General features: G+C 33.3%; 8 protein-coding genes and 1 non-coding gene across 15 annotated transcripts; 3 read left to right on the top strand and 6 right to left on the bottom strand.

The window, feature by feature from the left end:
* Nucleotides 1–4,651: 4,651 nt before the first annotated feature.
* LOC125192589 (F-box protein At4g22390-like) lies at nt 4,652–6,373 on the bottom strand. 2 transcript variants are annotated; one of them, XM_048090210.1, is made up of 4 exons: nt 6,132–6,371; nt 6,000–6,052; nt 4,912–5,871; nt 4,652–4,811 (listed from the first exon to the last, which is right to left on the bottom strand). In XM_048090210.1, the coding sequence occupies exons 1-4, from the start codon at nt 6,239–6,241 to the stop codon at nt 4,795–4,797; spliced, it is 1,140 nt and encodes a 379-aa protein (XP_047946167.1). In that variant the 5' UTR covers nt 6,242–6,371; the 3' UTR covers nt 4,652–4,794. The 2 variants fall into 2 exon arrangements, with proteins under 2 accessions (XP_047946167.1, XP_047946166.1); XM_048090209.1 differs by lacking the exon at nt 4,652–4,811 and having other exon boundaries at nt 4,819–5,871; nt 6,132–6,373.
* Nucleotides 6,374–21,955: 15,582 nt separating this feature from the next.
* LOC125195208 lies at nt 21,956–22,474 on the top strand. Its single transcript, XM_048093391.1, has one exon. The coding sequence runs from the start codon at nt 21,956–21,958 to the stop codon at nt 22,472–22,474; it is 519 nt and encodes a 172-aa protein (XP_047949348.1).
* Nucleotides 22,475–25,292: 2,818 nt separating this feature from the next.
* LOC125192506 lies at nt 25,293–26,122 on the bottom strand. The gene is made up of 2 exons (XM_048090101.1): nt 26,051–26,122; nt 25,293–25,917 (listed from the first exon to the last, which is right to left on the bottom strand). The coding sequence occupies exon 2, from the start codon at nt 25,908–25,910 to the stop codon at nt 25,335–25,337; it is 576 nt and encodes a 191-aa protein (XP_047946058.1). The 5' UTR covers nt 25,911–25,917; nt 26,051–26,122; the 3' UTR covers nt 25,293–25,334.
* Nucleotides 26,123–27,515: 1,393 nt separating this feature from the next.
* LOC125192890 lies at nt 27,516–28,786 on the bottom strand. Its single transcript, XM_048090565.1, has 5 exons — nt 28,580–28,786; nt 28,438–28,494; nt 28,005–28,067; nt 27,774–27,854; nt 27,516–27,660 (listed from the first exon to the last, which is right to left on the bottom strand). The coding sequence occupies exons 1-5, from the start codon at nt 28,623–28,625 to the stop codon at nt 27,551–27,553; spliced, it is 357 nt and encodes a 118-aa protein (XP_047946522.1). The 5' UTR covers nt 28,626–28,786; the 3' UTR covers nt 27,516–27,550.
* A 15,693-nt stretch (nt 28,787–44,479) lies between these two features.
* LOC125192618 (probable serine/threonine-protein kinase abkC) lies at nt 44,480–48,068 on the top strand. Of its 2 annotated transcripts, XM_048090244.1 has the most exons (6): nt 44,480–44,756; nt 45,111–45,466; nt 45,551–46,452; nt 46,924–47,193; nt 47,475–47,630; nt 47,739–48,068. In XM_048090244.1, the coding sequence occupies exons 1-6, from the start codon at nt 44,749–44,751 to the stop codon at nt 47,856–47,858; spliced, it is 1,812 nt and encodes a 603-aa protein (XP_047946201.1). In that variant the 5' UTR covers nt 44,480–44,748; the 3' UTR covers nt 47,859–48,068. The 2 variants fall into 2 exon arrangements, with proteins under 2 accessions (XP_047946201.1, XP_047946200.1); XM_048090243.1 differs by having other exon boundaries at nt 45,111–46,452.
* Nucleotides 48,069–48,166: 98 nt separating this feature from the next.
* LOC125192617 (lysine-specific demethylase JMJ25) lies at nt 48,167–54,148 on the bottom strand. 2 transcript variants are annotated; one of them, XM_048090241.1, is made up of 14 exons: nt 53,412–54,148; nt 53,188–53,324; nt 52,722–52,824; nt 52,501–52,633; nt 52,353–52,416; nt 51,165–51,897; nt 50,360–50,689; nt 49,651–50,187; nt 49,471–49,540; nt 49,306–49,391; nt 49,083–49,202; nt 48,930–48,998; nt 48,533–48,630; nt 48,167–48,438 (listed from the first exon to the last, which is right to left on the bottom strand). In XM_048090241.1, the coding sequence occupies exons 1-13, from the start codon at nt 54,003–54,005 to the stop codon at nt 48,622–48,624; spliced, it is 2,985 nt and encodes a 994-aa protein (XP_047946198.1). In that variant the 5' UTR covers nt 54,006–54,148; the 3' UTR covers nt 48,167–48,438; nt 48,533–48,621. The 2 variants fall into 2 exon arrangements, with proteins under 2 accessions (XP_047946198.1, XP_047946199.1); XM_048090242.1 differs by having other exon boundaries at nt 48,537–48,630.
* A 5,591-nt stretch (nt 54,149–59,739) lies between these two features.
* LOC125196791 (equilibrative nucleotide transporter 3-like) lies at nt 59,740–61,977 on the bottom strand. Of its 4 annotated transcripts, none has more exons than XM_048095415.1 (9): nt 61,844–61,977; nt 61,644–61,751; nt 61,407–61,562; nt 61,187–61,330; nt 61,010–61,115; nt 60,761–60,936; nt 60,540–60,703; nt 60,207–60,465; nt 59,740–60,130 (listed from the first exon to the last, which is right to left on the bottom strand). In XM_048095415.1, exons 1-9 carry the CDS (start codon nt 61,889–61,891, stop codon nt 60,020–60,022), a joined length of 1,272 nt encoding a protein of 423 aa, XP_047951372.1. In that variant the 5' UTR covers nt 61,892–61,977; the 3' UTR covers nt 59,740–60,019. The 4 variants fall into 4 exon arrangements, with proteins under 4 accessions (XP_047951372.1, XP_047951374.1, XP_047951373.1 ...); XM_048095417.1 differs by having other exon boundaries at nt 60,540–60,688; XM_048095416.1 differs by having other exon boundaries at nt 61,644–61,748.
* A 2,077-nt stretch (nt 61,978–64,054) lies between these two features.
* On the bottom strand, nt 64,055–66,508 carry LOC125192638 (equilibrative nucleotide transporter 3-like). The gene is made up of 10 exons (XM_048090262.1): nt 66,315–66,508; nt 66,139–66,204; nt 65,944–66,048; nt 65,713–65,868; nt 65,487–65,630; nt 65,298–65,403; nt 65,036–65,211; nt 64,815–64,969; nt 64,462–64,720; nt 64,055–64,377 (listed from the first exon to the last, which is right to left on the bottom strand). The coding sequence occupies exons 2-10, from the start codon at nt 66,184–66,186 to the stop codon at nt 64,267–64,269; spliced, it is 1,260 nt and encodes a 419-aa protein (XP_047946219.1). The 5' UTR covers nt 66,187–66,204; nt 66,315–66,508; the 3' UTR covers nt 64,055–64,266.
* A 2,242-nt stretch (nt 66,509–68,750) lies between these two features.
* On the top strand, nt 68,751–68,823 carry TRNAE-CUC. Its single transcript has one exon. It is a non-coding gene; the product is annotated as a tRNA-Glu (tRNA).
* Nucleotides 68,824–71,115: the final 2,292 nt, after the last annotated feature.

Here is a 71,115-nt window from a genome sequence, read left to right as displayed (position 1 = left end):
AAATTCTCACTGAATTGATCGATTCCGATCAATGTAGATGGACAAGGCAGCGCTATTGGGGCACGCGGTGGATAGTCGTGAAGGAGCAGCGACAGAGGGCGAAGGAGGCGAGCAAAATAGCAGCGGCGTGCCGAGCGAGATCAACGAGGTGATCGTCGATCAGATTGAAGACGGATCGGAACAGATCAGGCGTCGATCTGCTGCGACGATCGGCCGGAGCTCTTTGCGGAGATCGGGAGCGTGCTGAAGGCGCTGGAAGCTGGCCGGAGAGGAGGGGTTGAACTGCCTGTCCTTCGCGCTGCCGAGTATCGGGCGGCGGGAGCTGGCCGGAGAGGAAGGGCTGTTCGCGGCGAAGGCTATAGAGAAGAGGAAAGTGTGGAGAAGTGGTCAGGGGAGATTCGGGAAGGACTGCAGAAGTGATCAATTTAAAATATAAAATTACCATTCTAACCTTTCATAATTATTTATCTAAAAATATTTTTTGTGTGGCAAAATCTGGACCACTCATTTAATAAAAATGAGTGGCTGATATTGCATCTCATTTCTCGATTGCTTGTGTGTGTAATGTTAGTTTTTAATCGCACAAGAGAAAAAGTGGAATGGAGGAAGAAGAAGAAGAAGAAAAGAAAATAGTTGTTAGTTTTTAATTGCAAGAATTGTTTTTGAGTTGTTGACACTTAGAGCTGCAATTCTTAATCTGCAACATGAGTTGAGCTTCTTTTGATTCTTTGAGCTGAATTTGGTTTTGCAATTTTTGGATATCTATTTTCAATTTTCATCACTCTATGTCTTTATTAACCAGCCATGGTTAGGTTGTCTAGAAAGAGAGAGAGAGAGAGAGAAAATTGGGGGAAATTCCAATTTTCACAAGTTCGTTGACATTAATTATGTAGGTCGTTGACATGAATTATATAGTTCGTTGACATAATAACGTTTGTTGTTGATATAAATTATATGTAAATCGTTGTTGTTGACACAAATAATATGTCGTTGACATGAAAATATTTGTTGTTGACATTGATTATTTGTAAAATTTTGTTGTTGACATAATAGTTGACATAAATAAAGTTTGTTGTTCACATCGTAGTTGACATAAATAAAGTTTGTTGTTGACATCGTAGTTGGCATAAATAACGTTTGTTGTTGACATCGTAGTTGACATAATGTCTCCGTAGTTGACATCGCGCGAGTTGTTGACATTCGATATTTTCGGTATTGATATGTGAATAGTAAGTGTTATTTGTTAGTTATTGACATTTTAATACGAGTTGTTGACATTCGATATTCTCGGTATTGATATGTGAATTGTAAATGTTATTTGTTAGTTGTTGACATTCGATATTCTCGGTATTGATATGTGAATTGTAAGTGTTATTTGTTAGTTGTTGACATTTTAATACAAGTTGTTGACATTCGATATTCTCGGTATTGATATGTGAATAGTAAGGGTTATTTGTTAGTTGTTGACATTTTCATACGAGTTGTTGACATTCGATATTCTCGGTATTGATATGTGAATTATAAGTGTTATTTGTTAGTTGTTGACATTTTAATAAGTGTTATTTTATTGAATGTTGAAGATTTGAATATTTGAAGATTTGAAGATTTGAATGTTGAAGATTTGAATGTGAAAGATTTGAAGATTTGAATGTTGAAGATTTGAAGATTTGAAGATATGAATGTTGAAGATTTGAAGATTTAAATGTTGAAGAGATTTGAAGAATGTTGAAGATTTGAAGATTTGAATGTTGAAAATTTGAAGATTTGAATGTTGAAGATTTGAAGATTTGAAGATATGAATGTTGAAGATTTGAAGATTTGAAGATATGAATGTTGAAGATTTGAAGACTTTGTAGCTAGAGTTTTAGAGAGAATTTTAGAAAATGATTTCACACAATTTAATGAAAAGACAATTATAACCCTTTGTTGACATAATGAGGTATTTGTTGACATTTTGTTAATCTTGTGGATTAGTGGCCCTTATTGCATCTCATTTCTCAATTTAGCTAAATAATCTCAACCTAACAAGACCCTATATATATATATATATATAGGGGTGTATTCAGATTAAAACCATAATGTATATTAAAACATCAAACCATGTAAAATAATGTACATTATACACACTTATAATGTACATTTTATTCATGTATAATGTACTGTCAGCATAATGTACAGAATTCATATAATGTAAATGTACATTATTAGTGTGTACAATATTTAGAACAGTACATTATACATGAATAAAATGTACATTATTAGTGTGTATAATGTACATTATTTACGTGGTTTGATGTTTTAATATACATTATGGTTTTCATCTGATATATATATATATATATATATATAAGGGATATATATATAAGGGTGCGATCATATCATAACTCATATTTATGTGATAACCTAATAACCTTATCATTTTATGGGTCAAAAGTATCATTTTTACTAAAAATGATATTTATACACGATAAAATGATATTTTTTTTCAGCATGCATAAAATGATACTTTTATTCCATAAAATGATATTTTGTTCCATAAAATGATATTTTTCGTCCATAAAATGAGGGTTATTAGGTTATCACCATAAATATGGGTTATGATATGATCTCTCTCTCTCTCTCTCTCTCTCTCACACACACACACTATCTGGCCTTATAGCTCTTGAGGGAAATTAATTATCATATATCGTGAACCGCCTGGCCTTATAGCCCCATGAGTAAACATGGTGCACCCACATACTTATATCGCCTAACCTTATAGCTCATGGGGCAATTCAACATCAAATATCATAAATCGTCTGACCTTATGGGCCCCATGAGTGAATGTGGTGCACAAAACATATCATTGCCACCGAGTGTGGCCAGATCGAATCAATTACATCATATGACATGCCAATTATGCCCAACAACATCAACCAAGCATGTGGCATCGAATAAGTCATCATGTTCACTCGTAAATCCATCTCATTCCCAATTCATTCGTCAATTCATCTCAATACCGTATTTCATCCAATATTTTCATATTCTTATACGTCATGTCTAACTATGTTAACATATCACATATGCATAAATAATCCAACGAAATCATAAGTTTACGATTAACTCATAGTAACACTTAGTACCGCACAGGATAATTATACTTTTAAATACTGAGTATACTAAGGCTTATAAACATAAACCCCTTTACCACCTGAACGTTCTAGTCACTCCGGATCCCTTTTCTCTTTTTACTATCTCCGAGAAGTTCTCCCTTTGTTGATTAATCATAAAACTCATAATAATCTCATAACCTCACCTTTATTCTGTAAGCTTTAACCATAATCTTATTCTCTATATTTCTTCTTCTTCAATTATTATTCAATAGTCCTTATTAACATCATATGCTATATATTCATTCTTTAGTTCCATTTACTCTTCAACTTTCGTTATTTTAATAACCTTCACTGTTCACAAATTATTTTCACCAAAGTTATAAATACATTAAAAATATCAAAAGTCCTTATTAAATTCCATGATCAATTATATACATTCTTTATATCATCCTTAATGTCATACATCGAATTTATATTAATACCGTATCATTTAGTTATCCAAATAAATTCATCAACCTTACTTTACTATTCACGTACTACTTTTTACAGTGTATGTGTTTAGGTAGATCTATTGTATTAAAACCACTAATCTTATTTAGATAATTCACATACATTCACAACCACACTTATATTTATTTTAAATCCTAATTGCATGATCAAATCATATATCTTAAGCATATTAGTTATTTATCCATAATTTGCTAATTAAATCACATAAACAAGCGACTGGATCATACCAATAAAATTAAAACATCATCCCTTAATTAGACGAAGGGCCGAGCTTCCCATGCTAAGAAAGGGGTGGGAGCCGAAGTCCCTCCTAATTATCTTATTTAAACCATACAACATAATTATCATTAATATTTTCATTATGTGCTCTTACAATTTTTTCATTTTAGTAGGTCCTTTTATTTTTATTTTGGATAACCTAAAATCCCTATTTAATAAAACTAAAGGAACTTTTACTTTTTCATTATTTAACTTAGCATAGTATTTAAAGATATTATCTTTTTAACCCAATAATTTCAATAAGTTGGAAAAAATATTAAAGCTTAAACGATAGTGATTGAAAATTAAAATGAAAACTTTTGAAGAAGAACTATGCAAATGTTCAATCGATGTAAATATTTTAAAATATACTATAGTATACTTATATTAATTTATATTGAAGTATACGTTCCATGGATTATTTATAATCATAGCTATTTAAATAATGGAGAACTAAAAAGTTAATTGAAGTTCTTAAATAGATATTACTATCTGTAAATGTAAAAGTAAGAGGACCTACTAAAAAAAATGGCATGAGGATCTAATGAAAAATATGATAAAAAGTACTCCTAACACCAAAAAATTGTGTGGGGAGTATCGAAATTTATGATAAAACTACTTAAATAAAAATTGTAGGAGCTAATGAAAATTATTCTAAAAGTATAATGACCTAAAATTGTGTTTTGCCAAAATAGTATAACTAGTGACTTTTCGTATGTGTTAGACTACAAGTTTTCATGTCTCATAGAAAAGTTTGCTAGCAATTGAAAACGAGTAAGAAAGGTGAGAACTTAAAAAAACACAAAGATAATAGATTACACAGTAGTGAAACACAAATTTCATGATATTCTTATAATAACTAACTAATTCAAATATCTAAAATTAATTAATACTACTAAAGATAACAAGAATCAACAGTCAAGTCATGTCTTCATCATTTTCTTGTTTCACCTGTGAGTCAAGATCAAGTTGAATCATATAATTACTCACAACTCTAAACAATTTAAATAAAGGATAAGCACCAAGAATTGAGAATCAAAAGGAGTTTTACCTTTGAAACTTCCATTGAGTTGAACAAAGTTCTCAACAAAAGGAAACAACTTTGGATAACTCATAGGACTATTGACACCAAGATGCTTCAACTTTCTAGTGACACAATCGAACATGAATAGCCCATGAAGCGAGCTTTCTAAATACAATAGCTTACCATCATTTGAAAAGCAGAACGGCTTGTAGGTAGGAATATCAAAAACAATTTCTCTACTCCACAATCTAAATCTACATCTCATAGTCCACAATTGATAATTACCATGTTGCGTCGATACAAGAGCACTTAAAAACCCTTTATACTCTAGAATGTGACCACCGTAGAACCATTGATCAGGTAAGGGTAAGCTGGAGAAGGTTTCAGTAGAAGTGTTGAACGAAAGGATAACATGATATGTAACACAGTACAAAATCCCCGATATGTAAGCATGACTAGTTTGATGAAGAGAACGAGGCCACCCTTGGCATGGTATTCTCTTCCAAGAATTAGTTTTGATTGAATACAATTCGATGTGATAAGCCGCAGGAATTAAATAGCCTCTTTCATCTTCCAAATAAGCACGAACAAGATTCACCACTTTGCAATCTCCTAATCTATTGTAATACCACATTCCACATGCTACAAATTCGTATATAGGGCAAGGTGGGGATTCGGCATAGGGAACTGGGAGGAGCTTATACTCGCACGTTGTAGGGTTCCAAAGAGCATGACCCAGCGTCGGACTATGAAAATAGAATAGAGCATAACAAGTAGTCATGAAGAAATAACGTTCCAGTAGAAAAGAGGGAGGATATATGTTATATTTGGGTGACATGGTGAGGGTGCCATCCTCTTCAACGAAATATGCACCAAAATGTCCACAGAGATCATCGTCTCTATTTTTGTTAGGATAGTGGACAAAAATATCAGGCTTACGCTCAGGCTCAGAGTAGATGCCCGCCGATGTAAATTCTGTCTTGTAACCTTCACAATATATATAAATGGTTTTCAAAGATGAATAAAACATTCCAAACCGATATAACTAATTCAGCATGTCTCTATTTTCAGTCCCAACAATCTAATTGCAAAGATACAAATACAAATACGATTACCAAATTGAGTTCCATCGTTCCACGTATCGACGATTCTCGCACTATCTACCACTCTAACAACAAAAACAAAAAATCACCACATGTAAACAAATTACTAGACAAAAAAGTGAGGATATTAAATTAAAATAGAACCTGGACACGAATTGAGATCTGGGCACTGAATAGTAAATGGTAGATCGAACGAGGCTGCAATTGCATAGAGGAAGGCGTCGAGCAGCGGATAGAGCCAAGCGGAAAGCCATGCCCACAAGGAGAAACGCGCCGGCGCCGGCGCCGGCGCCGCGCTCTGATTTTAGGTTTCGTGAGAGTTTCTATCTGATTTTGATGAACTGGATGGACATGATTATTTTTGGACATGATTTAATTAGGCCCACCATTCAGCCCATCATTTACCATATTATTCAGCCCAATTTCTCTACTTCGGAAATACCTATCCAGCGATATCTATACATATATAAAAGGCGAGTTTTGGCCGTAATTTGATATATTTAAAAGTTATGGGGTGAATTTAAATTATTATAAAATATGTAACTCTCATGAATATTTATTTAAATATTTTAATGCTTTGACTAATCTTTAAATAGGATAATGAGCATTTAACAAATTTTGTAACCTCTATCTCTTAATTTTATAATTTATGATGTTTTAATTTCATGATTTCTCATATTCTAATTTTGTGCCTATAAAAAGCATAGAGTTGTAGATGAATTACACATTCACCATTCTCTCTCAAGCTCTCAACATTTTATTGTATATTTTAGAGTATTGCTCAATTTTTGGAACTCCATCAAGTTCATCGGTGCCAGCGGGTTTGAGAAGTTATACACGTTAGGAGGAAGACGTTTCATCTTTGGGGATAATACGTCAATTCGAAAGTACTAACCGTGATGTACTTTGTCGTGCGGAAAGAGGGTTTTTCTCAACTAGACTTATAGTTCGGTTTATTTTATAATTTTCGTTGTAATTTCCATTTCATTTTTTTTATTGCAATAGTTAGAGTACTGCGTGTATATGGTTCGAGAATTCTATGCTAATATTTTTTACAATTCTTAGAGATGGAAGAATTGTAACATCCTTAACTCAAACAAGCATAATGTTTATCTTCATCTTTACACAATTTATTATTTTATATATTTATATTCCAACTTGTGCTGTAATTATATTATATGGTGTCTCAAAAATAATATTTTATGACTTATGATGAATTAATAAGTGGTGCATATATGTATATTTGCAATGAGATAATTAAACCTTTCAAAATAGAGTTGATCAAACAATTAGTTGTTCAAACAAAATAAAATAGTCTACAACCAAATTTTGGTTTACTAATAATACTATTGTTGAAATTAGGATTTGACACTTAATTGTTTCGGGATACAACTGATTTTCTATAGAGAATCTAATTATCTTATATATAGGTGATCAACTAAGTAAAATATATACTTATATTAAATATATTTTACAAAAAGAAAATTTGCAGCATTGAGAATTGTAAAGTAGCATAAAAAATAATATAGATTTTTCATATTCCAACAAGCCACGTTTAAAAGTACAATAAATAAAGGTAAACGTTCCAACATTCAAAATGGCTATCATTATTCATTAATATAATAGTGTTGATTCAACCAATTAATGTAATATTTTTTGTATAGTTTATCATTTGAATTTTTTTATGTTCATAGTTTTGACATTTTGAATATTATGAGTTATCGATTTATTATTTTGTTAAAAGTGTGATATACATTTTTTTTAGTTGAGAAATATGAAGGATTGTTTTAAACATATTTTTTAAATGTGTCTAACACTTGATATAGTCTCTTCATCGTTGTCCAAATAATTGTGTCTACCTTGATTCCATTTCAAATATGTTTAATTTTATGTTTTTAAGTGTAAAATGCATCGAGGAGCATATATTTATTGAATTTTTATTATATGTATATTTTTCTATTTTTAAATTTTATATAGTTATATTTTCATATTTTAATTAATCAATTAACAATTTAAAAATATGTGATAAAAAAAATATTTTGTCGTGCATTGCACGTGGGTTAACACTAGTGTATATAAAAGGTGAGTTTTGACCTTCTTTTGAAATATTTATAAGTTTTGGATATGAATTTTAATTATATACAAATTTTGGTGTAACCAACAATCATGAATAAATTTTGGTGTTAAATTTCGTGCAGTTATGCAAGAAATATGTGCATTTTGTAACTGCCAATTATGAATAAATTTTGGGTCATTATTCTTGCAATTAATTATAATTATTATTCCCAATGACTGTGAATATGAAGGGAATTTAGTATCATGAGAATATCCGAAATTTTATACATCCCATTAATACATTATAATATATCTATTTATACATATAAAAGGATAATTTTAGAAAAAATTTAAAAAATGCATTTATGAATATTATGATAAAAAAAAAAAAGAATTAACGATATAAATTAAACGGTTTTGGTTTTACGGTCAATCCTAATTAACACATTAAATTTCTCTATATTCTACAACAAATGCTAATTAATACATGAATAAGAAGAGTCAATTGAAACAAAGCAAATCTCTATAAATACCTCATTCACAAAATAATTTTTTACTCAAGTTCAACAATGAAAAACACCAGCACAAGACGATGGGTTTTTGAACAATGAAACTCCATATCTGGAGTTACACTGTTTACGAACACATTTTTTTCTAAAATTGTATTCGAAATGTCAATATTTTGTTTTATTTTGAAAATATATAGAAAGTGTTTATAATTTATCTCAGGAAACAATATAGAAAAAGAAGGGAAGGCAAGAGGAAAGGAAGAAAGAGAAACCGATATAGAAGAACGACACGAGCACTTCAAGAGGATTTGGTGGTGAATATTTTGCTGGCAGCCGTATAAGAAGATAAAGAGAAGAGGAATGACTGCATAAACAGAAGAGGGAGGGTTTAGGAAATGAAAAATTTGTATGCAAAATCGTACTACTATTGAAAATGGTAGAGATATTTTCCATATGGAGTATAATTGTTTAGTATAATATATATATGTAACACTAAATTTTGAATTACATTTACATGTGTTACATAGATCTAAATTAGTTACAATCTATCCCTATAATTATGCTTCTATCCCTAAAATTATGGAATTAAATTAGTGTTAGGTTTTGAATTTTCAAACAACATTCCATTCTTTACACTTTGATTACATAATATAAAATTGTATTCGTGAATTTAATTACGATTTGAAAATTAATCCTACCATAATTACATGAATTACGAATTATTCTACTTTTAAGATTGTTTACAAATATAAGTACCTTTTTCATGACTTACGAATTATTGTTTTATTTACTATTAGATTTTATTCATATTTATACATGTGTGCTTTTTATTTGTTTTATAGTTCATCATTTTATCATTTTACAATAATATTATTGTCACCTAATATTTCATTTATATATAAAATATTTTATTAGATTTATATACTCTACCTTGGTATATATTCCTAAATTTGTTAGTCTTATGTAATATGTAATGATATTGTCATTTATTTTATTTATTTATAATATCAAAATGATAGCACGAAAATATTCTAAGTCGCGCATAGCGCGTCGGTTAATACTAGTTTAAATTAAAATAGGAGTTTTCTCTACTTGAATAATAGGCGTTGCGGACTCTCTAAGTAATTATGTATTCTTTTTTTTCTTCCAAATAATTGAATTTATTGGGTGTGGGCTTATATTCACAAATTATCTATCTATCTATGTATACATACGTAGGGGTGCGTTAGGCTCCTTTACACCCTAAGTGTCCTATTTCCTTTTTAATTTTAGCCCTTGGATCCTTGAATTGAATGGTTGTGATCAATGCATTATTAGTCTATAATGTTGCATTATTAGCCGCTGTGCATTATTAGAATGAAAATGTGCATTATTAAATGACACGTGACATTAATCTAACTGTCAGATGACAAAATCGTGGGGCTAGGATTAAGAAAGAAAAAAGACAAAAGATATGAAAAGTATTTGAATACATCCCTACATACGTATATAAAAGGAGAGTTATGGGAATAATAAAATGAATGCCATTGGAATTATTGTAAAATTATATCATACTACCTCTGTCCCTGAAAATTTGATACATATTACCATTTCGGTCCGTCCCTGAAAATTTGATACACTTCACTTTTACCATTTTTGATAGTGGACCTCATATTCCACTAACTCATTCCTACTCACATTTTATTATAAAACTAATACTTGTAAAAGTAGGATCCACATCCCACCAACTTTTTCAACTCACTTTCCATTACATTTCTTAAAACCCGTGTCGGGTCAAAGTGTAGCAAATTTTGGGGGACGGAGGTAGTAACTTTTATTACAATTACAATTTTAATGCATATACGAAAGTTTTTTACTTGTAAATTTAAGAACATTAAAAGATTTCATAAAGGGGGCAAATGAATAGTTTTGGAATAAATCCTAATTAGTAGGAGTACTTTTTATTATTACGATGAATAAATATAGGAAGTGAAAAGAGTGTAACATTTTTGAAAGTAAATGTTGATGTTTTTATTTAGATCATAAATATGTAGCATCCGAGAGAAATGAGATATGAAAAACAAATCAAATGAAGAGCCGATATGAGATTGCCAAGATAAGATTTCGGCATGATTTATTTTCATGGCTAAATCCACTGAAATATTTTTTGGGGTCATCTTCTGCTACAAATTCAAAAATTGAAGAGCACGAGAATTAGTGAAGGAAAGGTCCATCAAGAAGATAAAACGAGAATAGAAAATTACTATTTTCCGGCCCTATGCCAACCAAGTATCATATACTCAATCAAAGCTAGCATCAAAGAATGATCTTTGTCCAACAGACGGGCCGTGACAAATCTACCATTAACAGGACCAAAATTTATTTTGTATTTTGCACCGCCAATGATGCATGTTGCCTTCGTCTCGCTAGAGTTTCGGCCGATTTCAACCTGATTCGACTGAAGATTTCTACATGGATATTATATGTATAGAATAATTTGTAATACTAGTATATAGAGTCATGTATGTAAATATAGAAAGTATTTTAATATTGAAAGATAATATGATTGTTTAATTAACACTAATGAACCAAATATAATTATGCGTTTTTAGAAATTAGGCTTATATTACTACTAGTAAATAATAGTAATAGGGTAGCAAAAACTTAAGTAGACCACATTTTAAATTATCTTTTATTTTATTACAATTTTAATGCATATATGAAAAAAAATTTACATTTAAATTTAAGAAAGTTAAAAGATTTCATAAATGGGGCAAATGAATAGTTTTGGAATAAATCCTAATTAGTAGGAGTATTAGACCGTTAAAAACTAGGACATTTTTCAAACTTTAGGTAAGCGTAATAACATTTTGAATATTATCCCCAATTAATATTAGTATTTCAATATATATAGAGTTGTGATTAATGTCGAACCCTTCTTAAATGAACTAGAGACCAAATTTGGGCCACGCATTTTTCTCTATCTTATGGTTATGATTAATTTAGAATTAATTTAATATTTTATTAAATAAAAACGTTTTTAATTATTTTTTTAAAAAAAATATTTTAAATTTTTTTTTAAATAAAAAAATTTAGAATTTTTTTTAAAATTTTTTTTATTCGATAAAAACTTGCCTGGAGTAAATAATGAACTATATTCACTACATAATGAACTAAATGAATGTATGTTATGAAGTAATTTTTCAAATTCATTATATACTGAATTTACTTCAACTGAAAGATAATTATGTCATAACACATTATGAAGTAATAAACTAATAAAATGAAGTAATAAACTAATGAAATGAAGTAGTAAACTAATGAAATGAAGTAATAACATATCTTAATGAAGTAATAAACTAACGGAATGAAGTAATAGCATTACTGAATGAAGTAATAAACTAACGGAATGAAGTACTAAACTAATAGAATGAAGTAATAACATGACTGAATGAAGTGATAAACTAACGGAATGAAGTAATAACCCTAAACCCAACTGAAAGATAATTATGTCATAACACATTATGAAGTAATAAACTAATGGAATAAAGTAATAACATGACTGAATGAAGTAATAAACTAATAGAATGAAGTAATAGCATGAATAAATGAAGTAATAAACTAACGGAATGAAGTAATAACACGACTGAATGAAGTAATAAACATGACTGAATGAATTAATAAACAAACGGAATGAAGTAATAACCCTAAACCCAACTGAAAGATAATTATGTCATAACACATTATAAAGTAATAAACTAATGGAATGAAGTAATAGCATGACTGAATGAAGTAATAAACTAATAGAATGAAGTAATAAACTAATGGAATAAAGTAATAGCACGACTGAATGAAGTAATAAGTTCATAACATACATTCATTTAGTTCATTATGTAGTGAATATAGTTCATTATTTACTCCAGCAAGTTTTTATTGAAAAAAAATTAAAATTTTTTTTTAAAAATTTAAAAAAAATTTAAAAAAATTTAAAAAATTTAAAAAAATGTAAAAAATAAAAAAATGTTTTAATTTAATAAAATATTAAATTAATTGTAAATTAATCATAACCATAAGATTGAGAAAAATGAGTGGTTCTAATTTGGTCTCTAGTTCGGTCTTTAAGAGTGGATTTGTGGTTAATAGGACTCTCTCTCTCTGTATAAAATATTTCTACAAATCTACAAATGTTGTTCAATTTAGTAATATGTATAAATAGGTTAATATTGTAAAATGTACTTGCAATATGGATATCCATATCGTTAGTGAATATTAAATGTAGCTACAAACTTATTTATCTATTCATCTATACTCGTGCATATAAAAAAGGAGTTGTGGATAGGCCTGCTTATTCGGCCGGTTCCGGTTCTAACTGAATTGGTTGATCGGTTAACCGATTTTAAATTTTCATAAATCCTAGAACCGGATTGGTTCCGGTTTGGAACTGGCCGGTTAAGAATCGGTCGATTCCGGTTCTAGACTGGAACTGACGTGTAATTTTAATCCGAATATATTTACAATTTTAAATAGTTCAATACTAAAAAACTAATAATTCAACATCTAGAAATATAAGAAATAATACCTAAAAATTCAAATAAATACACAAAATAAAAACCAACAATACAATAATATTTATATATGGATGAGAGTGATGCCAAGTGTAGTAGGTCGGACTAGTTTATGTTAGCAAATTTTTAATACAAAAATAGGAGTTCTAAACTTTAGCAATTTTTTAAAAAATGAGTTTTAAAATGGAATTCCATTTTCCCCTTTTTTGACTAAACAAATATTCAATGGAATTTTCAATACTAATTGATCTTGTTGTGACTTTTTGGTTTATAACGTAATAGTTAATAAATTATTCATAAACGGTTAAAATTGTAAGTTGAATGAATCGTTACATAAATTTGTTATAAAGTTAAATTTCTATCATATGAAATGATATTGTATTTGTATAAGTTCTTTTGGAAATTAAAAACAAACTTCAATTAAATTAGATTTATTAGTATATTAAATTATAAAAAATAAATTGAATTATAATTTGGTTCCCGGTTAGGAACCGGAACCGATTTTATTTACAAAGTTGGAACCGATACCGGAACCGAAAAATTTGGTTCCGGTTCCTCAATTAACCGGCCGATTCTGGTTCCAATTCCGGTTAACCAAGAACGAAGAACCGTTTAAGCACCCTAGTTGTGGACACCATTATAAATATTATGCTAATACTATAAAATAAAAAACATAAATGCCACTTGAATGTCGTAAAATCATGCAAGAATTGGAAAAGCCAAAGAGTTTTTTTTTTATTTTTTTATTTTTTTATTATGATGAATAAATATGGGAAGTGAAAAGAGTGTAACAGTTTTGAAAGTAAATTTTGAAAGTCCGAGAAAATTTCATTTCACCATTATGCTGAATAAATGAAAAGAGTGTAACAGTTTTGAAAGTAAATTTTGATGCTTTTATTTAGACCATAAATATGTAGCATCCGAGAGAAATGAGATATGAAAAACAAATCAAATGAAGAGCCGATATGAGATTGCCAAGATAAGATTTCGGCATGATTTATTTTCATGGCTAAATCCACTGAAATATTTTTCGGGATCATCTTCTGCTACAAATTCAAAAATTGAAGAGCACAAGAATTAGCGAAGGAAAGGTCCAACAAAAAGATAAAACGAGAATAGAAAATTACTATTTTCCGGCCCTATGCCAACCATGCATCATAAACTCGATCAAAGCCGTGACAAATCTACCATTAACGGGACCGAAATTTATTTTGTATTTTGCACCGCCAACGATGCATGTTGCCTTCGTCTCGCTAGAGTTTCTGCCGATTTCAGCCTGATTCGACTGATCAGCCTGTGAGCTGTAGAGAGATGAGGGAAGAGAGAGACAAACGGGAATAAGATGCGCTGTTTGTAATCAATCCTAAAATGAGGAATTGTTACCAAAGGGCTGTTGAAATCCATTATAGATTATTGGGTTAGAAAACTTGGCCCGCCTCGCAACTCACTGCCGCCGTCGGATCTCCGCCTCAGCTGACCCTCTCTCACCGCCACATTTAATTCCTTAGTCTCACCACCTGCGCCGTACTCTGTATTTCTCTCTCTACCTGAATTTGATATAATTGGGAAATATCTACTCAACTTATGATTTATTCATTTCATTTTGATTGGAGATTGCTCGCTGCGTTCTTCGGCTAAACTGAGTGGTGAATATCTCCACATTTTGATAAATTAGGGTTCTTAGCTTCCGTTGTTTGATGTGTATTTCCTTCGGCTTTGCAAATTTAGGGATCTTAGCACTAATTTGATGTTGATTTGCAGACATCAGTTTCTGTAACCTGGCTTTTCTGCGATGCAATTCCAGCCATACTAGTTAGTGATTTTTCAATTCCTGTAGCTATTCTGGGGAAACACTAATGCAAGTGTTAATGAAAAACTCAGTTTCAAGGATAATGCAATTTGTTAAATTATATTGATTTTTAGGCAATCGTTGTAAAATGCAATGATTTTGTTTCTTTGATTGGATATGGTGACATGCTATACTATCGTCTGTTTATCTCCATTGAAGGCCTTCAAGAGAGCTGCGGAATCACTGGAGAAGCTAATGGATGCCACAAGGGAAGAGCTGCCGGACACCATGGTTGTCGTTCAATTATCTGGGATGGAGATCAACGACTTGGCAATGGAACTCAGTGGCAATGGTTCCGATTTGGAACTCTTCTACTTCAAATCTCGCGAGCTCGTGAGCTGATTATGTCAATACATCTGCATTAGACATTTGATATTCTGGCTATTGATATGTGAATTATAAGTGTTATTTTTTAGTCGTTGACATTTTAATACGAGTTGTTGACATTCGATATTCTCGGTATTGATATGTGAATTATAAGTGTTATTTGTTAGTTGTTGATATTTTAATACGAATTGTTGACATTCGATATTCTGGCTATTGATATGTGAATTATAAGTGTTATTTGTTAGTTGTTGACATTTTAATACGAGTTGTTGACATTCGATATTCTGGCTATTGATATGTAAATTATAAGTGATATTTGTTAGTTGTTGACATTTTAATACGAGTTGTTGACATTCGATATTCTCGCTATTGATATGTGAAATATTAGTGTTATTTGTTAGTTGACATTTTAATACGAGTTGTTGACATTCGAGGTATTGATATGTGAATTATAAGTGTTATTTGTTAGTTGTTGACATTTTAATACGAGTTGTTGACATTCGGTATTGTGGCTATTGATACGTGAATTATAAGTGTTATTTGTTAGTTGTTGACATTTTAATACGAGTTGTTGACATTTGATATTCTGGCTATTGGTATGTGAATTATAAGTGTTATTTTTTAGTTGTTGACATTTTAATACGAGTTGTTGACATTCGATATTCTCGGTATTGATATGTGAATTGTAAGTGTTATTTGTTAGTTGTTGACATTTTAATACGAGTTGTTGACATTCGATATTCTCGGTATTGATATGTGAATAGTAAGTGTTATTTGTTAGTTGTTGACATTTTAATACGAGTTGTTGACATTCGATATTCTCGGTATTGATATGTGAATTATAAGTGTTATTTTTTAGTTGTTGACATTTTATACGAGTTGTTGATATTCGATATTCTCGGTATTGATATGTGAATTATAAGTGTTATTTTTTAGTTGTTGACATTTTAATAAGTGTTATTTTATTGAATGTTGAAAATTTAAAGATTTGAATGTTGAAGAGATTTGAAGATTTGAATGTTAAAGATTTGAAGATTTGAAGATTTGAATGTTGAATATTTGAAGATTTGAATGTTGAAGATTTGAATGTTGAAGAGATTTGAAGATTTGAAGATTTGAATGTTGAAGAGATTTGAAGATTTGAAGACTTTGCAGCTAGAGTTTTTGAGAGGATTTTAGAAAATGATTTCAAATACAATTTAATGAAAAGACAATTATACCCCCGTGTTGACATAATGTGATAGTTGTTGACATTAAGTTAATCTTGTGAATTAGTGGCTGAGATTGCATCTCATTTGTCAATTATGCCCAAAAATTTCATCCTAACAAGACCATATATATATATATATACATATATATATATATATATATATATGATTTTGATCAAAACAAAAATGGCTTTAAATAAAGAAATGCAGGCCAACTTTCAGCCTTAGGATCTGGCGAGATCATCTTGAGATTAAAACATCTAATGGCTCAATTAATTCACTAAATCTTATTATTTTATTCACTAAAAAGCCAATAAGGTTACTAGAGTCATTAGCTACATCTCGATTGTTATGGCAACTCCTATAATCTTGCAATTTCTCTTTCCACTAACAAATCATAAGCGTGAATTATGAGTTAACATTCCAGTATACTTGTTCCACTAAAAAATCATCTCCTTTGTATCTTCATCTTCTTCGGCCACTGTACCATCAAACTTCCATTATACTTGTTCCAGATTAATCTGTTCCATTCTCAATTCTATATCATCGTCGTTGGCAGATCCCAACTCCAATCGTGTTCCAGATAAATCTGTTCCATTTTCAATTATATATCATCGTCGATGGAATCCGACACACCCATTCTACTTCTCACGTAGATAATCGATCATACTCCGATGACGTTCTTGATAATACAGGTTATGGTTATTGTTTTTATTTTCATTTGTTTGTGTTGCTCCAATTCATATATTTGTATTTATGAACTGGCATTGTCTTCTGTTGTATGAATCTTTTCACCTATATTATTTGATCGATTTTTCCGCTATACTTCGATTTGTGTTTAGTATGACCCATTTCCGTATAAGACAATTGAACTTGTTGTATGCCGCGATTTCATTGGAAACTTGTCTTTACTTCATCGTTAGTTTTTAGGTGTGTTCTGATTATGAATTTTTACAGATTTAAATACATCAGAATGCCCTATAGAGCTTAAACCTTTTGTTGGCCGTAGCTTCCCCACATTGGACAACGCCATTGAGCTCTACGAGAACTATGGGCGCCGTGTCGGTTTTGACACAAGGAAGAACGGTTCAAAGAAGGTTGATAATCTCACCATATGGTTTTACATGGTGTGTAACAGAGAAGGTGAGCGAAAATTTATCGATGAACAACCCAAATGACGACGTAAATCGAAAAAATGTGGATGTAATGCTCGGGTTGCATTCAAATTCGATTCTGACCGTGGTTATGTCATTCAACACTTGAACGAAGAACACAACCACCCCATGGTTTTGGTACAACACCAGAAGTTCATGAGATTAAATCGTCAACTTGATCCAGTACACCAAAAATTTATTACGGATTGTGCTGGTGCTAATATTGGTCCTTCACTCACTTTCAAGTTGTTGACTGAATTGATGGGCGGATATGATTCCGTTGGGTGTAGTGTTGGACATCTGTAACTACACACGGGACATCAGAAGATACGCTGAAAGGATATGATGCCCAAATGATAATAGACGAGATGAAGAAGAAGAAGGAAAGTTGTGACGCCTTCACGTACGAGTATGAGGTTGATTCTCGTAGTCGACTGACGCATTTATTCTGGTGCGATCCTATTGCTAAGAAGAATTTCATGCAATAGATTACGCTGAAGGATTTCATGCAATATGACACCCTCTCTTTCACCCATGTAGACTTCAAGGTGTCTGAGCAAATAAAAACCACTGTCCGCAATATTATCCGTCGTTCTCCAACTCATCTTCAACCTCTGAATAGGTGCATCGATCACTGTCTTGCATTGATTGTGGCAGCCAATCATGGTTAAATACTTATAGAAGAACGTCCTCTGCAAAACATGCAATGCGTCAGTATAAATAACATTTAAGTATTACTGTGAGGACTAATGTGTCACACATACCAACATCTCTGGAACAGAACCGTAGGTATACCGGAAGTCATGCTCTTCTCTATCTTTAGAAGCGTCTATTATTACCACTACTTTGCAATGGAAACAGAAGCACACAGTGTAGTACTGAAGCTCGCCTTTTCCTATTTTTTGCTAAGTACTGTGTGCACAGAAAGGAATAACAAGTCTCCTAGGTCCAACGAATCCACTAGATCACAAGATCTAGGAACTCACGGATCGTTGGAAGATCTCGGTCGTCGGACACACAAGATATTGCTTCAAAAACCCTCAACCACTTATACTAAAAATTAGCACAGGGAAGTAGGGATCGATCCCACAGAGATGAATGCATAATTAAACATGCTCAAGGATTTGAGACTATTTTTGGGTTGGCTGCTGCCACGCATTTTTGGGTTGAGGAAATTAAACTAACTTGAGTGAAATCTGCTACGCTAACAGCTAGATCTAGGCAGAACAGAAATCATGCATGTAAACTGGAAAACGAGACATTCACTAGATCTAAGAAACTATTTCTAAATTACCTAGACCTAGGAAATAAACTGATGGTGGGGACCATTTGCTGAAAAGGTAAAGTACGGACGAAAAGCTGTGAAACAACTAACTAAAGTACTAACTAACAGCGACATCATCTTCTCCAATCGAGTTGCATAAAAATTCAGTAAAAACAGAGATGGAACGTGAATTTGAAATGAATCAGACTGGATTTAAAGCAATTTAACGAAGAACAATTAAAATCTAAGCAGATCTACGGCTACTAGACGGAGTAAATTGAAAAGAGAGCAAAAGAGTTCGAAATCCATGCACAACTTGATTCCCCTGTTCAGATCCAACCTCGGATGCTAAATCCACTCCGGATCCAAGCATCCGACACAAACTCCGACCAAAAGTATATCCATAGCTTCAGATTCAACAAACAACCACCGATCAACAACAACAATTCAGATCCACAACCTCTTCCCCAGATCAAGCACAGAATTATCCAAAATAGAGATTAACATTCAGCTGCCGAAATAAAACTTCAAACGAAAACCCAGAATCATAAATCAACACAAGATAACACCAACATGACAAAAACTAAATGCATAGATAACCGATAAGTAGCAACAACCAAATCGACTTCCAAAACAATGAAGTTCGACGGAATAAAAGTGCGAAAAGCTGAATGAAAAGTATATTGTTTCTTCGCCCTCCGAGAGGACGGTGTTACTGAGCTATCCCTTAGAGCAAGCTGAGTAAAAGTGCGAAAAGCTGGATGAACCCCATCTTTGCCCACTTTTGTTTTTGACTTATTAGAGAAAGGCGTGACAAAATCCTCATCAACTTCATCACATTCCATGTACGCTTCCACTGCCGACTTTATAATTCCTTCAACATCGTGTTCCTTAACCTTCATGTTAATTTTAACATAATGTTACAAAAGACAGTCATACAACATTGGAGTTGTTCTTTAATAATGGAACTAAGGATACACAGATACCTTAGTTTCATCAATGCTACCAAGCTTATGATCCAAATTTGTTATTAATTTTGTTCCTGACGCTTCCGAGAAAAATTCGTCTGCAGCATCATTACCACCGCCTTCCATGTAGTCAGCCATGGCTGATTTTATAATCTCATCCACATTAATAGCTCCTCCCTATTTATAAGACAGTTCAGAATAAGCTGTGAAATTATCTTTGACTAATGTCAATCTGTATGATCCTTTGGGTCATAATAGATGCAAACAACGATATTTATCAACGCGTAATGTACCTTTTCTGAACCCGTCGTATGTGATCCACTTCCACCACTGTGTAATGATGTACCAGTATTTGGGTTGCGCTCCAGATACTCACTCTGCAACAGTCATAGATAATAAGTACTTGATAAGGCTAATTTCATGCATCGGTTATGTGGTGAAAAAACACTTTATTTTATTGGGTCTAACGCAGTTTTAAGCCAGGTGTGTGAATGAAATCGCTAGATCTAGGAAGAGCTGGAGGCAAGGGACTAGCGAAGGAAAGCGAAGGAAAGTGAGCAGAGTTGAAGAGAAAAATGGCTGGACGAAGGGAGTCAAAAGCTGAGGGTAACAAAGACTATTCATACCTCACTGGACCCACTTCCACGCCTATATATAGAGGGGCATGCAGCATACGCAAAAAAAGGAGATTTTTGCTTTCAGCTCACACACTCACACACACTTGGGAAAAATGGGAATTCTGGGTAGTTAGGGGTTCATCTTCAGAGAAAGTTAGTGGTAACACCGTCCTCACAGAGGGCGAAGATACAATCAGTTTTCATTCAGTTTTTGCACTGTTATTTCGTCGAACTTCATCGTTTGGGAAGTCGATTTGGTTGTTTGCTATTACCGTAATCTATGCATTTAGTTTACGTCATGATGGTGTCATATCCTTCAGCGTATAGGATCGCATGAAGGATATGACACCATCATGACGTAAATCTGAATTTGGTTGTTTGCATAAATCTGGATCTTATTGGTGACATTGTCTCGTTTGACACTACGTACTCAACGAATAGGAAAATGTTGACCACTTAAAATTGCTACCTTTTTCTGTTGTGCTATGATTTCAGTTTATTATGACATATTAGCATACTACATCGATATTCACTTGTTCATGATTTAATCCTTTGTTGTTTTGCTGTGCAGGTACTCTATGATATTTGGACAACCATGGGCGTGCGGTGTCCTTTGGAGCTGGTTTGCTTTGTAGTGAGAGTGCAGACTCTTTTTCATGGCTTTTCAAACAGTTTGTCAAGTGCATGGGACTAGCTCCTAAGTTGATAATTACTGATCAAGACTTGGGAATGAAAGTAGCTGTTGAAAATGTTCTTGTGAATACACGTCATAGATGGTGCATGTGGCACATCATGGCTAAAGTCGCTGAAAAGGTACCTAAATCACTTCTTGGTAATTCTGATTTTAAAAAGGATTTGAATTCATGTGTTTGGTCGGAGTTGATTGAACCCACCGAGTTTGAAGACAAGTGGAAGACTGTCATGGAGACATATGAACTTGAAGACGCTGAATGGTTTGTTTCTATGTTCGAATCTAGAGAGTTCTGGGTTCCGGCATACTTTAGGGACTTCCCTAACAGTTCTCTGATAAAGATGACATCTGTTTCTGAATCTCAGAACAGTTTTTTTAAGAGGTATACTCAGTGCAGGGCTAACCTTGTTATGTTTTTAATGAACTTCAACAATGTTGTTGATGCCCAACGCAACCAGTCCGCAAAGCTGGATTATATGGACGTGAATACTACCGCAAAGATAAAAACAGAGTGGTCTGTTGAGAAGCATGCATCAACAATATTCACAGACTATGCATTCAAGGAAATTCAGGAATAGATTCTGGAGGCGTATAACCACTACAGCCTTATATCTATATCAAATGAATCAAGTCCTGAGCTTTACAAAGTATTAGATCATTATTCAAACACATGGGATGTAACATTATCCGTGGAGGATTCTTTGTTCCAATGTGGATGTAAGATGTTTTCTAGGATCGGTCTTGTATGCTGCCACATCTTTCATGTGTTGAAGAACAAAAAGATGCGCTTGATTCCGGAGAATCTGATTGGAGGTCGATGGTTGAAATCACCTCTAGTTAAGGCTGTGCATGTTGTCCGATTCGAAGATGTAGCAACGCATGTTTTTGTTGATGAGAAGAAAAATGCGCAAGCAATTTTATTGGGAGAAATGTTGGGTTTGTACCAGGCTGTATCTGTCAATATTGATCAAATTCATGAGCTGACATCTATAGTTCGTGAAGCAAGACAACAGATTTTCGCCGGCGGAGTAGTGACATCTACAGCACAGAAGAAGAAGCTAATTGAAGAATTTTATGGGGCAGAGGCACCCCAGGAAGTAGATGTTCAACCACCTGATGTCGTCAGCACGAAGGGATCTGGTAGTAGACTCCCGTCAAGAGTGGAGAAGGCTTTGAAGATTAAGAGCAAGCCTTTGCGTCAATGCAAGAAATGTCAGGAGTGGGGTCACCACGATTCAAGGAATTGCGACAAATTCAAAGAGAAAGAAAAACGACGCTCAAGAAGAAATTCTGAAGTTTGATACCATGTAATTTTTATTTTTTTTCTTGAAGTAACATCGGTTCAATGTCAGGTTTTTTGAAATTTCTCAGTTCGGTCTGTTTTGTATGCGACATTCTGATATTCAATAGTTTTATGTCATGACTCGAATAGTGGATTATTATTACCCAATTAACCCATACGTTTCCATGACTCAAATATTCGTTTATTATGATCCAATGATAAGAATTGTGTATTTTTGCTTAAGTTTGTATGATATGAACATTTCGATCGGAATGGTATAAGACCTTAGGGTACTCAGTAATGTGATGTCATGAATCAAATGTTGGTTTATTATGACACTAGTTGACCATAAGATGGTATGACTCATATATTCATTTATTATGACACATCATATTGTGTTTTTTTATCACACGGTGTTTCGTATGCGGAGAACAAGAAGGAAGCATTACAAGGTGTTTCAGAGTGCAGTTTTATACGATTAATTTTGGGGTATAGAAGTCCAATTTCACGTCATTATATGTGCAATTTTAATTCAAATGACTGAAAATTGGATGGAAAAAGGTGTAGATGTAGCTTTGTAGATATCAGCAGCAAAATTGGATAGACGACGTATTGGTATATCTATTTTTTTAATAATTGGTACAATGCAGCATGAGTTGGAGTACTATTACTAGTACATAGAGACTCCAAAAATGAATACAAATGAAATAATATATAGTAACAAAAAACAGCAAGCTGACTTATATAAACCATGGTCCTCAAAACAAGAATTACAATGTCTAAACATCATTTATTTCAAATAGTGGTAATCTATAAAGAAATGGACAATAATTTCACTAGTTTTAGTTATGACAAAAGTAGTGATCAGGATCCGTAGTTTGCTATCATCTTTTCTACGTTGATCTTTGTTTTCTTGCTCTCCTTCGCATAGTGTTTGGATGCCTCCTCTTTATTCAGTAATGCGCAATGGTTATTTCTTGCTAACAACAACACACGATTGTATTTAGCTCTTAGATACTGAAGCACACCTCTATTTTTAGTCGATAGTCCACAACTCCATTGACCCTCTCTTTCACCCATGTAGACTTCAAGGTGTCTGAGCAAATAAAAACCATTGTCCGCAATATTATCCGTTGTTCTCCAACTCATCTTCAACCTCTGAATAGGTGCATCGATCACTGCCTTGCATTGATTGTGGCAGCCAATCATGGTTAAATACTTATAGAAGAACGTCCTCTGCAAAACATGCAATGTCACCATCATGACGTAAATTCAAGGATATGACACCTTGAATTTCATGCAATAGATTTGGTTGTTTGCTATTACCGTAATCTATGCATTTAGTTTACGTCATGATGGTGTTTATTTTGTGTTGATTTATATTGATTCTGAGTTTTTGTTTGAGGTTTTATTTCGGCAGTTGAATGTTATTCTCTGTTTTGGATGTTTCTGTGCTTGATCTGGAAAATAGGTTGTGGATCTGTGTTGTTGTTGTTATTCGGTGGTTGTTTGGCGAATCTGTAGCTATGGATATACTTTTGGTCGGAGTTTGTCTCGGATGCTTGGATCCGGAGTGGATTTAGCATCCGAAGTTGGATCTGAACAAGGGAATCAAGTTGTGCATGGATTTTGAACTTTCTGCTCTCTTTTAATTTTACTTCGTCTAGTAGCCGTAGATCTGCCGTAGTTTTAATTGTTCTTCGTTTAATTGCCTTAAATTCTATCTGCTTCGTTTTGATCTACGTTCCATCTCTGTTCCTACTGAAATTTTTATGCAAATTGTTGGAGAAGATGATGTTGTTGTTAGTTAGTACTTTAGTTAGTTGCTTTCCAGCTTTTCATCTGTACTTTACCTTTTCAACAAATGGTCCCCACCGTCAGTTTATTTCCCAGGTCTAGGTAATTTAGAGAATAGTTTTCTTAGATCTAGTAATTGTCCCGCTTGTTCCAGTTAAATGCATTTTTCCTCTTTTATCTAGATCTAGTTGTTAGCGTAGCAGATTTCAACTCCAAGTTTAGTTTAATTTCCTCAACCCAAAATTGCGTGGCAGCAGCCAACCCAAAAAAAAAAAGTCCCGAATCCTTGAGCATGTTTAATTGCGCATTCATCTCTGTGGGATCGATCCCTACTTCCATGTGCTAATTTTAGTATACGTGGTTGAGGGTTTTTGAAGAGGTATTTATTTCTCTGTGTCCGAGCATTGATTTCTTCCTATAGCTGTGAAACTACTGATCTGTGAAACAGACTAAATAAAACAGTAATATTAATGAAGGTTTAAGTATGACATTCATATGCAATCAAATGTAATCTAGATATCGTACAATGAAGCCATTGTACAAGATATACCTTGTTGACTCCAATATATGGTGTACCAAAACAACTCTGTAATTCATTTATGTTAGTTCTATTTCTTTCTTTCATGGAGATTTTTCTGGCGATACCACCCTGCGATTCACTATGTTTGTGTAACAGAATTCTTTGGAAAAGAGTATCATGCATCAGACTAAAAGAGCAAGTATATCACATATATCAGATAAGCTTGTCATGGGTAAAAAAAATTTCTACGCCCGAAGAATACACTACCAATATCCAAAAACATCATACTAAACGCATATCTGAGTCATACTAAACGCATATCCGAGTCATACTAAACACATATCTGAGTCATACTAAACGCATATCCGAGTTTGGGTCATACTAAACGCATATCCGAGTCATGGAAAAATAAGTGATTAGTGGGTCATAGCAAGCGGTTCTTGGGTCAAACATCGTCATTGCACCATTACAAATTACATACTACTAATACACCAGTATTGAACTAGTTAGTACAGGCAGCTTGATTTTTCATCAAAAATTACATTTGTGTCCGGGATAGTCTTCAACTTACATTATCTACTACAAAAGACGGATGGAGTTCAAACGATGGCCCTTGGTCTGTAAGCTTGTTCAGCTGTGCTGTAATTTTGATCATGCGTTGCACAACCTCTATAAGCTCTGGTGCATTCAGCTTGTCCTTTGCCAAAGCTGTCTTCATGGACGCAACCGTTTCCTCCTCGCCCACCTCCACTTCAGGAATTATCCCCATCATATTGCAGGCAGTTGATGCAGCAAGCTTCATCGCTTCAAAGTTCTTGATTATATCAGTTAAATCATCCATACTTCTCACCAAATTCTCCAGTCCCCGCACTGCATCGTCACTTGCATCTGCGAACGCCTCCATCGCGGTTTCCAACTGCTCCTTTGGCTCCGACTCTTCTGCTTCAAAGACAACTAGCATTGATGGCCGAGGCAGCTTTTCAGGGTCACCTCTTTCTACCACACTTCCGCTCCCGATAGTATCACTGGACTCAAGCTCCATCTTCTCCCTCTGCCTGAGCTTTTCGCTTGTCCAACCATAAACGGTTGGGAAAACGCGTGACACTAGCAGTTTTTTTGTGGAAAACGCGATCCACATAAAAGGCCTGCAATTGAAGTGTAAGATTTAACAAGTTATAACTCATGCTTCAAGAATTTAAATTATATACATAATGCAAATTTGGTTAATGGAATGTTATTTGGAAACTGTATATAAACATACTGTAATAAAGACCATACCACCAAGAATGCAATTGGTCCTATGAAGGGGGCGTTGTTGGTTATCCTCCACTTCTTTGTTGCAACTGCCAGTGTCTCAAGTACATAAGCACACCAGTTGTATTCTTGCACAACTGACATGTCTCTGAATAAATAGTCTATATGAGTTCTGCACTTGCCATTCCCACATGGATTTATCAGCACTGTGTCTAAGATAAGAACGAAGATCTTTCGAAACCATTCACCTCCAGACTTATACTTCAAAACCTGCTTTATAAGGTCTTCTGGAAGAATACGACCAGAGTTTTTTCCTATTCTTCGAGCAACCTCCTCAAAGAATGATTTTTTTTTCTGCCTTTCGACGCGGTTGATCAACGTCCCCCCCATAGGAAGCCCCAAAGTCATGTAGACATCTTCAGGGTAAATAGGCAGTCGTCCGGTGTCCAGCTGTATTGTGCAGTCTATTTCGCGGAAACCTCTGACCAGGTCATAAGCCATTTTCCAGGGACCTCAGCGATGCAAAAATGCTTCAACTCTCCAAATCCCATCTCTACCACTTCATTCATCTGCTCTTCGTTTAGAGCTTGTAAAAGCTCTATGATTTTCCGCGGGCTGGCTTTGAACTTAAGCGTTTCGTGCCTTATTTTCTCTTCACCTGTCTCTGCTGTTCCAACAACCTCCTCGACCTTTTCCTTTCCTTTACTCTCCTTCTTCCCTGGACCCTTTTTTGGTAATTCTTCTTGTTGTATGACGTCAACCTTGTCCACCACTGGATTGCTTGTTTCCATAACAGATTCGCGAAGGCGCTTTGAGCCTGCAAAAATAAAATAAAATAAAATAATATTTATACTTCATAGTATTATCTCTTTTTGTTGTTTCCATTTGCATAATTTTAAGGCTCTCCTTAGCCCTCGCTCTTTTTCGTAAGATAAGTTCATTGGCCTTGTTTAAGGACAGACCAGTCCTGCCTACACCTACACAGATATAGGAAAAATCAATTATTTTTCCAATGATATAATAATTTCACATAGGATTCATTATAACTGCCACTTCCGCTATGATGAATTAAAACCTAAAAATACAGTAACGCAGACAAATGGGAAACAAATGGGCTGAAAATTTCAATGTCTTATTCAGTGTCACTGTCACTGTCACATTACCTACACAAGTATGACTTCATTCTTAGATGGAATAAGCATTACATTTTTTCTCAAATTTGCAAGTAAGTCATATTTTAAACAGTTATTACATGATTCAAATATGTTGTATACACATACATTACACACACATGCCATTTATATTACCACATCACAAACACCAAGTGGACAATCTATGACATGTTCCAACTGAATATATTTCCATTGGAACTTGTTTTTCTTCATGTTGCTGAATTTTTTACACATATTCCCTTAGTATAAGGAGCAAACTAAATCAACATAATGGTGCGTAGTGCTTAAATATGAAATCAGAGTTAACATACTATGACATGTTCTAACTTATTTGTTTACATAAAATTAATTTTCAAAGTGTGCAACAAAAAAATGTAAATTTATAACCCTTTGCAGCATTCATTACGTTTGCTTCCACTTCTTTCCCATTTGTAGTTGTGTTTGCATCCCCTATCAACGCATCTGTGCAATTCAATGATGTTAATATTAATACGTAACCGTCATAAAACAACATTTGAGTAAAAGACATATCATCGCAGTCATATCAAGTTATGATTTGGGTTAAAAGTAATTACCTTTTCCAGAAATGGTAGCAGCTACACCCGTCCCTTTAATTTTTTCTCCTTCAGCAATGACATTTGGAGGTGGTACTGCATCTGAAAAATCAACAAAATAGTTTCTCAAAAAGGGCAGGTCAATAAGGTAAGTAGATCTAACTTTACAGCCTCAAGATACTATGACATGTTCCCACTTAAGTATGTGTTAGAAATTATATTCAAAGATTTCAAACATATAATATTTACAACCTTTTTCAACAGTGACTACAGTAGATGCCGGTTCCATCCCTCCGGTAGTTGCTTCTGAATTCGCTGCATAAAAACGAGGTCAAAAGTCCGGCCTGCTCATCAATAAATAACAATTTTGTAGACGAGATATCAAGTTCTGATTTGTGTTTACTCACATGTTCCAGTATTCACAACGTCTTTTTTCTTTTCCTATCCATTAGTGTTTAACATTTACACAAACAAAGCATAATAGTACGGCCTTTTTACAGCAAATATATCCCACGTTTGTCCTATTATAATAGTAAATCACATCTTTCTTCGTTCACTCTACTCAAAACAGAGGTACATAATGTAAATACATATATGTTTAACCTGTATACCAAATCAGATCTCACAAAAAGAATTAAAACTTCATTCCTTCAAATAATAATCCAGTAAAAGGAATTCGTCATACCTTTCCATTCCTTAGGTTTTGGGGGTGCCTTCTGCTTCCCAGTATTCTGTTGATAGACTAGGTTACATCAAAATAATGAATTTGATTTTTGGTCAGATTTGAGTCGAGTTTCGCTCATATTGTAAAAAAAAAACATACCAACCTTTTCCGTCATGAGGCGAGTTTCCTGAAGATCTTGTTTCCACCATGGTTGGAGAAGACGGTACACAAATCGCGCTTCACAAGTTGAGATTTGAAGTCGATTTCGATGCCCAGCCGTGACCCTCTTCGCCGATAATGTGCCTAGTGTTTTGTAGGGTTAGGTGATTTTGCTTCCGAGTCGATTTAGGTGATAAATCGTGGGGAATTGTTAGGGTTTTTGGGTTTTCGTGGGGATTTTGGGAGAGAGAGAGAGGGAATTGAATGGCGCGGGAACCAAAGAATCAACTTAATCTTATGGGGAGTAATTATTATCCCAATAAATCCGCTCTTGAAAAATGGAAGGGCGTTTCATTATATTTCCAGTTCCTGTTTTACCCTTGCATGACACAGAACGATCCTATTATGACCCACGGAAATTAAAAACCAATCCAGATCGTGGCCTTTCATCTCCAGAATCTAACGGACCATATATGGTCTTTATTTCTTTACTTAGGGGCTTACTTTGGTAGATTAAAACCATATATATATATAGGGATGTATTCAAATCCTTTTCATATCTTTTGTCCTTTTTCCTTCTTAATCCTAGCCCCACGATTTTGTCATCTGACGGTTAGATTAATGCCACGTGTCATTTAATAATGCACATTTTCATTCTAATAATGCACAACGGCTAATAATGCAACATTATAGACTAATAATGCACATTTTCATTCTAATAATGCACAGCGGCTAATAATGCAACATTATAGATTAATAATGCATTGAACACAACCATTCAATTTAAGGATCCAAGGGCTGAGACTAAGAAGGAAATAGGACACTTAGGGTGCAAAGGAGCCTAACGCAATCCTATATATATATATATATATATATATATATATATATAGGAAAATGATCAATACAAAAATTGATCCCAATACAAAATCCAGACCAAATCATGACCATGAGATTTGACAATCTAATGGTCAATAATTAAAGAAAAACACGGAGGGTCATTATAAAGCAGTTTTAGGTCATATTATAAATTTTGGGGTTGAGGTCATGTTAAGATCCTTTTATGTCATCCTTATAATAATGACATAAAAATAAGCTTACGATGACCTAAAAATGACATATGTATGCTTGGTCCTGTATTTTTGTATTGAGATAAATTTTTTTTAAAAAAATAATTTTTTTTTTAATTTTGAATTATTTTTTTAAAAAAAAATAAAAAAATTTAATTTTTTTTTGAAAAAAATAAATTAAAAACGTTTTTATTTAATAAAATATGAAATTAATTCTAAATTTATCATAATTATAAGATAAAGAAAAATGAGTGGCCCAAATTTGGTCTCTAGTTCGGTCTTTAAAAAGGGTTCGACATTGATCACAACTCTCTCTCTACATATATATAGGGATGTATTCAAATCCTTTTCATATCTTTTGTCCTTTTTCCTTCTTAATCCTAGCCCCACGATTTTGTCATCTGACGGTTAGATTAATGCCACGTGTCATTTAATAATGCCTATTTTCATTCTAATAATGCACAGCGGCTAATAATGCAACATTATAGACTAATAATGCACATTTTCATTCTAATAATGCACAGCGGCTAATAATGCAACATTATAGACTAATAATGCATTGATCACAACCATCCAATTCAAGGATCCAAGGGCTGAGATTAAGAAGGAAATAGGACACTTACCGTGCATTATTAGAATGAAAATGGGCATTATTAAATGACACGTGGCATTAATCTAACCGTCAGATGATGACAAAATCGTGGGGCTAGGATTAAGAAGGAAAAAGGACAAAAGATATGAAAAGGATTTGAATACATCCCTTATATATATATATATATATATATATATATATATATATATATATATCTTCCTATATATATATGGTTTTGATCTATGAAAACTAGATCAAAATATATCTTCCTATATACTCCCTCCGTCCCAAGATAAGTGACCTACTTTTTTTGGGCACGAAATTTAAGGAATGGTATTTAAATAAGTTAAAGTGGAGAGAGTAAAGTATGAGAGAGGGAAAAGTAGAGGAGAGAAGAGAGAATAAAGTAGGTGGAGAATAAAGTAAGAGAGATGACTTTTTGCTAAAAATGGAAATAAGTCACTTATAGTGGGACACCCCAGAAAGGAATACAAGTCACTTATCTTGGGACGGAGGGAGTATATATATATATATATGGGTGCGATCATATCATAACTCATATTTATGTGATAACCTAATAACCCTATCATTTTATGGGTCAAAAGTATCATTTTTACTAAAAATGATATTTATACACGATAAAATAATATTTTTTCAGCATGCATAAAATGACACTTTTATTCCATAAAATGATATTCTATTCCATAAAATGATATTTTTCGTCCATAAAATGAGGGTTATTAGGTTATCACCATAAATATGGGTTATGATATGATCACATCTATATATATATATATATATATATATAGAGTTTTGATCTATGTAAAACTCATTCTTAATACAAAAATACAGAACCAAGCATACATAGGTCATTTTTAGGTCATCGTAAGCTTATTTTTATGTCATTATAATAAGGATGACATAAAAGGATCTTAACATGACCTCAAACCCAAATTTTATAATATGACCTAAAACTTCTTTATAATGACCCACTGTTTTTTTCTTTAATTATTGACCATTAGATTGAAAAATCTCATGGTCAGGATTTGGTCTGGATTTTGTATTGAGATGCATTTTTGTATTGATCATTTAGGGTGCCCCATTATTTAGAGTCACAACGTACATCCAATCTGGTGCTTCCATGTGGCACAAAACATGCAATATTTTAAACACAAAAATGCAATCTACTTGTATATGCATTTTCGCAGATTGCATTTTAGTTGTAGGTAAATTGCATTTTATAGTATTGAGTTTTGCATTTTCACATAAATTGCATTTTATATTGTTAAGTTTTGCATTTTCACATATATAAATGCAATCCGTCTATATATAAAATGCAAATTAAACAGTCAATATCTAAAATGCAAAACTTAGCAATAAAAAATGCAATCTGCATATAACAAAAATGCAATCTGCCAAAATTCATTTATAGCTCCTACAAATATATATTGCATTTTAGTGTTTACAATATTGCATTTTTTGTGCCACGTGGCAACACCAGATTGGATGTACGTTGTAACTTTAAAATTAGTTGTTATACTAGTACATCCCTATATATATATATATATATATATATATATATATATATATATATAGGGCATGTGATAGAATGCAAACTTATATATTGTACAAACTCAAAACTCCTCAACACAGCTTTCAATACAATATCAACACAATGTAAAATTTCAAGATTTTAATGTCAACACAGTCTCAACACAATATCAACAACATCAACCATTGACTACCGTTATAATTTTGTTGACATTTTCCTGTTGATGTTTTTTTTTGATCTGTTGACATTTTTCAATGGTCCAGATAATAGTTTTGAGTTTGTACAATATTTAGAGTTTTCATTTGATCACATTCCTATATATTATAGCACTCTAATCCAAAATCAAGACCAAATTTTCACCCTTAGATTTTAAAATGAGTGGATGAGATTAAACCTTACGAATCTCAATAAATAGTAGACAAAATATCAAAAAAAGGGTAATATCGTCATTATATTATCATATGATAATTTTCGAGAATACTTTTTTATATCAACATAGTGTATTACAAATATCAACAATATGACATAAGAATATTAACACTAGTACAAGAAAATATCAACACATATTTATTGAGATTTTTACATGGTTTTATTGAGATTTTTTGATGTATTTGTTGATAAAAATCTAGTTATCCACATTTACGAAAACTAAAATAAAAACTATCAAATTTCATCATTCGAACGTCGTCGGAACATATGCAATTGAAAACTCGTTGGAATCCTTATAAAATTATCTTTAATTTGATATATTTTTTGCGAAAAAATAATTTAAATCGAGAGAGTTACGTAAATTTAAAGTTTTAAGATGATTTTAATGAGATGGAATTGACATTAATACCCTCTAATTTTATTTATTAATTTTCTTAATTAAAAATATAATCCATGTGGCATTATTTCAACCACTAAATCTTCTAATCTAATGGCTAAGATTTAGTCTTAGTTTGGGATTGCTAATTAGTTAGCAATTGATTACTCCCATATATATATATATATATATATATATATATATATATATATATATATATATATATATATATATATTCCCCTATATATATATATATATAGGGATGTGTTAATATGACAATTCAATTTAAGATGACAACATACCACTAATTATAGCCATCCGATCTTGAAATCCAACCGCTATAAGCCTGCCACGTGGCAGACTGAATTAATTAAAAAAAATTACGGAAGTGTATATTAGAAAATCAGATTAGAATCAATTTCTCTCGCCCTTAATTCACGTATTTCCTTATTTTCAGTATCACAAAATCGCGTTCAATCTGGAAGGAAGATATTCACGCAATCGTTGTATCAATCAATTCATTCATCACATTCAATCTTCACGACAACAACATCAGTGAATTATGTCCTTCAATCACTGTAATTCATTCTCTAAATCCAGAACGAATCATTCAATTCGTTCTCTCAATTTCGATGATCAAATCGAATCCAGAACCGCAATTCGAATCAAATCTAGAACGAATCCTTCAATCAGTGCAACAATACGATCGAACTTCAATTGGTGCGGAGATTGACGATCCCGCTCCTCCTCAATTGGTGAATTCAGAAACGAATTACATTTCTCTGAACTTGCAATTGCATATTTGTGTTACAATTGCGTTGGTGAATACTAATTGATGTTCAAATTCATTATGATTCATTTATGAACCCATTGATTGTTGCTCATATTCGTTTTGATTTGTTTTTGATTAAGTTCTTATGGTCATACTCTGTTTTTTACGAGGTTGCTGCATTATGTAGTACATATTGCATTGTTCTATATGGCTAACTGCATTCAATTGCAGGTTAGGAAAGCAGTTCTGCAAGCCGATTGGTGTCCATGAAGGAGAAGGCCGTGAAGCTAAATTACCCCTAAGCTGCAATATCATATACCTTATTCAAAAATTCGGACTCTGTTTCTAATTTTAAATCAGATCCGTCCAAGGTCGTGAAGCTGATGACCAAACCATTGCGTCGTGTGGAAAAATGTGGAGAAATGTGTCCTCGTGACTCTATGAAATGTGGTAGAGGAATAAGATAGAACTTAGTTTGTTTCGAAGTACTTGAAGATCGTAATCGTATTTGTTTTTTCCTTACTAGATTGTAGTTTAAGTCCATGAATATTGCATTGTTATCACTCAGTATTTTCAAATGACACATTACTTTATTGAATTTGTTCATGATGTAGTTTATTGGAACGATTGCAAATTGTTCTCAAAGTATAGCTTACTATTGCTTTGTGGTGTTCAGATTTCACTTAATTACATTATTATTTGCACTACATGATACAATTAAATAGCTTGGGAAGAGTCTTTTGATGGTGATAGTGCGATCATTGATTCATTTTCAGCTGGAATTGAAGAGCTTGGGAAGAGTTTTTTGACAAAAATCCTTGAACTATCTTTAGCTGACGAGCATAAAAGTGTTGAGTATTTGTATTTTCTCAAAAAGCCGATTGTGGTTGAAGTACAAATACCATCAGTTGCAAGTGATTATGCAAGCCATGTGATGTCCATGAAGGAGAAGGCTATAGTTGAACAACAAACCATTGTGTTGGTGTGTAAAAAATGTGGAGAATTAGGTCACCATGACTCTAGGAATTGTAGCCCACAAAAGAAAATTAGAATAGTCATTTTGTTGTACTTTAGCCATTTTTATGTACAAAGTTTTACATTACCAGATTGCAGTATTGTTCATTAAATATTGCAGTATTACTACGACGATATTGCAGTTTACTTATTATTTTAATAAGTTTTGTTCCTGATTTAGTTTAATGAAAGGTTGCAAACCATACTATTGGCTTCGATCTATTACTTTACTAATTTCACACAACAATAGAATTAATTATTAATTTTATGCTATTGTTTCCAAGTTGCCGTCCATTTCAATAATTAATCTAACTTCAATAATTTTTAAGTACATATTTTTACATTACCAAATTGCAGTGTTACTCATTGAATATTGCAGTGTTACCACGACGATATTGCAGTTTACATATTATTTTAATAATTTTTGTTCCTGGTGTAGTTTAATGAAATGATTGCACAACACTCTATTTACTTCAATCTATTACTTTACTAATTCCACACCACAGTAGGATTAATTATTAATTTTATACTATTGTTCGTGTTCCCACATTGCATTTCATTTCCGTAATTAGTGTTTGTTGACGAGAGCTATTTCGTTTGTATTGAGATTGCAGTACACCGCTATATGAGTTTCTGTGCACCTAATAACTAATTGTTGTATAATTTTATGACGTATTCCTTAGTTAGATTTAATCTTATGCATGCAAATATTTTATAAGTAATGGACATCAAAACAACTATGGAAGAAAAAAAAACAATTCAAATTACATCACCAACATTGTCTACATCATAATAAAACCACCATTTTTCAGTACGAGCAGCTACCAAATATACATCAACCAAATCAGAATTCATGTTCAAAACACCAAGAGTTAACATCAACTTCGTCGATGTGCTTGCAATCAGTCTCAGGCCCTCCTATAGGTAGGCCACAAGCTACTGGATTGAAATAAGCTACAAGCCAATACCCGAGTCTCGGAGGTATGCAGTTCAATTTGAAGTTGATTAGGGCACCGAAGCCATTTCCATAATATCCCTCTTCTGCTTCAAGTTAAGTATTCCATGACATTCACAAACAATTCCGGCTCAGGGCCTTCACCCCCTTATTTACTTTCACCAAAACTACAAAAAACGAAGAGTATTTCCGTCATGATTACCAAATATTGAAATATTGTAAATGATGCACTGCAATATTGTAAATGATACACTGCAATATTTGGTGATAAACAATACTGCAATATTGTAAATTATGCACTGCAAATATATTACCATCAAAACTGCAATATCAATATCACATATTTAACAAGCACAACTCAGTACAGTTTAGGCATGCAACTATACAAATTTGTAAAAGATGAAATATATGAAATTGGAATTGCAAGATGCACATCATAATACACATGAATTCAAAATAGGGTACAATGCACTACACAAAATCCACAAATCAGTCAGGAAACAAGAAGCATAGAGCAAGCAACATAATTCATATTCATCAATGTTTTGTAATAATCAAAGTTTAGTAATACTTAATATAATACATAACTCAGAATTTTCAATAGTTTGAGAAAGCAAACAATTGGGTCATGGATCGAAATTGAGAAACCAGACATTCAAAGAATAACCACAAACACGCAATATATAATGCATTAGTATGCAATCACTTAATATAAGACATGCTATTTTTCAAAACAAACATGAACAAAACAAAATAGAATAACAAGCCTACCAAAATGAACATAACATAAACAAAATCTTCTAAATTAAAGTAATTAGCTAGCAGAAAAAACATAAAATAAAAAGAATCAAGCACAAAATCCACAAATCAGATAGCAAGCAAAAAGCATACAACAAGCAACATAATTCAGATTCATCAATGTTTAGTTATACTAAACAGATTGCATAACTCTAATTATCAATAGTTTGAAAGAACAAGCAATTGAGTCATGAATAAGGATTGAGAAAGCAAACATAATTAGAAACTAATCGACTCAGAATTGAGAAACACAAATCCTCCAATTGCGCCGCTAAACAGAGTAACTCAGACTTTACCTAGGTGTAGTCGGAGAAACAAGCAGCTAAACTCCGTTCACAATCGCCAACAAAAATCCTTCGTTTCGCCAAGCAAATCCCTACTAATCGTCGGTGAAATTGGATTTTCGAGGGTTTCCTTTCAATTCGCTGTCGCCGTCCCTTTTGTAATCGCGATTAATCACCGATCGTTGATGGCAATTAACTTTTGGTTTAAGATCGCCGATTCTCGAAGTAGTTGTGGCTGGAAATCACCGTTTCACGGCGTAGAGGCGGAGGCGGCAGATTTTGTGTGAGATTTTCAGAATTTTAGGGTTTCTATCGATTGTTTGAGGGTTGAAGAAGAAATAATTGCGGCACAGAGGAAGAGAGAAGGAGAGAGAGAGAGAGAGAGAGAGAGAGAGAGAGAGAATATAGAGAATGGCGTGATTGTGAGGAATATCCCCCAATCTGATTTGGTTTTTAAATTTATGAAATGACCAAAATGCCCACGACAGCAATTCGTAATACATTAGACAGCAATCTCGCGAAACTTAATCTTGGGCGTTGGATTTCCAGATCCTATGGCTGATATTGGTGGTAGGGTGTTATTTTATCTATGGTGGCACCATAGTGTGCCCCTATATATATATATATATAGAGAGAGAGAGAAGAGAGTTGTGATCAATGTCGAACTCTTCTTAAAGACCGAACTAGAGACCAAATTTGGGTCACTCATTTTTCTTTATCTTATGGTTATGATTAGCTTAGAATTAATTTAATATTTTATTAAATAAAAAAAAAAATTATTTATTTTTTATTTTTTTTATTCGATAAAAACTTGCTGGAGTAAATAATGAACTATATTCACTACATAACGAACTAAATGAATGTATATTATGAAGTAATTTTTCGCATTCATTATATACTGAATTTACTTCAACTGAAAGATAATTATGTCATAACACATTATGAAGTAATAAACTACTCCCTCCGTCCGCGAATAGGAGTCCCAGTTGAGTTGGGTGCGGGTTTTAAGAAAAATTTGAGTGTAATAATTTAAGTGTGTGATAGTGGAATGTGGGACCCATTTATATTATTATTTGCAATCAAAGTGGATTAAAATTAATTGCAGCTTCTAAATTAAGGGAAAAGTGGGGTCATTTTTTATACTCCCAAGATAAAATGTCTAACCGGGACTCCTAATGGCGGACGGATGAAAATGGCCAACCGGGACTCCTATTCGCGGACGGAGGGAGTAATAAAATGAAGTAATAAACTAATGAAATGAAGTAGTTGTAAACTAATGAAATGAAGTAATAAACTAACGGAATGAAGTAATAGCATGACTGGATGAAGTAATAAACTAACGGAATGAAGTACAACTAATAGAATGAAGTAATAACATGACTGAATGAAGTGATAAACTAACGGAATGAAGTAATAACCCTAAATCCAACTGAAAGATAATTATGTCATAACACATTATGAAGTAATAAACTAATGGAATGAAGTAATAAACTAACATAATGAAGTAATAGCATGAATAAATGAAGTAATAAACTAACATAATGGAGTAATAGCACGACTGAATGAAGTTATTTGCTCCATAACAATAACATTACTGAATGAAGTAATACACTAACGGAACGAAGTAATAACATGACTGAATGAAGTAATAAACTAACGGAATGAAGTAATAACCCTAAACCCAACTGAAAGATAATTATGCCATAACACATTATGAAGTAATAAACTAATGGAATGAAGTAATAGCATGACTGAATGAAGTAATAAACTAATAGAATGAAGTAATAGCATGAATAAATGAAGTAATAAACTAACGGAATGAAGTAATAGCACGACTGAATGAAGTAATAAGTTCATAACATACATTCATTTAGTTCATTATGTAGTGAATAGTTCATTATTTACTCCAGCAAGTTTTTATCGAATAAAAAAAATTTAAAAAAAATTTAAAAAATTAAATAAAAAATTAAAAATTATAAAAAATTATAAAAAATTAAAAAATAAGAAAAAAATGTTTTTATTTAATAAAATATTAAATTAATTGTAAATTAATCATAACCATAAGATTAAGAAAAATGAGTGGCCCTAATTTGGTCTCTAGTTCAGTCTTTAAGGGTGGATTTGTGGTTAATTTGGCCCTAATTATATAATATATATATATAGGGGCATGTTAGGGTGCCACCACCCCTTAAAATAACACCATACCACCATTTCTAGCCAATCATTTGTACACGTGGACGAATAATAAGCTACCACGTGGTAAAAAAAAATCTGGAAAAAGACGGGCATCAATGTGCTGGTCTTTATACAACAATTTTTCTTGAACAGCAATATCCGACACACTATACAACAATCTATAGATTGTTGTGTAGTGTTTGTAATATTGTTGTGTAGCGTTTATAATATTGTTGTATAAGCGGTGTCACGGTGTCATTTTAAGAGGGGTTGTCATTTTAAGAGGGGTTGTCATTTTAACACAAACATATATATATATATATATATATATATATATATAGGGTCTTGTTAGGTTGAGATTTATTAACCTAATTGAGAATTGAGATGCAATCTCAGCCACTCATCCAGAATATTTGTGAAATGTCAACAACATGTAGTTTATGTCAACAAAGGGGCATAATTGTAATTTTTTTGTTTTTTTTTTATTTATTTTTATTTTTTTTAAATTTTTATTTAGTTTTTTTTTCGTTTTTTTTTTCAACTACATATACAATTCATGTCAACTACACATCAAATGTCAACAACTTTATTCAATAAATACTACTTCCTCCGTCCCAAGAAAGATGACCCCTTTCTTGGGCGGCACGAGATTTTATGCAGTTATATTTTGTGTGTTAAGAGGAGAGAGTAAAGTAAGAGAGAGGGAATAAAGTAGAGATAAAGATATTTCTATTTTAAGCAATGAGTCATCTTAGTTGGGACAAACCAAAAAGGAAAGTGGGTCATCTTCAATGGGACGGAGAGAGTATTTGACATGAATTGTACATGTAGTTGATATCATATTGTGTAGTTAACATGAATTGTATATGTAGTTGACATGGATTGTACACATAGTTGACATTATATGTGTGTAGTTGACATGAATTGTGTGTGTGGTTGACATGGATTGTACACATAGTTGACATTATATGTGTGTAGTTGACATGAATTGTATATGTAGTTGAAAAATAAAAATTAAAAAAATTAAAAAAAATTTAAAAAAAATAAAAAATAATTAAAAATAATTAAAAATAATATATATATATGGGTGCGATCATATCATAACTCATATTTATGTGATAACCTAATAACCCTATCATTTTATGGGTCAAAAGTATCATCTTTACTAAAAATGATATTTATACACGATAAAATGATATGTTTTCAGCATGCATAAAATGATACTTTTATTCCATAAAATGATATTTTTCGTCCATAAAATGAGGGTTATTAGGTTATCACCATAAATATGGGTTATGATATGATCACATCCCTATATATATATATATATATATATATGGGAGTGATCAATTGCTAACTAATTAGCAATCTAAGACCAAATCTTAGCCATTAGATTAGTAGATCTAGTGGTTGAAATAATGCCACATGGATTATATTTTTAATTAAGAAAATTATTAAATAAAAATAAGGGGTATTAATGTCAATTCTCTCTCATTATAATTATCTTAAAACATTAAATTTACGTAACTCTCTCGATTTAAATTATTTTTTCGCAAAAAATATATCAAATTAAAGATAATTTTATAAGGATTCCAACGAGCTCAATTGCATATGTTCCGACGACGTTCGGATGATGAAATTTGATCTTTTTTATTTTAGTTTTCGTAAATGTTGATAATCAGATTTTTATCAACAAATAAATCAAAAAAATTCAATATAATGCATATAAAATCTCAATAAAACCATGTAAGAATCTCAATAAATATGTGTTGATATTTTCTTGTACTAGTGTTGATATTCTTATGTCATATTGTTGATATTTGTAATACACTATATTGATATAAAAAACACTCACGAAAATTATCATATGATAACATAATGACGATATTACCATTTTATTGATATTTTGTCTTCTATTTATTGAGATTCGTAAGATTTAATCTCATCCACTCATTTTAAAATCTAAGAGTGTAGATTTGGTCTCAATTTTGGATTAGGGTACTATAAGTATTAGAAGATGACCCTTGTAATGCCACTTAATTGAGTTCATCATTTCTGCGTGGGTGTGACATTTATAATACAACAATGAAAAAAAAGGGATATTGATCCCTAAAATTATTAATTTTGGTTAAATTTTGATGTTTTCCACGAACTTTAAAATTGGTATTAAATATCACAAGTTTTACATTTTGTTTGTTATTTCCAATGGCAGTCCAAATAAGATATCTATAGTAAAAATCTTATTATAGGTGAACAACCATGAAATGTTTATGATATTTTGGATTAATTTTTAAGTTTGTGACAAGTAGAAAAAAAACTACGTAGAGAGTTACATAGATTTAGTAGTCCCAAGTAGGATAAAAAAAATGCATAGAAGTTGGTTGGATGTGGTGATTGACCTATCATGGGAAATACTCCCTCTGTCCGCGAATAGGAGTCCTGTTTTTCCATTTTAGTCCATCCGCGAATAGGAGTCCCGGTTCACTTTTACCATAAATGGTAATAGGGTCCCACCTTCCACTAACTCATTCCACTCACATTGTATTTAAAACTAATATATACAAGTGAGACCCCTATTCCACTAACTTTTTTCCACCCACTTTTCTTAACATTTCTTAAAACCCGTGCCGCTCACAAATGAGACTCCTAATGGCGGATGGAGGGAGTAACAAACAAAATGTAAAGTTTGTAATGTTTTAGACCAATTTTAAGTTCATTAAAAATACTAAAATTTGACCAAAGTTTATAGTTTTAGAGACCAATATTTCGGAAAAAATAACAAAAAAATCCTTAAAAAATGGTAGTTATGATTTATCAATGGCATTAAATATGATAAGTAGTTGCAGCCCCAATTAATTCAAGAAGATACATCCATGAAAATGATCGGTGATGAAAAGCTCCACATATATAGAAGCTTGTCCATGAATTTTGTTGTCCCAATTTTGTGCCTCGCATTTACCTTTTGGAATTATAAAATCTCAACGTCAAATGTAACCCAATATAGAAGAATAAAAGAGGTAGCCTGAACCAATCATGTTAATTAATAAGCCAAAAATCAAATTGACCCTATAATTTTTTAAATTGTTTTATCGATTTCCAATGCTTTACTTTATTTCATCCAAGAGTTGGGTGATTGGGAAGAAATCGCGATGACGATGAGTCGATGACTTTTCATTCGTACGAATGGTTTTACAAATATGGAATAATAACCGAATAATATATTTTTTAAATTATTTTATGAGATTCATTTCCAAAGACCCAAACAATAAATTGGCGATGTTCGAGTTAGATGAAGGGTCAAATTTTTCATCGGTCAATTTTCACCAAGTGTGTGGCATGACGTTTAGACCTAATTTGCGTGGATGGTGATTTCATTTAATAATGATTTGAAGAATTATAGAGTTGTCTATTGCTCAATTCTCACTGTTCATAATTAAAACGTGATATTTCTACTTTAATATAAAAATAACTTTAATTTCTTTCTAATTTATTCCACTCCAAAACCACCCAAAACTTCAATTTTGGTAACAGCTTGGTTAAATTATTTATGCATACAAATAACCTTCCATGCAAGGTACGCTATACAAATATTAGTAATATATTTGAGACAAAATATTTGATCCATTACAATATTTACAACTTAATCAAATTTTCTGAGGATATATACATATCGTTGCATTGGGATGAAATCGTCCCTACAATACAATCTGAACTAAGACAAAGTATATATAAATGGATTAGCATATGGATGATCGATATGTAACTAAAAAGACTTATTAGTATTGAAAAAATTAGTACTCCACTTTATTTTATTTTTTCAATTATCAAGGGTATCCACCGACGACCTAGTGATTATTCTCCACGCTGATTTATAGACACCTCAATGGGTGGGACAATCGACTTATTTGTAGGCACCACAACTGGCTGATTTGTAGACACCTCAATGGGTGAGACAGTTGGCCAAAGGATTTAAAACTGCCCAATACCCAAAGGTAGGGATCGATTCCCTACCATTTTATTAAGGATGAACGAGTCCTATGTCATTTGACCACACTCCTTGGGTTTAGTACTCCACTTATTAGTACAAGGGTACAATTATCCGATAAAAATAATTAAAGCAGTTAATTATGGAATCATGCAATTTTATGTGTTTGAATTTGAAGATAGACCATTTTTTCTCAATATCACAAAATATAACTCCTAATTTAAATAATTTTTTACATTATACTTATCAAATTATAGGTGATGAAAACCTAGCAAAATAAAACCTAATTATATACAATCATATAAGGAAATTTGTGTGGACATTATGGACCAGTCAATATGGACGTTATCAAACTATATTAGTTTTACGCAACAACCACCATAGTAATAAATATAACGTTAAATAACAATCATTAATCAACATAGTTAAACAAGTCAATCTATATAGCGTTATCAAACTATCATCATAACAGTTTTATCCAACAATCAATATAGCATTACAAAATAATCAATTTAATGATACACCACTTGTATATATTGAGTACATATTTACACTGTGTTGTGCGTGGGTTGTCTTGTTTAATTGTTTGTGCTCGTTATGTCAATTTTTTTTAGCTTCTGCTAATTTTGGTGTTACCCTGTTTTAGCTGTTGTTTCAATTTAAATGCTTGATCGTCATATTTTGATGCATAAAAAACGAGATTTATCTTTAAAATTAGGTCAGGTAATTTTTATGTCTTAAAGTGCTTCATTGATTTATAATTCCACGACGTAATAACACTAGGTTATAAAATATCATTACCGTTTTCTAAAAAAACATTAATAGTAGAAAATAGCTAATCAAAAGTTAGTAAATAGTAGTAATATAATAGTTCATCCGTCACATTTAAAATATTCATCTTTTATTTTTAAATTTTTCTGATTAAAATGTCATCTTTTCATATGTTAATATAAATTTTCTCTTCTTTCACGTCTAAAATATTCAATATTTTTTTTAATTTATGTTATATCAAATTCAATAGCTGCATCTAAAACATATAGTCCCAAACAATCAAATTAAAGTATGAAGACATGTAATATCTGATAGTGTCATGTACCTAAATTGGCAACCCTATATAACTCATACAAACAAACAAGCATAGGTACAATTAGGTGATAGAAAGTAAAATCAGGTGATACAAGCTTATCTAGTTATCTTAATATGTCTACCAAACATATATACATAAGTAAAATTAGGTGATAGAAAGTGTATAACGTACAATAAGTAAAATTAGGTGAATTTTTAGTTTTGACATCAAAAGACAATTTTTCATATCCACATCGTCAAATTTCTTATGCAATACTTTAAACATTTAAACTACGAGAATTCTATATTTTTTCCATCTTCGATGGATTTTGTTCATCGTGAAGAAATATGATAATCGATAATTATATGGAACAGTATTTGAAATGCGACATTTTCTTTGGTAATGTGGGACATTAGAAACGTCAATTTTTTGAAGGTGAAAAACAAAAAGTTAAAACTCATTTTAAATTTCAATTATCAACTCAATCACAATTTCAATGCTAATTTTTGTTTCAACTTGGGTAAATAAATATTGAGTTACAGGGTAAACAAACACACAAATAAAAGTAACCCTAGTATAAATTCTTATGTACAAAATAAATCAAAATTAAAGTGAAACAAAACAAAAAAAGAAATGTTCGCAACTCAGTAATCTCGCTATAATGCTTTCCCACTATTTTGGATTTGTGTCGTGATCAAACTCGAATAAAAGTCAGATCACATAACTAACAGCTGAACCGGGTCAAGCCGGAGTTACACGAACCCGGTTTATTCATCTTCTTTACATTTCAATAAATTGTTCGCCGCCTTAGCTTAGGTTTTATTGAATGAATGCAGCAACTTATGTTCCATTCTGCTCAGAATTGTTGTTTTAATCTTAGCTGCTATTGCGCGATAATTGTTTCATATTCATTATACGCCATTTTGATTCTGGATTTTTTGGAGGAGGGATGAGCAGCTAATATTTTGGTAGAAATCTTGAATCTAAGAAAACTGTGTGATCCATATGGTTGAACGTTTACCGGTCGGTAGAAAATGCTCTTCTGCGGCGCACTGCATCACCGGCATTCTCTAGTCCCCATCCTTTTATCTCACAGCCAGTTTTCGCCATGTCGAGGTCCGTACAACGCGCTCTCTGTTTCTCTTTTCCCTCACAATTTTTTGTTGAGCTGATTTCTTATTTTTCACTAACTGAATCGGTTTTTTGGATTTGTTGTGTGTTGAGGTGTTTCAAACTAGGTATTGAGTATAGTTGATCAAACAGATTTCAAGCGCGTGTTTAATTTTAAATACTTGTTTCCTTTATTTTGGGAGACAAATTATGTATAGTGAAACGATCCAATAGTGATTGCGTGCTACCGTAGAGGAATCTAGTCTGTTCTGTATCCTAAAAATTTGGAATTGTTGCTAGAACAAGTTATTTTATCTTCGTTGATTGAAATTTTGCTTAAACATAGCTATTGGACTGCAGATTATTGAAAGTTGGGAACATTAGGAGAGCATTTCGATCTTTTCGGACAAAACGAGCTAGTGTCTCTTCGGAAGAGGTGAAATATGGGCCCATGGTTCGAGCAGGGCTGTGTACTCCTCAATATAGATTGTTCTCACAGTATTTATTGCCTAAAGCAGAGCATGCCCCAAATGCAACATATAAAGTGGGAAAAATTTTCTGCAATAGCTGCACCAGGAATTACACATCTGTTGCTTCTAGCGGTTCTATAGCCTATAATGCGCAAGTTGTTTGGAAGAGGTTGGCTCAGGCATCTGCACTTGATGGGAGCAAAACTCATCACACCATTAACCGAATTGCTCAGGCGGTCAGCTTGGGTTTGAGCCGTTCTTACATTGTGGTTCCTGGTATATTTACTATGATGTGTGGATCCCAGATGACATTTGCGTATTCTGTTCCAGAAACAGATGTTATTCCACCGAGGAACAGTTTATACACGCATGCTGAGGACAGCCATCTTTTCCTGACCAGACTGATAATTTCTATTTTTGAGAGCCTTATCTTGTTGCTGAGAGCTATACATCTCAGTTTTCTGTTTGCACCAAGCATTGCCATGGCTCCATTTGCAGATAGTTTCGGACCTGAGTTTAGGAAGTTATGGCTTAAGGTTGTTCATCGAACTCTTGAAACAGCAGGCCCAGCATTCATAAAATGGGGACAGTGGGCGGCCACACGGCCAGATCTATTCCCTAGAGACTTGTGTATTGAACTGTCGAAACTTCACACCAAAGCCCCCGAACATAGCTTTGCATACACTAAGAAGGCTGTTGAGAAAGCTTTCGGCCGTAAAATATCAGAAATTTTTGATGACTTTGAGGAAGAACCTGTGGCCTCTGGAAGCATTGCACAAGTGCATCGAGCTTCTTTGCGGTCTCGCTACCGTGGTCTCCAGGTCAAACCAATGCTAGTTGCAGTTAAGGTGAGACATCCAGGTGTTGGTGAGTCAATAAAAAGGGATTTTGAGATAATTAATGCAGTGGCAAGAATGTCAAGGTTCATTCCTGCTCTGAATTGGCTGAGGCTCGATGAAAGTGTCCAGCAGTTTGCAGTTTTCATGATGTCTCAAGTTGATCTAGCACGAGAAGCTGCTCATTTGAACCGCTTCATATATAATTTTCGCCAATGGAAGGATGTTTCTTTCCCAAAGCCTGTATATCCTTTAGTTCATCCAGCTGTGTTAGTGGAAACTTTTGAGCACGGAGAAAGTGTTTCTCACTATGTGGATGTGCTTGAGGGGAAGAATGATAGAACAAGTAGTGCTCTTGCCCACATTGGAACCCATGCCCTGCTGAAGATGCTCCTGGTATCTTATTTCCTCATTTTTCTATCTAGTTATCGCTCTCTTTTCATCATAATTAGGTCATATGGAATGCACTATATCCGTCTTCTTTTCGTTCTGCATGTGTAAAGATGAGAATGACATGGCTTTTCAGACACTGATTTACTTTTTAGTATCTGTTTCTCACTTTTCTAGTATACAACTTGTATGCGGCATATTGATGTGTGTATCTGTTGTCATAGTTGATTTCTATCAGCCATTAATACAATAGTATACCATGTGTGGTGCATGGTTTGTCTATAAGAGCTCAGTCATAGAGCACTTAATTTACTTTTCTGTTTACTATAGTGGCTACAGAAAGAAGTACGGAACTTGAGACTTCTGTTAGTATAAGTTATGACACAAAGGTGTTGAAATTGGTCCATGTGATTAATATTCATGTCTATTGGGATATTGGCAATGCATACTTCATATCTGTGAGATATTTTTTGCTAGGTGGACAACTTTGTTCATGCTGATATGCATCCTGGAAACATCCTAGTTCGTGCTCCTCAGAAAAAGCCCACTCGCAAAAAGATATTCAAAACTAAGCCACATGTTATATTCCTCGACGTTGGGATGACTGCTGAACTATCCAAAAATGATCGTGTAAATTTACTGGAATTCTTCAAGGCTGTTGCGCGTAGAGATGGGCAAACTGCAGCAGAGTGCACACTGAGATTGTCAAAGAAACAGAATTGTCCAAAACCTGAGGCCTTCATTGAGGTGAATAACTTTTGTCCTGCATTAGCATTAAATCAAGTGGATTTGCGTTCAAGAATTCTGACTGCATGCAAATTCGTTAATATCTCTGAGGATTTCTTATCTTAGTTCTTCATATGATGCCTGCATTACTGACTTGTTTTTCTGAAACCGATTTGTACCTGCCTACAAATGCTCATTAACTTTATTTGTGGTGAAACTCCCGCTACCAGCCTCTTATGTTCATCACAGAACTTGGAGGTCGAGACTTGACATTCATCTCACTCTTGACTATATGCTAACAGGAAGTGAGAGAATCATTTGATTTCTGGGGTACACCAGAAGGAGATTTGATCCATCCAGCTGAATGCATGCAGCAACTGCTTGAGAAAGTTCGGCGCCATAAAGTAAATGTTGATGGGAACGTTTGCACTGTGATGGTGACGCTTCTGGTCCTTGAGGTAATTATATCTATTTTTCCAGTTATTCGGGAACATCTTACTTCATGGAAATCAACCTACGTGCTATTATGTACCCTTCCATAAGGATCAAATATCTTTGGCTTGTAGGGGTGGCAACGGAAGCTCGACCCGGATTATGACGTGATGCATACACTGCAGACGCTGCTTCTAAAATCCGACTGGGCTGCATCACTTTCTTACACAATCGAAGGGCTGATGGCACCATGAGTGGTCTGAAAAACAATTTTTTAAAATGTAGAAACACACTCTTTAAGGCGAAATTGTATATCACTTGACAGAATCATAAGTATACATTAGTTCTCGGCATAATTCCTTGACATCTCACAATTTTGTAAGAATATGGTTGGTATCTTGTATTCTTTTTCTCTGAAAAAACAGCGATAAGGCGACCTTGAGGTTAATAATCGCCTGCAAATACCCACTGTTCTTGCCTTATATACAATTGATTGTCAATGAATCATCCAAAATTTTTACTCCATTTGTTCCCTCTCGAGGTGAATATTTTCGACATGGAATTTAAGAATGTAGCACAATTTGATTAGTTTCATCCGTATTTATCTAAATACTCAGTTTACAAGAATGTAGCACAGATCGAATACCTAACAACTAATCTGAATGAAATGAGTTAAATCTACATGGTAAAATTATTTATGTACCTCAATTTTCTAGAACACATTTAAAGAATAAAAAATTGATTGAATTGGTGTTCTATTCTGTGCATCTTCGAACCGATGGACTTGAACGACATGCATAAGGCCAGGACTATTGGAATAACATCTACATCAATCTGCAAGAATTTGGGGATGACATTAGCGACTAATGAACTTTTGCAAACTTGAAATGCAGAGCAAGCTTCAAATTGCATAACAAAAGTCTGCTACCTGCCTCTTGGTCGAGATACGGAGGTTTTATTCAGTTCAGCAGGGTAAATTTTGGCAGGCGTCACATGCTGATGTCTACAAGACTAGGCTTATTTTAACTGCAACAGACGAATATTATTCAGAAACTAGCATCAGCAACAATATAGAAAAGAAATCAATAGACAATATGGCTGTATAGAGATGTTATTTAGATCTAGTATGTCAAGAGGGAGAATGCTACAGAATTGATTCCATGAAAATATTCTAAGATTATGCACTTAAAATATAGCCAACATTGAGGGCGACTACAATCAACCAGGTTGGTGGCAATTCTAGGCATTGTAAAATTATCCAGATTTTTCATTGGAAGAGCTACAGATTGGCAAAGAACCAAAAGCTAGAGAAGTGAGGTGATTACTTGGTCCGCAGCATGGTTGCACAAATCTTCAATGGCAGCACTAATACTGTGGAGAGCCATTTTCTCCACCTGTGAAATTAATTTGCAAAGCTATAGTTAATCCCAAAATTGATCGATAAAAAAACCGGAAGCAAGTATGTATTGGATCATTACCCCCATCACTTTTCTTTTGGCTTTGTGTCGGGTAGGAAGAAGACGAATCTCATCATTCACTTGAATGCAATGAGCAGCATTTTCAGGTGAGATGAAGTCCACCACGATATTTACACATGACTGAAAAAGTAAAAGAGGTGCAAATGGTAAGGAGATGAACTTTTTAGTTCTAGAACGTAAATTGCAAATTTCAACCATGAGAGCATTTGGTGCCAAAAGTTACCTTGATCTTTCTAACTTGATAAGGACATCCAGCAGGAATGAAGACAGCTTCTCCAGGACATTGATCAAAAGTCCATGGTTGAATATCTAAAAGCATCAAGAAAAAATGTTTATCTTAGGAAGTATGCAAGAATATAAGAAAAATAAGGTACTCAAACATACATACCATACTCCTCTTTAAGTCTCAATTTATGATATGCATCAAGGAAGAAGTTCTGATCAAGAACAGGATGAACCTGTTGCATACATAAACAAAGCGATAACCCCATGTGCTTGCAATTCGCAATAAAAAAAACCTCCTTTCTTTATGGGAAGAAAAAAGGAAAGAAGTAAAAAAGAAGCATACATGTTTCGGATAGTGGCATGCAGGGTATAGCTCATTTGAATGTTTACCAAGGTACTCCAAAAGTTTAGGTACATCTTGTCGGGGAAAGATGTCCCATTGGGCACCACAACAATCAGTGCCTTGCTTATCTTCACTTGAACAAGAGCTTTCTATATCTTCCTCTTCAAAATTCTCATCAATGTCTTCAGAGTTTTCAAAACTTCCACAACAAAGAATTGATGCATCATCGTCATATTCACTGTCATCAGACATGTTTCCATTTTCAACTCGTGGTGCCTGACCTTTAAGTGGCTCGCTGGAGTAAAAGGGTACATTTTCAATTCCATCAGGCGGTACGATCTTTTCACCAATGTCCTGCAAACCTGATTCACCAGTGTCTTCACTCTGCAAAGATGATTTTCCTTTCTGATCGCTGGAGTTACTAAATGACTGTCCACGATGGTGGTCTCGAGCCTTGTATTTTTTCATCATACTCTCAATTTTATCAATCTGTTCTGGGGACACAGGAGCATCCGTAGCATAAGCTAGAATATTTACCTGATACAAATAATCTAAGTTATATCTAGATCCATCATCAAATCAAATGTTTAGAGAATGTACATCATCAGATACATATACACCAGCTACAGAAAAGAATGGTTTAGAGCAGGAGTACTTGTTGATGACTTGACGCAAATAAAGAGATACGGACGATTTAACCAACTCCTACCGTATCATGTGATTCATAGCATAGTCTTGACAAATAATCAGCCGGCATAAGTTCTTCTGGACCTCCATATGAAAAATAGATACAAGGACCTAAGTCATGCTTTGACAATTCCTTTGGCAACTTCACGCTGACATTCAATAGGCCAGACACTGGATTGACATACTCTGGAAGAGGTAAAGAACTTAAAATCTCATTGTAATGGAGAGGGAAATGCTTTTGAAACAGATGAGAAGAAAGCCATGCTTTGAACTTTAGAAATCTCTGCTGTACGCTTGCATGTGTTCTCTTCTCTAGAGATCCCATAAATATACGCTTCCGATCAATTTCCACCTGCAATAGCGGGATTGGCATTATCATAAGATGAACTAAAAAGGTACATAAATCTCGGCGTAATAAGATCCCAAAAGAAGGGAAAATCCTATGAAGCTCCTTTTAATAATGAAGCAAATCAACACAGTGTTTTGCATTTTGAAATATTATAGGCTTTTGGACCTAATTGGTAGAATATAGAAAACCAATGTGAATTTCATAATTTAACAGCATGTTTACAAAGCAGAGAACTGTTAATATGTTTTGGGTAGGTAGGTGAATGAAGAACCATATAGAGACAGGGAAAGTGGTGTGCAAGATCTGGAGTGAATATAGTTTTGCCTTCTCGCTGAATGAACATTCACATCATTATGATCTATACTGCAAATTTGTCTAAATGAATCATCAGATGCAACATTAATTACTCCATGAAAGGGTTATAAGTGGAAGTGGTGAAGTCAGATACAGCAGGGATAGAAAGAGGCACGGTACATACCTCACACCAATCCAAACAGTTTGCCGCATTCATGCCACCTTCATGACAAGAGCCTGAGCTCTTCTTCTCCATATACAAAGAAAACATGATAATTGGATCCCAACACAAGCTTGTATTACTCCTAAGCACATTTCGGACTACAACAGGGTGACCCTTACCCCAGTGATTCTGGAAATGCTCAAGGGTCTCTTGATGAAGATCCTTTACAGTTGGACTATACAGATAGTTGTTGTTAAAGCCTATTCTCTTAGATGGCTCTTTCTGCAGCTTGGGCTCACCAATGCCATCGTTTCTACCAGAGTCATTGCACAGCGAACAGCACACAGAAGCATCTGCAGTCTGAAAGTGATGGCTATCCAGTGTTTCTTCAGCTTTAACTTCGAGATCTCTAACCCAATTAAATGGAAATATACTTCTAAGATCAAGAAGGCTGTCACCACAACCTCCAATATCTGTAGGAGGACACGGGATACTACCATCTTCGCTAGTTTCCCAGTTTTGAAAGGAGATCATGGACTGACTGAGTGGCCCGCCAGAGTTACGCCTTGATATAGTCTGCTTAACTTTTAGGTCATCACCAGACGAAAGGATTTTCCTCTTCTTACAACTTCTGAGCGTACAACTTCCAGATAAACTACGTTCAGAAAGCTCCCGGCTACAACTTAAGCAAAGTTTGTATGAGCACTTTGAACAAGTCCTGTGGTAGTCGACAATTGATGCATTGCATTTGTTGCTGCACTTCAAGGTAAATCACCAGGAAACAGTCACTAAGAGAGACAACTGAGCATAAAGCATGTGTGTGGGTATATGAGAGCAAATAAAGAAAGGCAAAGACCATACTGTCACTATTTGACTGCTTTTGCAATAATGTCATCACATTTTAAAATCCGACAATTTATACATAATGTTTCATTATTGTTGCAACAATGTCCTGAAGCCCAAAAATATCTATTTCTCCCTCGCCGAATTGTGAAAAGCTTAGTGTCAGCCGCCAATAGAAAATATTTTTGTGTCCAGATCGCTTAAACACAGACCATCCGATACCAAAATTCAGATTTCATGACATCATTGCATAATTGTTGAAACATTACGTATGGATTTGTTGAGTTTTTATTAAAAAATTATAGCAAAAGGGGGAAAACATTGTCACAATGTATGATTATATGGTATTTGCCTAAAGGAACTTACCAGCAGAATGACGCACTAATACCAAGCTTCGTCTGTGGAATCGGAATTTCAGATTCTTCTTTTCCTATTGCAAGTATAGATTTGAGTTATGGTTAAATAGCACAGCTATGCTACTAGCTACTACAGGATGAGCTCAAGTATCTCAAACCTGCAGCCTTAGATTCTGTTTCAAGCTCAATGATCTGATCATTATTGACTTTTTTCAGCACTGGAAAAAGCATGTGGATCAAATAAAGAAGCAATTCTTTCCTATGCAACTTCCTTCCACCTCCATAAGATTCCTGGAAAGAAGAGTTGTAGAAAAAGAGAATCTCAATTAATATCTTGATTCAAGAACTGAATAAAAATGAAATCAGCTCCATGCCAAACCTTATTAGTATTAGGCCTGATTTTCTGTTTCAAGCAGAGCTTACAGCCACAAATTCCACGACAGGCAGGACATTCTGCCTTCACTTCTTGCTTCTCAATATGCCTAAACAAAATTTGAAAATGTAACAACCAGTTAGGCCTGAGACTTAACCTCTCACATAACCCCAAATATTTCAATGTTGATCCAGACATTAATATACACAATGAACTGAGAACATTTAGTCTCACTTTTACAGTGCATCATGCTGGGAAGCTCAGTCAAGTTCTTAAGACAGTCATTGATAACATACACCACATCTAATGGTAGTGGAAAGTGGAAACATTATCGAACATTAATAAGGTACTCAGTTCAATGCAAAAAATCAAGATAGAATCTTTTTAAGCTTTATCAAGTAAGCAAGCACATGATCTCTAGAAATCGATTGCAGTCAAACATTATGATTAGAGAAAGTTTAGAAGAAAAAACCTCTCTTTAATACAATCAAGGCAGAAGAACCGTTTCCTGCAAGTCAAACACTTGATCAAGCAGCGACCTTTACTTCCCCTGCACCAGTGGCATTTCTTGATTTTCTTGGCCTTCACATTCCCCGTCAATGGAAACACCTATCCCGAACACAGAATCAGAGGTTGCACATGTAACTTTACTAACAAGAACAAAATTAAATAAAACAAAGAAGCAAGAAAACAAACCTGCATTGTACTAAACGGTAAAGGTTCAATATTTTTCGAGCGAAAATGCCTCTCCAGCAACGTATTAGAATCATCTCCTATTTTCACATCCAAACTATGATTCTCCCGAATGCTTGGCAGACTCGTATGAGAATGAGAAATCGCCATGACTCCATAAGGCAACACTCTGGTTTCATCCGCTACGGAGCTCTCCTTGAGCTCCCGCTCCTTCTTCTTCTGCACCTCTCTCTGCAGAAACACTCTGATCAATTCCAACTGCAAGTCGCCTCTCTTCAACTTCATCCGCTTCAAAGTCTCATCCAACGCCTCCGACACGCCCCTTCTCCGGCTCCTCTCCGCCGCCACCCGCGGCTTGTTGGACAATTTCGTAACCCTGCGGCTGCATTCCCCGTTACTGTCCTCCCTCTTCTTCCCCGCATTCCTCTCCAGCTTGAGCGAGTCCGGCACTTTCTGCTTGTTCTGGCGGTGCTTCCCTTGCAAATAGTGAATATCGCAGAGCGTCTTCCCGTCCATCGCCCGCCGCTTGCATCGCCACTGACGGCCGTCCGTCCGCTTGCAGCGGAACTCCTCCGGCACCGGATCCTTATCCCGCATTATCCCCCCGATGATCCGAATTAGAGAAAAGGGAGAGGTTTCGCCGTGGAAATCGAGGAAGAAGGAAATCTAGGGTTTGAGAATTTTATTGAGAGACAAAGTAGAATTAGGAAATTTTTTGCCCCTAAAACAGACGCTTCGCTTCACCCACACTGCCACTTTAAATACTCAGCTCTTTTCTCAATTTTATGTATAAATACAATTTAGTGTATGTATAGATTTTTACGCACGCACTAAAAAGTGAAGTATTGCAATGTGGCGTAGGTTTATGTATGAATGAATACCAATGAACAGAAACACAGATGCTAAGTGTATTCTGTTTTTCTGATTTATTTTTCGTGATTAATAAGGTTTGATTAATTCATTGCATGCATTTTACTTACACTGACAGCAGTTTATACTCAAATCTGCATTTTTTGGTAAATAAATTGATTTGTGTTCTCTGGCTTTCTTGTGTTGTGATTTTTACTGTTATGTGATGGGATTATTTTTTTTATAGATAAATTAACAGAAATTTAGAGGCTGCGTTAACCCGAGACTATGATGAGAATATTTGTGACTGATTTAGGTGGTCCAAAGCTGTTAAATGTAATTAATCTGCACAGTTTATTTTTGAATTATCGATCCTACTATTGCTGCTTCATGCAGCCGTTATAAGTTTCTTCTTCAGATTTTAGTTATTTTAGTTAGTATTTTATGGATTTTTGCTTTGATTATTTTACATAAATGTATGTTGGCTCTTCTACTGAGATATTTTTGCTGTCAAGTGATGATGGTTATATGGACCCATTTGTATAAAGTCAGTGGAGTAGTGGAAACATGAATTCATCTGTTTTTTTTTTTTCTGCAAAACTTCAATTCAGATAACAATTATTCTTTCTTGTATTGATCAGGTTGATTGTATACTCTTTATGGAATGTGATGAAGCACCTAATTAAATTTCACACCCTCTAGTAAATCTTTATATCTCTAAAGCCACTTCATTTTCTGCATATCTCCATTTGTGAGCATACAGAACAAATATAAATAAATAAAATAATTTAATAGTGATTGACCACACTTCGTCAATTTTATGGGCTTTCTATATTTTAGGTATGTGATGGTTTGTTAACATGTAACCCAAATTGAAACCCAATATTATAAATCAGAAAGTAATGTAAATTAGTCATGAGCAAAATCGGTGGGTCAAGCTTAAATTATGGACCTCCAATATTTTAGCCCATTATAAATGGGCTTATTAACTTCTTCACGGACACAAAACGTTTGGTCGAATCGAATTCCCTAATCGTACGTTTAAATGTAGTTATTATAAAAAATAAGAGTGAACTACGTAAATAGTACCTGATCTTTCACTTTCACACATAAATGGTACCTGATCTTTATTTTATATCTTTTTTGGTATCTATAAATCACATTTTTGGTACCTGGTGCAATTTTCACCCCAAAATACCCTCTAAACAAATTCATTTTTCCATTTGTGTCATGAAGGATATTTTGGGCATTGACAAAACTTGTACCAAAAGTGATATTATAATATTTTCTCTCATTCTCCTCACTCTTTATACTATTATTATTAATCAATATTAATATTATTATTTTGATGTTATAAATTAATAATTAATTTATTTTTTAATATCATTTAAATATATTTAATCATAATTATAGTTATAATTATATTTAATTATTATAATAATATTATTGTTATAATAGTAAAAATTAGGAGTAATTAATAAATAATAATCATTATTTTATAGTATTAAATTAATAACTAATAAATATAGTCTTAATCAAAATTTAAAATTCTGAATTGTATTCATAACGATAAAGAGTTAGAATATTTTTAGTTAGGTGTTTCAACCCTAAAATGAGTATAAATAATTTAATTAAAAATATTCAATTGATTTAATTACGTTAAATAATTAATTTAATTAGGTGTTTTGTTATTGATTTATATTATGAATGCAATTAGATGTATGTATAAAACAATAAAAAGAAAGAAGAAAAAGAAGAGAAACGGAAAAATAAATAATATAAAATAAAGAGAAAAAAGAAAGAAGAAAGGAAGATAAAATACTAAAAAAAAAAGAAGAAAAATGAAGAAAAATGATAGAAGAATAAACTAAAGAAGAAAAAAAGAAATAAGAAAGAAAGAAAATAAATCACATATTTGGTTCCATTTAATTTAAATTTCCAAAAATATCCTCATAACAAAAAAATCACATATTTAGTACCTAGGGTTATTTTTATCATGGGGTACCAAATACGATATAAAATAAAGATCAGGTATCATTTATGCGCGAAAGTGAAAGATCAGGTACCATTTATGTAGTTCACTCAAAAAATGAACAAGAAACACATACCAATGCTGAATACATCAATTATTTAAAAAAAAAATTATGTCTCCAACTAATAAAATAACCAATCTTGATTATAGATTATTAACTGAAACATTGAACGTTATACAAACTGTGAACTCTAATTGTTCTCCTACCATTTGCAACATTATTATTTGGCGCATGATTTTATGTAATACTTATTTTTTAACTTAAATAGAAAATTAAGAATAATTTTTCTATTTTAAGAAATACTATATTATTTAAAGTGAGACATTCTAAAAATGAATTAATAGGTGGATGTGGGAAATATATAACTATATAATTAAATTGAAATTAAAAAAGAATAAAATTAATAGTGGCGCACAAGCGTGGGTGCTAAAAAATTAGATAAGAGTCCAAAGTGCCAACCGTGAATGTAAGAGCATCTCCATCCGTGCTCTTATTTAAGTGTAGAGTGAACTACATAAACGGTACCTGATCTTTCACTTTCGCACGTAAATGGTACTTGATGTAATTTTCTTCCCAAAATGCCCTTTAAACAAATATATTTTTCCATTTATATCATAGAGGGTATTTTGGGCATGCATAAAATTAGTACCAAAATTGATATTATAATATCTTCTCTCATTCTCTTAATTCTTTATACTATTATTATTAATCAATACTAATATTATTATTTTGATATTATAAATTAATAATTAATTTATTTTTAATATCATTCAAATATATTTAAATATAATTATATTTAATTATTATTATAATACTAAAAACGGATAGTAATTAATAATTTATTATTTAAATTATGAATCACGTAATATTATATAATAATAAAAATTATTATTATTATTATTATTATTATTATTATTATTGTACATTAAATTTGTAACTAATCAATATAGCCTTAATAAAAATTTAACATTGTGAATTGTATTCATAATGATATAAAAGTTGAATATTTTTGGTTAGGTGTTTCAACCTTAAAATGGGTATAAAATAATTTAATAAAAAAATATTCAATTGATTTAATTACTTTAAATAATTAATTTGATTAGGTATATTTTTTTTATATTATGAATGCAATTAGATGCATGTATAAAACACTAAAAAAGAAGAAGGAAGAAGAAGAAACATAAACTAAGGAGAAAAAAGATAGGAAGATAAAATACTAAAAAGAAAGAAGAAAATAAAGAAGAATAAATTAAAGAAGAAAAGGAGAAGTGAGAAGGGAAGAAAAAATAATCACATATTTGGTACTATTTAATTGAAATTTTCAAAAATATCCTCCATGAAAAAAAAATCACATATTTGGTACCTAGGGTTATTTTTGTCACTGGGTACCAAAAACGATATAAAATAAAGATCATGTACCATTTACGTGCGAAAGTGAAAGATCAGGTACCGTTTATGTAGTTCACTCTTAAGTGTATTGAGGTGGGCTCGGACCCACTTTTACTCCTTGTCTTTAGGCAAGAACACAACACTCACATCCATGCTCTTCCGCAAAGACAAGCTCAAGGGTCCCACCATTCTATTTATTCAATTTAAATACTTCAATTACTAAAAAAATTTCTACAATATTAAAATACATTAAAATATAAAAATTACATAATTAAAATCCTAAAAAATAAAAATTACACAATTAAAATCATAAAAAATAAAAATTACATAATTAAAATCCTAAAAAATAAAAATTACATAATTAAAATCCTACAAATTAAAAATTACATAATTTTTAATGTTGAAGTGAGAGTATTTATAGATGAAAATGTGAATTTTGGGGGAAAAAGAATTAAAAAAAAATTAAAAGTGTGTAGAAAACGGATATAATTTATTAGGAAATGGGAAAATATTTTTTCTTATTTAGAAACGATTTTTTTAAATTAAATTCGAATTAAAAAAAAAAGAATTTCCAATGGCTAAGCCATTGATCAATCACAGCCCGCCACGTCGACCTGCTCAGCGGCACGAACGTGCTCTTAGCTAAGAGCACCGCCCTGCTGTTGGCAAGGACGGACAAGCGGTCGCCGTGCCGCTGGCAAGGACGGACGGACAACCGATGGGGATGCACTAAGCATGTTTCTTGTTCTATATATACAAGGGCTGGTTTGATTAAATTAATATATCCCGAATAAGTACTCTATTTGTTTCTCTATTGTTTAACAAGTAAAATTAAAATTAAATTAAAACCAAAATTAGTAGATTAAGCTATCTTAATTTTATTTAAAAATCTAAATATAATAAAAATTAATAAACTATGAATCAAATAAATGTTAGTATAAGTAAAAATAATCAATTTTTAACATTAACGGTAGTATTTCTTGACTGCACCATCAAATAAAAACACGGTAGAACCAACTTTTCACTTTCTTGCACAAATGCTAGTTTAATATTGTCTGATTTTGGGTTAAGCCTACAGATTTGTTTTTGGATCATTCCAAAAGCCCGCACAGATTTGATATTTCTTGACTGCACCATCACTTTCTTGCACAAATGCTAGTTTGATATTGTCTGATTTTTGGGTTAAGCCTACAAATTTGTTTTTTTTTTTTTTTTTGGGTCATCCCAAAAGGCCACACATATTTGATATTTCTTGACTGCACCATCAAACAAAAACATGGTAGACTGGTAGAACCAACTTTTCACTTTCTTGCACAAATGCTAGTTTGATATTGTATGATTTTGGGTTAAGCCCACACAAATTTATTTTTGGGTTATCTCAAAAGGGCCTCTCACTAATTGGGGTTGACATGAATTTATACATCTTCCAACTTCCCTCACTCATCCGTTGTGGCATGGATTTATACCCAACAATAAGTCTAGAGATTTTTTTATACAAATAGCAACTTGCTTGTCTAGCTTAATATATTGGCCCATAAAAATGCTAGAATGTCCAAAAATTTCCCTTTTCTGTTGTTAGGGAAGGGTCTTATCATTTGCTCATGTGTGTTTGGTAACATTGTTGAGACATACTTCCCTTTAAAAAGTATAATTTTTTTTCATATAATCTTAAAAAAACCACAATCTAATATGGAAAGTTATGTTTTGGTGTGTTTTGATGTTCTATTCCATGATTAACTCGTTACCCTCGTGATCCTAAAGAAAACTCGTTACTATCTTATACTTGGACTCATTAAAATGTTGTTTTCATGTCATTTGTTTAATAAGCAAATCCAAAATAAAGATACGGCTAGATTATAAGTTTGTAGTAATTAAATATTGTCAACGAAGGAGTGCAACAAGAGCTGATTTGATCTTATATTTAATTGAGTAAGAAAGATACAATCACCTCAAACAAATACAGAAAGATATGTTTTGGCGTTTTATTCCACGATTAACATGTACATGTTGCTATCATGTGCCAAAAAAACTTGTTGCTATGTTCTTGAATGCATTTAAAATTAGAAAAAATCAAATGTTGCTTTCAGATCTTTTATTTCATAAGCAATCCAAATAAGCTACGACCTGATTACAAGTTTACAATCTTTTATTTATTAATTATTGCAACTTGTATCTGGCTAAACTTTTCTTAATCTTTGCAACTTGTTAATAGGAATGTGAAATCCTAAAGCAAATCATCAAATAATTGAGATTTTATATTGACACTAAGTTTGAAACATGAAATATGAGAAGGTGCTACAAACCACCATATGAATAGATTTCACATGAAAAGAAGTTGGTTTAAAAGGAAGTGTTGCCAATGAGCCACAACCAGTCAAGAGCAACGCCCGAAAATATACCAGCAAGAAGAAACACAACCATCAAATTCCCCAATGCGTTCTGCTCCGGTGCCTGCAAACCCGATCATCGTTAAAACACGAAAACATAGATGAACATCGAGCCTCGTGCACCACTACAACCACCTTACCTTATAGCCTCTCGGAGCAACCGTGAGGACACAAACCGTTAGGTATCCGTTAGTCAGCCCCAAGAACGACACCAAGAAAATCATCCACCCTTGATCCCCATACTTGGCCGTGAAATAGAAGCAAGGAATGAGCAAGAAACGCGACAAGCACGCGTATAGAAGACCCTTTCTTGACTCCAACCTTATGCACTCGATCATAGGAATGTACCGTGCCATCAGGTCCCAAACGTTGTAAACTGCTACAAGGACGAGTGCATACCTGCATTTTTCTACTTATAGCAATAAATAACTCAAGATCGATTCGTTTAGTTATATACTGATACGGTGACTTACCACTCCCCTAGTCCATGATTTTTACCCGTATTCTCATACAAGAAGCCAGGAAAGATCGACAGCGTGAGCACGTGCAGGAGGTAAATATCCAATGCGTAGTCAATATTTTGAAGCAACAACTGCTTGTTACTCAACCGATCATCATCCACCTGCAACAACAAAAACTAAACATGGTGTGAACAACTCGAATTAGGCCTTCAAAAATCATTAAAGTTCCTTACGTTTTCGCCATCTGCAGTCTTGATCCCGGCTGCTGCAAGATCAGCTGAGACTGTCCTCGACCCTTCAGACGCCGCCTTCCTCCTCAAATGCTTCACAATGGGAAGTCTCCCGAACACGAACGCGTAGAGCAACACACACAGAAACTCACAGAAGATTGAGATTGCAAGAAACAAAACTGCACATAGATCACTAGTGAGATAATAACATCATCAACTACTTAAGACTATACATGTTATAAAGAGACCTACTAACTCCCTTTCTAAGACCATTATCAGTTTGATCAAAAACCGCTTTTGTCACAAGCCTCAGGCCTGCAACCAACGCCCCCGAAGCAGACAAACCGGCCAAGAACGACTGCAATGATTCACACAAAACATCAAAATACAATAAAACTTGTCAAGTAGAGACAAATGAAAAGATTGGACCTGCATCAAGTGAGGGGACATGAAAGATAGGTCACCAGTCATCCCACCTTGAACATGAGCATCTGCAACTCCAAAGGCAGCAACAAAGACACACACTCCAATATAGTTCCCTATCCCACCTCCCCCCGACGTAGCCACATCAATCTTGCATGGACATGAAGATCAATCCAGTACTATGCTTTAGAAATTTCATGAAATGGAAGGATATATAGTGGCTTACCAAGAGAAGTCCGAGTGTGCTGAAGCAAAAGAGGGCGTAGCCAAACATGTTTCGCTTCCTTGTGTCGATGTTGGCCTCGTTGTAAGAGAGAATCGCCATTGATCCGAGGGCGAAGGGCTGGTAGACCAGAGTCAGGACTCTGGCTGGATGGTAACTCTGCAGTTTGTTTTTGTGTGTGTTCAATTAATCATAACAAAAAAAAAAGAGTATGGATTGCATCATTATATGTTTACTTACTGGGAAAATTTGATAGTAGTAGTCTCCAATTGTTAGCATGCTATTCCATGAAATGAGACATCCTAGTCCAAGAAACCAACACACCACCATTGCCTTAAACTTCCCCTGCTATTTCATATTCAAACAAAACAAAACAAAAACAAAGAAGAAGATCATTTTTGAGTATTGGGAAAGGGTGAAAAATCAGTTTAAACACAGACCTCTGTCCTGCTAGGAGTTGAGACAATGCTTGAATCTCCATTACTCATATTGGCTATTGCTGTTCCTCTAAACAAATGCAGAGAGAGTGAGTTGATGCATAGAGCAAAACAACTTAGTCATGACATAAGTCTTGTTTTTTTTCCATATTTTATTTACTACTATTATTTTCTAGTAACACAGCTCAATCATTTTAAGGCGAAGGAAGGCTGAATCTTTATTTATCTTTTAAACGCATATGATAGAGACATGGAATACTAAATGGACATTTTTGTGTCTAAATTTTATATAAATTGGTTAATTTTTTCAGTCTTCCAAATAATACTCCTAAAGTAGTTAAGGATAGTGATTTATAGACATAATGACTTTATTATAGGGATTATTATTTTATTTATATTTATTAAATAATAAATTTTGTACTAGTATACTTGTATTAGTATATAGATATTCATTCTTGCCCTCTTATCGATCAGGATAATAATATAATTTGATTTTTTTTAATTTTAAAAAACAAATCTATTCAAATTTATCTATGCAATAAATCATATATTCCAGCACTAACATATACTGTAGTACTAAAATATATCTCTAGAGATTTTATACGTTGCACATATTAATCACTTTTATTTCTTTTCGGAATCCAATTTTACTAGGAGTATATTTTAGTTTTCTCGCCGCCGTGTTTGAATCTATTTTTTTGTTTACCAGAATTTCTTCTGTTATAATTTCATATATTTAACTTTTATGTTCTTAATTGTTTTTATAGGATTGTGCTTTTTTATCTTTAAGTTTTTTTTATCCTTTTAGTTATTATACGTCATTTTGATAGCTAAATTTATAACTTATATTAAAAAAGATTTTCTATAAAAAAATAAAAATACAAAAAGGAGAAAAAGTATATGGTGTGGTTTAAAAGAAATTTACTTCTTTTTCCTTTTTATATTCTTATTCTTTTTATGGAGTACTATACGGTAAAAACATTAAATTTAATTATCCAAAATGACTAGTAAAAAACTTACTTCAAAATAAAATAGTACTATTCCATATTATTGAAACTAAATTATGATAAAGTCAAAACTACAAATTAGAATGTTACTACAAAGGAATGACTTCAGTAGATTTTTTTTGGTATAACAAGAAATAAAACAATGTAAATGAACGAAAATTCAATATGAAATACTATAGTTAAAATTGTAACTAAAATTGTCTTTCTCCACTTTTCAATTCTTGATTACTTTTCTTTATTCGATGAAAAAAATCTATAATCAATAATGAAAATCTGAAATTATTCAAAATCAATTAGTTATGAAACGTAAGGAGAAAACATTTACTCTGTCCCCACTTCCCCACTTCTTTTTTTTTGACAAAATATAATACAATTATTTTCTCTTTTTTTATCATCAATTATCATTTCACTCCTCTACTTTAGTTTATCTCTATTAATTCTTTAAACATTACTTTTAAAAGAAGCGCTCAAAAGAAACACTTTATGGAGATATTTTAAAAATCGTTTTCCATTGGTTAATCAACTGTTTATATGGAATGATATCTTTTCCGGAAATAACTATTCCACTTATTTTGGCAAATTTGACTATAATTTGTGTGTACATACCCATTTTTTAATGGGCTGTTGTTGGACTGACACTTATTTGTAGAGGAAAAGGTCAACTGTTGTTATCACATGCTTTTAATTTTTCATTAAAATGGGAAAATCCATACAGTAGAAAAATGCTACCCAACTTTAGTCATTAATAAAGATTTTGGAATTATATAAATGTTTGTCTTTTTCTAATATAAGAACAATGACTATTAATGCTGGAGCAGTAGGGTCCACCTGGAAAAGCTTGATTTCGGAGAAAATTGCATTCTGAGTTCCGAAATGTCATTATCAATTCATTTTCAATTCCAACTTTTCAAATTATAAGAATTCGTAATAAATATAAAATCTATCTTGACATTCATTATCTTATAGTATCAAAATTCATTTCTCTTCCTAGAAAGAAAAAAAAATTAAATAACTGTATCGGATTTAAAGTTTCATATCGAGTCTCTTTAAATTGAGACGCCTAACATTTTCTATACGAAAAGGTTTTTTCTTTTTATAAATATTTAAAGTGAAATTTATATAAAATCAATATTAGGCAATAGGACAAATTACATTTAAAAGAGTTGGGTGCGATTCAAAGTCCCAATGTAGACATACGTAACGCAAGTGAGATGGAAATAAGTTTTTACTAATATCAATACAATTCCTCTTACACGAAAGACATAAATGGTGTGACCATCAACTTCAAATGTGTACAATTATAACACAACGTCATTTAACTATCTCCCAACTTTTCCCAATTCATTTCGACTACTTTGTGCGAGTGACAATTGCATAGATGATCACTGCCCAATGATACATCAAACCAAAACGACGCGTTTAGAAAGGGCCTTTACCGATGGCCCACAACCAGTCGAGAACAACGCCCGCAAATATACCACCAAGAAGGAACACTACCAACAAATTCCCCAGCGCGTTTTGCTCTGGTGCCTGCAATCACAAACACACAAACACGTCAAAACACCAAAACAGGGACAAATGTCAAGCCATCCTGCACCACTACAACGACCTTACCTTGTAGCCTCTTGGGGCAACTGTGAGGACGCAAACAGTTAGGTATCCATTACTCAGCCCCAGGAATGACACCAAGAAAATCATCCACCCTTGATCCCCATACTTGGCCGTGAAATAGAAGCAAGGAACGAGCAAGAAACGCGACAAGCATGCTATCATAAGACCCTTTTTTGATTCCAACCTTATGCAATCGATCAGAGGAATGTACCTTGCTATCAGGTCCCAGACATTGTACATTGCTATTAGGACAAGCGCATACCTACATCCGTACGTTTACCAATAAGTAACTCAAGCTCGACTCGTTTAGTCTTATATGATCTCAGTTAATAAACAATCTTGCTCTAGAGACTTACCAATCGCCTAGTCCGTGTTTACCCGTGTTCTCGTACAAGAAGCCAGGGAAAATTGATAGAGTGAGCACGTATATAAGGAAAAGGTCGAAACAATAACCACGGTTTTGAAGCAACAACTGCTTGTTGCTCAACCTATCCTGCTTAACATCATCTACCTGCAACAACAGCTGAAATCAGGTTCTATGACTTCAAATACTCGATTTTGTCAAAAAATGGCTTACAGTTTCGCCATCTGCAGTCTTGATCCCAGCTGCTGCAAGATCGGCTGTAACTGTCTTCGACCCTTCTGACGCTGCCTTCTTCCGGAAATGCTTCACAATAGGCAGTTTCCCAAACACGAACGTGTAGACGAATATACACAAAAACTCACAGAACGTCGAGATTGCAAGAAACATCACTTCAAAACACAAAACAATCATCACCAACTACCTAAGACTATAAATATTGCAACTGATATACATATACACAGAGAGAAGGACTCACTAACTCCCTTTCTAAGGCCATCCTCTTTCTTATCAAAAGCTGCTTTCGTGACGAGCCTCAAGCCGGAGGTTAGGGCTCCCGAAGCAGCCACGCCAGCGAAGAATGACTGTGTGATCCACACAAAACATCAACACACAAATCAAGTTATCCAAGAGCGAAGGCTGAAATGGGATTGGAAAAAAGAGAGACCTGCATAAACTCAGGGCACATGAAGGATAAATCCCCAACCATTCCACCTTGAACATGAGCATCTGCAACTCCAAAAGCAGCAACAAACACGCACACACCTATATAATTCCCAATCCCTCCTTTCCCTGATGTGGCTATATCGATCTTCATTCAAAACTATCATTCATTCAGTTCTACAAGAATATTTCAATCAATCTAATTTGAGCAACAAAAAAGAAGAGCTTACTAAGAGAAGTGCAAATGTGCTTAGGCAGAAAAGGGTGTAACCAAAAATGTTTCTTTTCCTTGTATCGATCTTGGCCTCTTTGTAAGCAAGAACCACCATTGACCCGATCGCAAATGGCTGATAAACCAGAGTGAGGACTCTTGAAGGGTGGTAATCCTGCAAATTAAATAAATTGATAAGTTGGCAAAGAAAATCATGGGAAAAGATATTGAATTTGAGGCATAAACTTACTGGAAAAATTTTGTAGTAATAATCACTAATTGTCAGCATACTATTCCAAGAGACGAGAGATCCGAGTCCAAGAAACCAACAAACCGCCATTGCCTTAAACTTCCCCTGAAAAATTTCATCAAAACAAACCAAAAAAAGTGAAATCAAGATTGCTGGGAATTAAATATAAGGGTGAACAATCAATTGAATACAAACCTCAATTCTGGTTGGAACTGTGTCGATGCTTGAAACTCCATTACTCATTTCTTCTGCTCTAAACAACTGAAGAGTGAGAAAAATTAGAGAGCGAGAGGATGGGTATTATACTTTAAGTAAAATTTTAATTATAATAATAAACCTAGAAATTTAAACAATAAAGAGTGATTTTTTACTTGATAGAAAAAATAGGAAACTCTAATAAATAAGGAATGACGAGAATTTGCGCAAAATGATTGAATTTGAGGATTCAAATTGACTGGCTGGCAAACCGAAGAATCTGAAAGAGTGTTCAGATTTTTGGAAAGGAAGCTGTACACTAAATACCGAATTAAATTAGGATTCTGTATGGTTTATGAATCAATAAATGAGAACAGATATGCTATCCTTTTCATTGATTCCGGTTTCCCATTATATGACGGAATCATTAACTAGTTTTACTTGATTATAACAAATAATATTTCTTTATAAGATGTATTCACATCTTGATGTGGTCCATTCATTGCCAATGCAAAAATAAAGAAATATTGTGACAGTAAGAAAAGGACCCGTTTGGAGGCATTGATGGAAAGTAATGAATAGATGAAAAGTATTAGGAATCTGTTTAAATGCATATGCGCTGCTTATGTATTAATTATAAATTTTAAGGTCAATGGTTTGGCGGGTTGTTCAACGGCGTTGACTTATTTTCATTGTATGTTCATACTAAAGCGGTGGAAGCAGTAAAATATATTGGCTGTGATTTCATTGTGTCTAATTTTTTAAAATCAAATAAATATATACATATTAAAATAATGTTTAATATAAAAATCATGTCAATAATGTACTAGTACTTGTTAAAATCAGTACAATTTATTCAATTATCTTAAAATATGTTTACGTGAGACTTTTTTTTTTTTTACTTTTTCTTATATCACTCCCCATTCCTTGCATTTGTTTTCGCATATACTAATTATTTGTAGCAATTTTTCTTCGATTATTTTCTCTAATTTCAGCTCCTATTATTCATCTAATGTCAATATAGTAGAGATTAAAATGATTTCAGAACATTACGATAAAAATAATATTAAAAAAATGAAATAAAATTACTGGTAAGGACTTAAGAGTTAAGAAGGTGTGCCGCTTACGTTCATACTAACTGGTACACACGAGTTAGGTTACAACATGTTATAATATCCAATTATTTGTAACTAAAATAATATTTCTTCTCATCATTTTTTATCGGTGCTTTAACAGTTTAGCATATGATATGAAGCCGGTGTTTCTGATTGATTCATTCCATCACTACTTTTCCTTTTCCTTCTCGTTTTATTTTACTGTATCATATTTTGGCTATTGCTCATTTGCTTTTAGTATCTAAGTCCTTCGTATTATCCAATTTTTTCTATTAGAATCTACTGCTATGTAGCTCAAAACAAATTAAAAGAGAAAATATGCAAATCTTACTACCATAGTTTATCAATAATTCATGAAAACTAGATTCCTATCTTGATATTGCATACTATAAAATTGGTTAAGTGTTACTTCAACTAAAATGATACACGTTTTTACATGAAAAAAGAACAACTAAAATCACTTGATTTCCACTATAAATGAACGAAGATAAATGGTAAGATCAAACGACAAAACGATCCGTTGTTGATAAGCCACAACCAGTTGAGATCAACACCCATACACATAGTCACATACCACTAAAGAAAAAATATAACTAACATATTGGCCAACGTGTCCTGCTCCAGTGCCTAAAATGATGAAACTCATGTCATTAGGCGAAGACAATGGCTGCGATTTCAAGCATATATTTTAGGGCCTCATTACATACTTTGATGGATTTTCCCAATTTTCAAGCACTTTAAACACAAGAAGAAGTATCAAAAATTTATTCATACTGATTCTTGAGTTATTAGGGAGAAATTGAATGGTGACTTATCAATAGACTAGTTGGTGTTCACCAATCACAGGTACTGTTTACATAAAAATCTTGGGAAAAGTTGAGGGTATCGTATTTATTCTCAAATATAAGCTCTTTGTTGCTTAACCGTTGCAATCTACATATATTGATAACCATAAATTTGGGGTTGAAATAGTATATACTTCAAAATGAACTGAATCTTTCCATTTTCAGTTTTACATGTTCATTATCTACATGACTACAGTCTACATGTGGTAGCAACAACAAGATCAAATGTTTTGGAACTTTCAACAGCAGTTTATTACGAAATTAAATTGATTCACAATCGGAAGCTAGCTTCCCAGAGACATTTGTGTTGAGAGAGAGATGAGATAAGCACAAAACATGGAAAATAACCAAATTGAGAGAGCAAGTGTAAATGAAAAACCAAATTTTGATTAGTTTTAACTATACTATTTACAACTTCTAAATACAAACAACAAATTCATTGGATTGTTTTATGATTTGCTTGTGAAACAACTAAAAGAGTAAATATTTATGGTTCAAATTATGGTCAATTAACCACTCTATGAACAGTACAAAAATGATGATCCTGGTTACTTCAAAGAGCTTCTGCTTACATGTTATGTCTTTTTATCAGACTATTAAGTACTAGTATAATATATAATTATAGATATACAACAGGAAAATAATACAAGTATCCGTTGTAGTCTAGTTGGTTAGGATACTCGGCTCTCACCCGAGAGACCCGGGTTCAAGTCCCGGCAACGGAATTAATTTTTAAATCATTTTCCTTTCAAAACTCTTTAGAAGAGTAGTAATTTTTCCTTTCGAAACTCTAAAAAAAATCAATTCCGAAAAGACCTCTGAAGTTCCTCTATTTCTAACTAGTGTAATTTTTCCTTCTGAAACTAGTATTCTTTTTATAAAACACCTCGAACTAGTATTCTTTTTATGAAACACCTCTGAAGTTCCTCTATTTCAAACTAGTATTACTATTTTATACGGAGTACATTTCAATTATTTCCCTTTTTTACTGCAAATATATTCAATTGGTCGAAAAGATGACATTGATTTGATTGATATACATACATTTGTAACATAATAATTAGGATGACTTGCCAGTTGCCATAATAATTGAACTGACCAAGATCATAGACCATGAATTTGCATGATTTTCCAATTAATTATTAGTAGTATATGGTTTACGAGGGTAACTTCATACTCAAGTAAAAAAATTTGTATACAGAAATATTAAGAAAATTATATTGAAAAGTAGGAGGAGAACATGGTGCGAGACTATCCTTAATGAGAGGTGTTTATGTTTTTAATGTGAAATGCTCAAGTAAAAAAATGTTAAATTATGAGTGATTCTATTCACATAAGGAATGTTTGAAAAACATATTCATCAATTGCATAAATTTGCAACCAAATTTATCCTACATTATCATATTTATAAGAACTATACAAATTATCCCTTAAATTAACTTCATTAGAACTATAATTTGCTTTAGTTGTCTAAAATTAACTATAATTTGTTAATTATAAATTAGACTTTTCAGTATATACAAATAAAGCATGTACCTATTTGTTCTTAACTTAGTAGTAATTTGTTAAGTTGGAAGCTAACTTATTGCTATCTACTTCCTCCATTCCTAATAATTTATCATCATTTGACTTGACATAGATTTTAAGAAATATAATAAAAAGTGAGTTGAAAAAGTTGTTGGAATCTATGCCTGGTCAATGGACTTTGACCAATTATAATTTCAACGAGACATTTAATTTTATAAAATTAAATGATATAGCGTCGATCTACGTTTGGAGTAGATGACCGTGGTATATTTATTTTCTCAAATCCGATTCCCGGTGAGTGAGAAATAATTGTTTAAAGTTGTGCAAAAATTGCAAACTTAATGAGCTATGAGAGGAGATTAGGGAATAATTAAGAGAGTTAATTATCCCACATTGAAAGTTTCAACCTTATTAAACTAGTATTTAATAAGAAGGATTATTAAATGTAATAATTATAGTGGACTAAGATGGGCTGTAAGAGCCCACACGCGCGCACACGCGCGCGCCGCCCGCCCCGCCACGAGCCGCATGCCTCGAGCCCGAGCCCGTGCCCTTGGACTTGGACTTGGACTTGGAGCCTAGTTGCGGGCTTGGCCCAAGTCTAGTGGGTCTAGTTCTTTTTAGACCACCACCGTTTCCACGTCAACGAGCCAAGCGGGATGCCACCTCGTCGGTATGACGCGGTAAGCCAACGTGGCTGACACGTGATAGTCCACGTCGTGAACGAATCTAGAAGCTTCTAGACTCGGCCTCTCTAGCTCTGAGCGCGTAACGGCTTGTAACGCCCGAACGTTACGGCCCGTAACCGAATCGACGACCATTACGGTTCTGGACTCGGCCTCTCTAGCTCTGAGCGCGTAACGGCTTGTAACGCCCGAACGTTACGGCCCTCATGTAACCGACGACCGATTACGGTCTAGCTTTAATGACGGCCATTATGGCCGTTGACCCCCTGATAGGCTAGCCATTCCATGCATTCTACACACATCAAACTCTAGAAAGCATTCTGCATCATAAGCTCTCTCTCTCTCTGCATTGTTCTTACTGTCGAAGCTCTGCCCTCTCCTCCATCCAGTTCGCCGGAGCTCTGTTGATTGCGGTGCTTGCTTTATCAGAGACGCTAGCCGTTTTATCTTTGGGGACGAAACGCTAATCCGAAGAGCACTACCGGGGCGTATCTCGTCTTGCGGAAAGAGGACTCCTCGACTCGGCTCTTTCCTGTTCTACACTTTGTAGTTTCGATTTCCATTTTTATTTTTTTCGTTTCAGTTCTTTTCTGTATTCCTTCTTGTAAGTACTAAAAACCCAACAAAAGTTAGTGGCATGTGAGTCCTATTTTTATGTATATTACTTTTATAATAAAATATGAGAGAGAATGAGTTAGTGGAATGTGACGTACACTATAAAAAACGTTAAAAGTGTAAAATAGACAAATTTTTATGGACGAATGAAAATGAAAATAAGTGACAAATTTTTAGGGATACGGAAGA

Source organism: Salvia hispanica, chromosome 6, assembly GCF_023119035.1.
Source record: "Salvia hispanica cultivar TCC Black 2014 chromosome 6, UniMelb_Shisp_WGS_1.0, whole genome shotgun sequence".
In the NCBI taxonomy this organism is placed as follows: Eukaryota; Viridiplantae; Streptophyta; class Magnoliopsida; order Lamiales; family Lamiaceae; genus Salvia; species Salvia hispanica.
Note: the sequence above shows the minus strand (reverse complement) of the source record. Positions and strands in the feature narration are given on the sequence as shown.

Excerpts from the sequence above, each read along its gene's own strand:
- LOC125192638 (XM_048090262.1), bottom strand. The coding sequence starts at position 66,186 with ATGAGTAATGGAGTTTCAAGCATCGACACAGTTCCAACCAGAATTGAG. Across the intron at positions 65,404-65,486 it reads TGTGCCCTGAGTTTATGCAG|TCATTCTTCGCTGGCGTGGC; the intron begins GTCTCTCTTTTT and ends TGGATCACACAG. Across the intron at positions 64,721-64,814 it reads AAACACGGACTAGGCGATTG|GTATGCGCTTGTCCTAATAG; the intron begins GTAAGTCTCTAG and ends GTACGGATGTAG.
- LOC125195208 (XM_048093391.1), top strand. The coding sequence starts at position 21,956 with ATGCGCTTGATTCCGGAGAATCTGATTGGAGGTCGATGGTTGAAATCA.
- LOC125192617 (XM_048090241.1), bottom strand. The coding sequence starts at position 54,005 with ATGCGGGATAAGGATCCGGTGCCGGAGGAGTTCCGCTGCAAGCGGACG. Across the intron at positions 53,325-53,411 it reads TACCGTTTAGTACAATGCAG|GTGTTTCCATTGACGGGGAA; the intron begins GTTTGTTTTCTT and ends TGTTCGGGATAG. Across the intron at positions 52,417-52,500 it reads AACAGAATCTAAGGCTGCAG|GAAAAGAAGAATCTGAAATT; the intron begins GTTTGAGATACT and ends TACTTGCAATAG.
- LOC125192506 (XM_048090101.1), bottom strand. The coding sequence starts at position 25,910 with ATGTGGATCGCGTTTTCCACAAAAAAACTGCTAGTGTCACGCGTTTTC.
- LOC125192589 (XM_048090209.1), bottom strand. The coding sequence starts at position 6,241 with ATGGCTTTCCGCTTGGCTCTATCCGCTGCTCGACGCCTTCCTCTATGC. Across the intron at positions 6,053-6,131 it reads AGATCTCAATTCGTGTCCAG|AGTGGTAGATAGTGCGAGAA; the intron begins GTTCTATTTTAA and ends TTTTGTTGTTAG. Across the intron at positions 5,872-5,999 it reads GAACGATGGAACTCAATTTG|GTTACAAGACAGAATTTACA; the intron begins GTAATCGTATTT and ends TATATTGTGAAG.
- LOC125192890 (XM_048090565.1), bottom strand. The coding sequence starts at position 28,625 with ATGGTGGAAACAAGATCTTCAGGAAACTCGCCTCATGACGGAAAAG. Across the intron at positions 28,495-28,579 it reads CTCGCCTCATGACGGAAAAG|TCTATCAACAGAATACTGGG; the intron begins GTTGGTATGTTT and ends GATGTAACCTAG. Across the intron at positions 28,068-28,437 it reads AAAACCTAAGGAATGGAAAG|CGAATTCAGAAGCAACTACC; the intron begins GTATGACGAATT and ends GTTTTTATGCAG.
- LOC125196791 (XM_048095415.1), bottom strand. The coding sequence starts at position 61,891 with ATGAGTAATGGAGATTCAAGCATTGTCTCAACTCCTAGCAGGACAGAG. Across the intron at positions 61,331-61,406 it reads GCACACTCGGACTTCTCTTG|ATTGATGTGGCTACGTCGGG; the intron begins GTAAGCCACTAT and ends TGTCCATGCAAG. Across the intron at positions 60,704-60,760 it reads AGACTGCAGATGGCGAAAAC|TTTTTGTTGTTGCAGGTGGA; the intron begins GTAAGGAACTTT and ends CACCATGTTTAG.
- LOC125192618 (XM_048090243.1), top strand. Across the intron at positions 46,453-46,923 it reads CCCTGCTGAAGATGCTCCTG|GTGGACAACTTTGTTCATGC; the intron begins GTATCTTATTTC and ends ATTTTTTGCTAG. Across the intron at positions 47,194-47,474 it reads AACCTGAGGCCTTCATTGAG|GAAGTGAGAGAATCATTTGA; the intron begins GTGAATAACTTT and ends ATATGCTAACAG.